Source organism: Seriola aureovittata, chromosome 5 (assembly GCF_021018895.1).
Source record: "Seriola aureovittata isolate HTS-2021-v1 ecotype China chromosome 5, ASM2101889v1, whole genome shotgun sequence".
Lineage (NCBI taxonomy): Eukaryota > Metazoa > Chordata > Actinopteri > Carangiformes > Carangidae > Seriola > Seriola aureovittata.
In genome coordinates, this window is record NC_079368.1 from 27,104,002 (window position 1) to 27,173,646 (window position 69,645).

General features: G+C 34.8%; 2 protein-coding genes across 2 annotated transcripts; one reads left to right on the forward strand and one right to left on the reverse strand.

Annotated features, from left to right (window-relative positions):
* Nucleotides 1-31,162: 31,162 nt before the first annotated feature.
* Nucleotides 31,163-40,602, forward strand: mier3b (mesoderm induction early response 1, family member 3 b). Its single transcript, XM_056376841.1, has 13 exons — nt 31,163-31,186; nt 32,008-32,032; nt 32,298-32,443; nt 33,171-33,293; nt 33,452-33,575; nt 34,779-34,852; nt 34,992-35,064; nt 35,184-35,332; nt 35,579-35,660; nt 36,668-36,762; nt 36,869-36,996; nt 37,127-37,281; nt 37,445-40,602. The coding sequence occupies exons 1-13, from the start codon at nt 31,178-31,180 to the stop codon at nt 37,918-37,920; spliced, it is 1,659 nt and encodes a 552-aa protein (XP_056232816.1). The 5' UTR covers nt 31,163-31,177; the 3' UTR covers nt 37,921-40,602.
* elac1 (elaC ribonuclease Z 1) lies at nt 40,445-44,122 on the reverse strand. Its single transcript, XM_056376842.1, has 5 exons — nt 43,872-44,122; nt 43,116-43,322; nt 42,848-42,906; nt 42,233-42,443; nt 40,445-41,691 (listed from the first exon to the last, which is right to left on the reverse strand). Exons 1-5 carry the CDS (start codon nt 44,026-44,028, stop codon nt 41,219-41,221), a joined length of 1,107 nt encoding a protein of 368 aa, XP_056232817.1. The 5' UTR covers nt 44,029-44,122; the 3' UTR covers nt 40,445-41,218.
* Between the last annotated feature and the right edge of the window lie 25,523 nt (nt 44,123-69,645).

Here is a 69,645-nt window from a genome sequence, read left to right on the forward strand (position 1 = left end):
TTTGAAGCAAAAGTAAGTATGTGATACATTGTTTGATGAAATTGAGAAACATGTTCATCAATAATCTAAAAATACTATTTACATTATTGAAAAGAGCAAGAAGACCAATGTTTTTAGATTATTATTAAGTTGAAGACAATCTATAGAAAAGATTTAATTGGATAATGTGAACACAATATCTTATGAATCTTTGTAATTTCTTTGTTTTTTAAGAGGGGGTCAGGTAAATTAAATGACTGCTTTATTTCTATGCTGAAATGCACAAATACGACGTCATCTCCCCCATAGTATAGCCACAATTTTGTTTGATTTGCATCTGGATAGTCATTTTTCCTACAGATTGAGTGTAGGAAACAGATTGTGAGTGTCACAGAGACTTAGGGACTTAGGTATGAGTGAGGGATGATTTTATAGTAGTGTATTGTTTTTTTTTTTAAAGTTAGATTTTTTGGCATTTTTGCCTTTTATTTTTGATAGTACAGTGACAGATAGACAGGAAAGTTAGTTGGAGAGAGAGGGGATGACATGCAGCAAATAGATGTGGGTTGGATTTGAACCCACGGCCACTGCAGTTAAGACTACGTCCATGTGGTAGGTGCTCTATCAGGTGAGCCACTGAGGCGCCCTATAGTAGTGTATTGTTTCCTAGAAGAGAATCAGGTGATGAAAAGATTGGCGTGAGTGGGTGATTGCTCCAGCTTGGTAGGGGACTGGAATGACGATAAGGTGACGCACAAGCCTCATAGCAGGAACCTGTGATTTCAGTCAATTAGCAATCAACTATCAGAGCACTGGGGGAAATACAGGCAACAAAAAAGTATGTCTATGTAAAAAATGCTGCATGAGATCAAACAAGATCATTCCAAAATAGTCAGTATTCAGTATGTTAAATGTTTTTATGTGAGATCTGAAAAAGTATAAAATGACTGCGAAAAGGTAGTAATAGTTTTGTGATTCCTAAGAAATACACTGCTCTTGACCTCATAAATGGCAGATTGAGATGCTTGGTGCTGATAGGTAAATACAACCAAATGACAAGAGAGCTGCCATTTGCTTGCCAAATTTTCACTAGAGTTGGACATTACATATTGATTTTTGAATCAGAGGGGACCTTGTGTATATTAACTAAATGTCTTAAGATGGTTCCTTTTGTTTCCTGGAACAGACTGCGGAAATATAGGTTCACAAAAAGCGCAGCTGGGAACAGCTTGTGCAAGGCTCTGAAAGACGTCAGCAGAATTGACAGCTCATTATTTCAGCTGTAAGACCACTATTAAACTCTTCTTCACAACTTCAATGGCTTTTTGTCATGTTTATGCTGAATCATTTAGACTGCCCAGGAATGGAATGGGAACTGAATAGACAGCTAACTGATAAGCACATTTCCTGCATCTCAAGCATGTGAAGGTGAAACATCTCTTTGATAGAATTCAAACCAAAAAGTATTTGTTGGTGACTTATAATTTGAAAGTAATGCCCCTCACCTTCTAGACAATGTTATTGTCATACCCCCACAATGCTACAGGGTGTCTAGGACATGCTCAAACATGCTTGATATTTGCTTTTTGTCCTCTGCTGGGAATGGTCGAATCAGAGCTGTCAAACTGTCACTCTGGCCAATTAAAGTAAGGTGTTAGCAGCAAAAAGGCATCTGGCCAAACATAACTATAGAACTAATGGTTCATTGTAAAATGTAAACACTGTGAGCATGATGACTCAGCTGCAAGATACATACAGTACCTTCAGAAGATAGGGAATGGGTCCTCCCTAATATTTTTAAGACCTAGACAAAAAAAGGCTAGCTAATTATGTACATAAACAAAAGGGATGCTTCACTTGGGAGTGATAACAGAGCTGAACAGTGGTTAATATTATGCCACTCTAAAGTGTCACTCCTTTTGCCATTATGCTGTTATACTGGAAGGTATTATAATTCATTTTTGCCAATATCTCCCCCCTAAAAGTCTACACACTGGTCCCTTAATAGCAAAAACCCTTTCTCCACTTACACTTTTATCTGTAACATTGATGACTGTGGGTGGTACAAACAGGGCCTGCAGCTGCAGATCAGTGAGTGCGTAAGCAATCACACCTCTCCTTCCAGCAGGAAAGAGTTGGCTGTCTAAGCACAAGGCTTCCTGCCGCCTAAATTAACCCAATAGTTCTTTTCCTGCCAGACTGTTTCCTGAGTTAATGAGCCATTGCTAGCCTGTACAATGGAAATGTGCAGCTGCAGAAACCTTTCTTCAAGTGTTCACCAAAAATGTTTGGTTCTGGCATATCATACCACTTGTTAACAGCATGCAACTCGTGTTCTACTGACAGGTACTGATTCTTACTGGTGTATGCCACTTATACATTTTTGTACAGTGCCGTTGTATGTCACTAATAAGCAGATAACCAATTAATGTAGTTGATTATTTTTATTTATTTTGCATTCCTTGAGCCCCACATGATTATAATCATTCTTAGTTATCTATTACTCACTTATTCACTCACTCACTCATCCCTACTCTCTATCTCTCCGTCACATGCAGTGTTTACCCTCCGACCAGTGGGTGGAGTGGATTTAGCTACACTTCCTGCACAACAGGAAACAGAGAGCAGGGTTAGAGAGATGGGAAGGGCTCAGAGGAGTTGATGGATGAACTCGTTTTACCCCATTGTCTCTGCTTTCCTCGACAGGTGCAATTGAGCCTTTTAAACAGGATAACAAAAAATAGTGCAGTTGCTTTTCTGTTTGTTTTCAAGAGATTGGACATTATTTTGGTGTTGAAGGTGTTTTTGGCTCGTACTGTATATGGACAGGAATATGACTGAAAGCGTCTCTGCAACAAAACTGCAATGTTCTCATTACAGATGAATAGGACAAAGAAGTATTGGTGAAGGTATTTGAAACAGTATGGACAATACTGGGTACTGCTGCTATACTACTGTATTGATTTACACAATATAAAAGCAGTCTACAATGACTAAATACTGTACATGTTCAACCCCAACCATTATATCCTACTGTAATTACTTTAACTGATCAATAAATCAAGTCTTGCTTGTTTAAGCATATTACGTTGATCTCAGTGAAGTTCTGTCCCTCTCACATACATTAAATAACATCTAGCAATGTGTATTTCAAAGAAAGAAAATGTGATTTGCAAAAGATTAGAGTCCATTATCTCACAGCAGAAAGTAGACAATGAAACTGGGAAATTCACCTCACATTTTGTTCTCATAAACCGCTGTATAGCACAAGGTCGCCAATTTATTGTTTAGCACTGAAAGGAGGTTGCATTTATATCATACATTGATAGTATGATAGTATAACAACAGGTGGCTAACTACTCAATTGAATTCCGTATTTTCCATTCCATAATTCCATATTGGATTTGCACTCTGAACGCAGTGGAGTCCTATGACATAAATGAAGAATTTAACTTGTCATGTTTCCTATAATTTCTCACACTTGATAGATGTCAGCATTTTAACTTTTTGTACTGTTGTAACTTTCAGTGAGGTCTTTGTTAAGGTGTCCCATGGGGCTCTATTTTGGGGCCCAGTTTACTTAACCAACATGCTGATGACACTGTCATTTATACACATATTCCCTCCACAGAAAAAGCAGTAAAAGAGCTTCAGACTGCATTACAGTCATTCACTGCTCTGCATAGTTTAAAAGTAGTATTAAATGCTCAGAAAACAATTGCTTCCATGCTGTCAGTGTTTCTGGTGGTTCTCTGTGGAGGACACATGGGTGTTTGTGGCTTCTTGTCCAATCTGCTCCTAACATAAGTCTTATCACCAAAGCTCTTTAGGTCTCCTCCAACCTCTTCCAGTATCTCATGGTCCCTGAGGTACTTGGAATCTGTCTGCCTCCCCTCAGGAGGTAACAGTCATTCTGTCTGTTGTTGACCTCTTTTACTAATCTGCATATTTTATCCCTCTGCCCAAGCTCCCCACTGCCAAAGAGACTGCAGAATTGTTGTTTTCTGCAAATTGATTTCTTCAATGTCTTCTGCCTGCACGTCCTCCTCAGAGACCTTGTCTCAGACAGGGGGCACCTATTTACCTCCCCTTCCTGGGGATGGAAACAGCCCTGCGGTGTGTCGCCTCTTATGCTCCTTAACCTTATAGTCAAAGCAAATGTTGTGGGTCAACTATGGCCACAACACTCTTCCTACTTCTGCCACTGCTCTGTCCCACTTCCAGTCCTCCCAAGATTATCAACCACCACTTTTTCCAGAGCAGGAAAGAGAGGCCAATGACCCCTTTGTCCAGGCATTCATCAGACACAGCCACTGCTGGCTCAGGGCCTGCTCCACTCTGAGAGTCATCTAAGAGCTGCCAACCAGAGATGCTCCACAGAACCGGTACACGCTGGGTCAGCGAGTTTGGCTCAGGACTTAACTTCACGGTTAGAGTCCCAGATTTGTTGGCCCATTCACCATCTCTGAAGTCATTAACCCTGAAGTGGTGCATTTGTGCCTTCCACATCCCTCAAGGATCCATCTTCCATGTGCCCCACATTAAAGCCCTCTGCAACCCACCTCCAGGCCCCCACCTCTGGTCCGGTTCATTGATGGGGAGTCTGCATATAGAGTCAAAGGGCTACTCAAGTCAAGACATTGAGGGAGGGGTTTCCACTATCTGGTGGACTGGCAGAGCTGTAGCACTGAAGACCACTCTTGGGTACCTGCTCCCAGAACTCTGGACCCTGCTGTCATTTCAGAATATGCCACTTCCACTGTCCTCCCTTTTGTGCCAGTAGAATCACCTGACCTTCTCCTCCTCCCCATTCACCTGCTCACCTGTTCCCCAGTCCCTGAGGCCGTTTCCACTTGCTCTCTGGCAGACTGTCCTTGTGCCATGTGCTCTGTTCATTGCTTGCCTGTTTTGATCCTGATCATGTTTTGGATTTTACCTGTGTTTTCTGTCCCAGCCTGGCCCTTTGTACTTTCATTGCATGCTTGGATTTTTGTATCCTTTTTTTTTTTTTTTTTTTTTTTTTTACACCTGCCTCATGAGTTGTGCTCCCTTTTCTGACAACTGTGAAAATAACATATCTCACCATCACTAATGTACTAAGTTTGTTTATGTGGAAAACAGACAACAGAGAAAGGAAAAAACATAAAATGCAGAAAATAAGTAAATAATAATAGTTATGAAGGAGACTGTGCTTTCAAGGTTTTAGCTTAAAAGCACAGTCTCAACTTTAAGAGAACCAACAGTGACAATGTAATTTTATGATGATATTTAGCATTTTGTGCTTGTTGTAAGGAGTGAAAATTTTATTTTATTTAGTATTTAGAAGTTTTATTTGATGATGCAGTTGTAGTCACTTATAGATTTATTATATTTTATTCAGATGTTAAAGGTTTATTTTAAGTGGTGTACCACCTGTTGTATTTTGAGAGTATGTATTATGCATCTTGCAGGAGTTGTCTTCAACTTGATTACAAAATAAATGATATTGAGGGTGCACATCCACATGATAACATATATGCAGTAATTTCACAGCAGTTCTCTGTAGATTTATTATTGTTCATTTTACATATTTAGACTAGGCTGCAGATCAACAATGCCATCAGATGAGCATCAAGCTAGGTGTTTGTTTGACTTAGAAATGGAGGTGTATATTATTTCAAGTCCTGTTCCAACACATTGGCAGCTATCTGGTTGTCTGAGATATAACAGCTACATGTGTAAAGATCTGTTTGTTCTTGTGTTGTAACAGGATCAGTTGAATGCTCTGCTAACGCTTAATTTTGATCTGCAGATACAGACAATGTCTGGGCATGTCTGAATTGCCATGCAAGAATAAAAGCCAGAATAAAAGCAACAATTCATCTGTCACGCAGCTCAGAAGTTTTGTGTATTGTCATGCTGACAACCACTCCTTTGCTGCAGATTTGAATTGAAAATAAAATAAAGAAAAACAGAACTTAAATGCTTTGTATTGACAGACAGCAATTGTTTCCAAACTCAGAAGGCATTTCAAATAAAAATAATAATTAATTTGTTTTTGTTTTGTTTTTTTAAATCAGACAACAAATTTTGAGACTGCAGATTTATAAGTAAAGCATTATTCTGCAAAAGAGAGCAGTTGCATCCACACACAAAACATTTCATTGTGTTTCCTTTGGCATTATTATTGCTTGAATGCCTTTAGCTTGTTCATACCAGTCATCAGTTGCTCAATAACATACCAAAAATACCAAGGCTGACTCACTTCTTTATAGGCGGCAGAGAAATGAGAATTAAGGTGAGGCTGCACTAACCTTTACTTGTAGTATCTTAGCTGTTTAAAGTGTCTGCTTAACTGTTTCTGCAAACAATAGAAATTGAAACCTTCCACCAACCTACTGTATATTTTGCATTTTTCCTACAAAGGAGAGGATGATTTGACATACCAGAAGTGTTGCTTACACACCTAGCATCATGCAGAGGACAATCTGGGTGTTTGATTTGTCCTAGAATGTCAGCGCACTATCACAGGATCACAGCTTGAAATGACTTTGTTGTAGTGAAAGGCTTTGTGGGAATAAAATGACTTTCATGCAGGGAGGGAAGTGACAGAGAGAGAGAGAAGTCTTTATCTGAAGAAGTTGTTTGATTACTTGGTACACATAAGTTGATGTAGGCCGTAAAGAAAATTTCTAACAGTGGAAGTTGGGGTCTTACATTGTGTACAGCCGTTCCAGCCAGACAATTTGATAATCGAGAAGGACAACATGCAGATACACACACAGAAACACCACTGGAACCCAATGAAAAAATATGAATGCACGAAAGTGGAAACATTACTGAGAAGCTAAGCAGTTAAGTTCACCATGTTCATCTTATCAAGTCATCTGAGCAGCAGAGAGGGATTTTCAATGAGTGTGGGATAAGTGATGCGTTGGGCCTGATAATGGCCCTCTGCGATTAATGATAGCCTATGAAAATTGGTGAAAACTACAACCCAAGATATTTTCTAAATTATAATCCTAAAATTGTACTCAATCAGTTTGTACTTACCTCTCCTCGTAGTATGTTTAATTTTTTATTGGCAGACTCAAATCATTCACTGCTTACTACTTATATTTACCAAAAAATATGATGGCAACGTGACGTGGACCCCTGCGGAGATGTGGCTGCAGAAACCATGACTTGCCGAGGCTGCAGACCACTAACCTCTCACTAAGTGCCCCAGCATTGTGTGGCAAGCTGCTCACGCCATGTTTCGCATAAAATCAGATTGTGGTTGCACATGGCATGATGGGGGAAAAAAACAGATTACATTCTTATTTATTGATTTAATGTGAACATGTTTGGCTGCACATTTTGGGACCTGTAGTACCAAATTGCAATTGCTGCGTCTGTCTTCACAGAGATGGCCCAAGGGTCAGATCTGTTTTCGTTTCTCCAAGCTGCCTTTGGTTGCTGGAGATGGCCTGACTGCAAGAGAGTGAAAAACATAGTGGCCAGGCTCATGCAGCAGCACTGAAATTATCATGTGTCCCAAGCAGGAGCTGAAGTATTCTGCTTTGCTTTAGTTGTCATTGAAGTGAAAATTAGCATATTCTGCTCCACTGAACATTTGAATGTCTTTACACATGCCATCTGGTATTCAATGAAAAGCACAATGTTACAGTGCACCTCAGTCCTCCAGGAGTATATGTGGATTTCACATGAAGCACATTCATTGTGTATTTTTGAATGACACTGTCGTGATTGGCTATGTTGTAATTTCAAGGTGATTGTTGAGATGATGTGTTTTCCTTCTTTTTTTTTTTTTTTTTGCTTTGTCACGCTGTGTTGTGTCGTGCTGTTGAAATCTGTGTTGTGTGTTGTGCTGTGTCGTGATGTCTTGGGTCTGTGTTATCCTGAAGGACTTATCAAGGCAGACACTGAGACAGGCTGCATTACAGCTCTAATGAAATCTGTCAGCACTGGCTGCACTCAGGGGCAGCTCAGCTCGCAGTGCAGCAGCACTACTTACCACCACACAGGAGAGGGAAAGAGGTGGTGGGGCGGGCGGGGGCACGAGGAGATACAGAGATAGGTAGAGATTTAGCAGTATTTATGTGTGAGGTGGTGTGCGTGTGTGTGTATATGTTTGAGTAATTACACACTGAATAAAGCGCTCCGCCATGCTGGGGTGCCTCACTCCAGTGGCTTCAAACCAGAGGAGCAGACAGCCACAGCCTCCCTGCTTAGACTGACTGGGGCTGAACAGAATACTAATATGAACAAGAGGCATACAGACGGAAAGACAGAAGAGAAGAGGCAGAGTGATGAAGGGAGTGGGGAGGAAGGAAGAGGAGTGCGAGAGGAAAAACACTGGGAGGGGTATTAATGACTGGGTGTGATAAGAAATACTAAAAAAAACTGACTAAGAAAAGAAAATGGTGAAGTGCTGGGGTCATGAAGTTGAAGCATGAATTATAAAAGAGAAAAAATGCCAAACATGAGTGAGTGAAGGAATTACCAGAGCATCCCGCAGCGATGTTATGTTTAGTTGAGAGACATGGTCACAAAGGCTACGTCTTTCTTAACAACATCACTGACAAATAACAGTATTACAGTTAGCTAATGCAACTGTTTTGGAGTTTTTAGGCAAGAAACTGCATCAGACAAAGTCTGGTATGTATATTAAAACACCATGTTGGCTGAAAATGCACACAGAAGACCTTTAAATGATTACAAATGGCCTTTTAAATATTTGCTTTACACTATTTGTCAAGGAAAAATTTGATGCTTCTTCTATAAAACCCACCATGGAAAATCTAAAGATTTTGGGATTCATAAAATATCTGGGTATGAGTCATTAAAATAGCTTAAATATTACTTACAGAGACATGTGACCATGAGATAGCCTGTGAATTGGCAGGGAGAAAAAGCAGCCTGGGGTATTGTGCTGAATACAAATCCTGATGTCGTCTCACTCCCTCACTGTGTCTGTTCCATCTAGTGTCTCTCTACAGATGACCACTGAATGCAATTCATGTTTACAATTCAATAACAAAACAAAGTGATTGTATTTTTCAGGTCATATCCACTAGGGTAACTAGCAAGCAAGGCTGCATAGTAAAGGCGAGAATACGACATCATGCACACTGCTCACACCACATGATATTTAAGGAACATTAGCATGCCATTCATTTTCAGAATGCCACATAGACACCGATCTCTACAGTGGGATGTTGTTGAGCTGCATTCCCCGAATACCAAAGCAGGTATTTTCCGTTGTTAATTGATTCCAAACTTTGCCACAGTTCTCATGCAGAGAGTTTGCACTGTGTGACATTTTCACACCAGGGATGGGTACGTTACATTATTGGTGATCCATTCTCTGTCTGTCCTGACATTTTGTGCCCTATTACCAAATGTGGTCCTTCACTTTTCATTAAAATGTCTGTGACTGAATTTGTGCTGCTTGATACACCTTTCATCCCTACTTTCTGGCCTTTGTTTGAGTTGTGTAGCACCTCATGTGACGATCAGTGCCCTCCAGGTGACATTACGGTGGCACACATTATGCAACCCCAAAGCAACACTGTAAAAAAAAAACAAAAAAAAAAAACAAAACAGCTTCCCTCTTCCACTTGATCTGTTTGTTGTAGTCTTTCCCAAAGTCCAGGTGAAGCTTTGAAATTCAAATTCATATTTACCACCAACCCCCTTGAACTAAAACTGATTCATCTTTAGTTACTCATCACTATTGGAGGATCGGCATCACTGTAGTACCTCTGTTCTCTTTTGAATTGTGATAAAAGAATATCATATCAGACTTTAAATCAATCAAAATGACGGTGTTTAGTGAAAATGTGCATCAGCGCTTCCTATGTATGTTTGTTTAAACACAGCTGTAACACACACAAAGAGGCATGTGGCCGTGTTATGAGACAATGGGTCCCTGGACCAAGGCACGTAAAGTAACCCCCACAGCTATTCTGCTGTCAAACACATTTAATTTACTTTAGCCATTTTATTGTAGAGGTACTGTTGGTTAAGGGTCTGCTGTGCAGCTGTAGGGAAAAAGGAACAAAAATATGCTGGAAAAAATATGATTACGCTTGAGATCAGCTTATACTCAGTGTTTAAGGATCTGAAACAAAAAAGTTGAGGTCTGGCTTTGGGGCCCCATTAGCCCATAGGCTTCAGGACCTGTGCCTGGTAGCCGTTTTCAGTAACCCATGCTAAAAGCGCATTATGGCATTATGAGGCTATCAATGGTATATTTGTTTCTGCTATAATAGATTTCTTCTGGTGTGGTCCTACTCAAAGGTGCTCTTTGATTCTGAGAGGCTGTAGTTGCACTTATATATCTGGCCATGATATCACAGTGTATCTTTCAACAGTTATCCAACATAATGAGAAAATTCACTGTAAAACAAAGCACCAACGGTAATACTACAGGGCCAAAAATCTGTTCTTTTACAGTGTAAAGGGATTGGATTTTTAATGTTCATTGAAATCAATTAGTAGCAAATAGAAAACCAAAAAGAGAAGTCTATTAAGCCACAGCATTATTAGACTTCCTGAGACACTGATGAGTAAAACTTTATCAAATAATGTCATTGAGTCTCACCATGCCTTCCTGCAGAGCTTGTTACCATGACGAACTCCACCAATGTAAGTCACATCACAGTGCGTTTGCTTTAGATCATCATAACCCAAGTTTGGCTTGGTTCCTGTCACAGTATCCGTGGTAACACTCACACACAGATGATGTATCAATGACCCCTTTATTCTTAAGGTCCCCTCTGTCAACTACAGCTTCCCATGCTTATGTAAGTCACTGCTAGTGCTGGCACTGCAGCATTTCAACACTCAAAAATGAAATAAAATAAAATCCTTGCTTGGCAAAAATGATGATAGCAATGTAGTATACAGATGAAAAAGACTTCAGACTATGAGTGGTGGTGATTATGTGGAAATGATAGTGAAAATAATATGGACAACAATGATGATGACGATAATTATGATAACAAAATTGAAAGAAAAGAGCCAAACGTCTCAGACTGTATAGACAGTAATAATCATAAAGATAAAAAACATTATTAAGATGACAATATTTTTTCTATACCTATTTCTTTCACTGATGAAAGCTGTTATCTGGCAAACTGTGATTATTTATGTGTTCATATATGAGAAATATGCAAAAACCATGTAAGTATGAACATACATGTTTGCATTATAACTTGGTGTTGTAATGATGTCACAATGAAAACGTAATACTGCTCTTTGAACTGTTGTAATGTGGCACAGAAAGAGAACATGAAAGTGGATGCCAGTGTTTACATGCTGATGCAAAACCTTGACTAATGCAGGGGGTAAAGTTCAGTGTTGCAGTTACTTTCCTCTCCACTGTGGCCAAGGTCCTTACAGCCACACACAAACACACAGATGCACACACAGAAACAGATACATACACACACAGACACTTTGTCAAAATTCATCATGTCCAGCCACCAAGCAACACTAGCCGCCCTTGTCCCATGTGGCTGTTACTTAACACTTCTGTTCGACACACATGCACAGATATGCACAAACGCATTGCAAGTTCACAGATGCATTCTACACACACATTCACACTATGTCCTTCTCCCTCTCCTTTTCTTTCTGTTGCACCCACACTCGCATTCACAGTAGAACTGCATTTACAGTACTGCATTCAGCATAGTCTTGAAGTACTGGTACTTTCACTCAACTAGGCCCACATTTCAGGGAGGAATTTAGTACATGTGACATTATATTACAGTAATCTAATGGTTAGTTTACAAGAGTAAAATTGTAAATAAAAATGTGATTAAAATGTGGTTAATGTATATACTCAATTATATTCAACTCCATATTTCAACAAACAAAAGGTCCTTCCAGGTTAATGCAGCATTATGGGAACTATTTTTAAGTTTTGCTATTGCTACTTAGCCAATGTTAGCATTAACAGCGGCTTACTTATCGTTCTTGCGAAGAGCTGCAGCCATCATTGCATTTATAATACAAGAGGTTATAATACGCCCTCTGAGCAGTGCTACTTCAGGGCAGACTGGAGACTTTAGTGACTTAGTATCGGAAAGGGACGAGACCGGCCAACTAGTCCAGAGCTAGCTGGTTAGCATGCTAATTTCAGTAGAAGAAAAGAAGTGATAGAAATGAAAGCAAAACAACAGTCTTGGACTGAAGGGATGAAGTTAGATGCCGAACATTCAATGTTAATTCTGGTAAGTAAACAGCGGTAAATGCTAAAGTTGGCTATGTAGAAAGAGCTACATTTACATATAGCTCCTTTTAATTTAACAATCTTAAAAGGACCATTGATCAGAATGAGTAAGTACATTTTCCTGGCAAAAATTTGATTGCAGAATTGAGCATTTTTTTGCTACTGCTGCAGACACATATACACACAGTGCCAGTTGCTGCCCATCATCTGCCCTTGCTGACTGCTCTGTCCTCTCATCCAGATGGAGTAACGTGTAATTACAACCAGTTAAGCTGCCCAGAATCCTCTCTGACTCTTCTAAGAGCTTGAAAAGATTGTGCTGCTCTTTCCAATCTACAGTCTGTCTACTAAAGGTCGCACTGTGTTCCTTGTATTCTCTCTCTCCTCCATCTTTTCCTTTTTTCTCTTCTGCACACCTTTCTGTGGCTCACTTCCTGCAGAGTAACAACAGACAGACAGAGGCTGTTTGAGGACTGACCCATTTTTGTAGGTAGAATCAAATAATGTTTTTGTTCAACATAACATCCAAGTGGACTTTTTCCAGCATCTGCCAAATATATGCTAAATAGTTACTGTTGAAGAGAGAATTTCCTACAACATGTATAATACGTGTGCTGGGTGGACTGTCAGTGCCCCTTTACTGAACCAGGGGCTTTCTGATGTGGTGAACTTTCCTCCACTAACCACAGGGTTCAAGACAACAAGCCTCTGTATGTTGTCTAGCCAGCTGCACTCCACGTTTTAATGAGGACACATGTAGTTCGGTAAACAGAGGTGGGAGCCAGATGATGGGTTAAGGGTACAGAGGCGGCTCTTTCCCTCTAGTGCGTGGGTAAACACAATGTGGAGCAGGTCTGGATAATGCAGGCTGCATCAGGCGTTGTAGGTGACAAATATTTACAAACCCAAGCTGACTCATTAATCAAAGAAATTAAAAAAGCATGGTGAAATTACTCAGCTATGTGTAATTGTGGGGCTATCTCTGAAGCATTATATCAGCGGATGTTCAGACACTTACATGCTGCAATCACAGCGTGTTGGATTGATATTAAACTGTATGTCAGATAATCTTGATATATGAAGGTTAAACCTCCATGCCTAAAAAAAAAAAACCATTTCATCCTCTCACGCTGGCTCTTCAGTCATCTCAGAGGTGATGCCATATTGCCGCTTAGTGTGGAATTAATTTGATTTAGCATGCTGTGGACAAAGTGAAAGCAATCTGTGGTGACAAAAATGCCTTTTTAGAAACAGTTTGAACCAGCAACTGCCCATGACTAAGTATGATAGACTGTAGAGAATATAACAATAACAGGTTGTGACAAAGTTAAAACAATCACACTTCAGCGTTGAATGCCAAGAACATTGCACCCTCCCCTTTCACCTCTCTCTGTCTCTCTTCTCTCTCCCTCCAAATAGTTATCCCTTATGACTCAGAGCACAGCAGAAGCTCAACTGGATATTGAGGGATAATAACAAGAACAAAGAACAGTGATGTCACTGACATGTATGTATGACGTTGACAGTGAAAGGGACCTCGGAGAAATATCGGGGAACATCTGTCTGATGGATCATTATCATACATATTCATGTATGATTTACTGTAACAGGATTTTTGTTATAACATAAAAACACATAAATTGCAGATACATACGGAATAGCAGATGCACATAATGTAACAATGATTCTGTCTGACAGTTCATTCATACAATAAAATGGTGTCACGGTCACAAGATGAAGAGTCTACAGTCACCTTAGCAGCTCTGTGACTCTGTACTTAGGCATAGCAGTGCTTTCAGCTAAATTCTAACATGTTAGCATGTTCTTAATGACAATGTTAACATGCTGATGCTTAGCAGATTTAATGTTCATCATCTAAAGTGTGTGACTATGGTAACATTTGCTAATTAGCTCTGGAGACAAAGTACAAGACATTTACTAAATCACACCAAAACTGTCAAGTTCATGATAGCGCTAATGGAAATTTCATCCATCTGATAGTTGATGAGATATTTCAGTCTGGGCCGCAGTGGTAGACAGATCATCCCACTGTGCTTCTAGCAAGGCTAAAAATGTACAGCTTTCCTATTTGAGCAGTAAAAATGGCCCCCGGGCCATCCAATGAGCTGTGACAGACTTTGAAGTTCATGATTTCTGATATCATGACAGTTTCAAGTGATAGCGGTGCTTCAACACAGGCTGTCATATCAGCCTGCAGGTACCAGAGGGACTTTCCCCGAGGGAGTGGTCCTGTTTATTCCTTTCACTGTTTGTTTCACATTATTGTTTCGCTCTTCCAGCTGCACACAGTCAGTGGGAACCAAGGCCTGAAAAGTCCGCCCCTTCCTCTTCTCCCTCTCCTTTTTTGTTACCATCCCCCAACCCCCTTCCTCTGTGTCAAAACATCCCTAGAAGAAAGGCGATTTTTGCCTCTAAAACTTACCTCATCCATTGTTTTCCAGGCTTAACACTGCAACACCATTAAACAATGACATACTGGATGACGTCTACCTTAGAGTGTATCTTGTAAACAGAAGAGAAAATCCATAGTGTTTGTTGATAGAAAACATTGCCCTAACAGTATACCACCAACCTATGTATTACTACATGATTAGGGTTAGGGTGGAGGTTTGTAGTGGAGGACCTGGGAATCTCACAATGAGGAGAGAACCTGTGAATAAGACTGCTCTGCTGTTGTTGGAAGAATATTTTTCGGTTTCGGTGAGGCTAACTTTTGCTTTTTGATAGGCTTATCACATCCCAGACAAATCTCTGTGCTGCAAGATGAAACTGATATCTTGCAGTTTCATCTTGACTGTGTGTTTGGGAAGTGAGTTTGATGCCCAAAATAGTGCACTTCCTTAATTTCCTTTAACCACACAAAATAGTTAGTTGAACCATAGCAGTGCCCTACTAAGTTCTCCTTTAGGAATATAAAAGAAGGGAGGATCCTGCATATGAATTAATGGTAATAAATGGGAATAAAAACTGATACACACGTGTTTAGTAAGCAGTCTCTGCAGAATGTCTTTAGAAATCTTGAAATCACTCCCTTGCTCACATTTTTTATTATTTCCTGTAAGATAACACTCAATAGGTTATTCCATGCTGTATAAAAATACACTTTCATTTTATTATGGGTCATTTAAAAGCTCTACATGGTGTGTAATTTTTTTTTACAGATTTACATAGTCAGTGAATTTAAAGCACAAGCAGGGAGTTACTTCGGTTAAGTTTATGAATCAGAGGAGGATGCTCACTTCCTGTTAAAACAGGCGGCTCAGCATTCTGCAGCCTTAAGAATGTGACACCATCGACTGTATCCATGCCAATGGAGTGACACAATCGTCATGAAACTCAAAGTTGACTCTCACTTCCCTTATTCAGTTCAATTCTGGTTGACCTGCAACACGACACAGCATGGTATGGGAAAATTACTTTGCACAGCCCTATCTGCCAAACTACTTGTGACAATATTCCATTTTCATGTGACATATCAGCTATTTTACTGCATTTATTTCTGTGTAAGTGCTTCCTGCTGTGTGTTCCTGCTGAATAATCTGTTCACAAGTACTGTGTGTCCTTGAGGTTTTAAGATGTCTTCACTCTCCTACTGATATCGTCTGCAGTCATGTTTAGCTAAAACTGGAAATGACATAAAAGGGCTTTTACAAATTCTGGCATGGTACATTGACATATATGCAGGTGTGTGAAAACTACGCATTTACACATATGGTGGTTGTGCAAGCCAAGGCACATTCACAGGGACATTCCCACACAAGTGTGAAAAATCTGCATAAGCTTTGCAGAGAATATGGTGTCATGTTTAAATATGCCAGAAATTTCATCATGTGGCTATTGAAAAATGGGGGAAATGTGGATATGTAATGTTTTTCTTCGCAGGACTTTAGGACTTTAGAGTTTTTCTTCCATTAAAATTCAAATACCTTTTCACCAGTGAGCCAGTGCATTCATTTTTGATGACTCTGAACTAGCAATGTGCTACAGCCTTCAGATGATTTACAACAATTTGGGATTCTGGTGCTGCTTGACATGAGTGACCCCAACTTCATCCACACCTTTTTTTTTTTTTAATCCAGATGTTCAGATTTTCTTGTGTATAGGTGAATGATCCCCTGCAGGAGGAAGTTCCCTGACTCTCACCTATTCACCCTGTGGGAGAGGCTTCCTCTGGAGCTGGTAAGGGGGAGGCTTCACCACCCTGCGTGTTCAAGGGATTCCAACGATGATTCACTGAGCTTGCTTGCTCTCAAGCAAATTCTCCTCTCTCTGCCTGAGCCGATCAACATTTCACACTCCTCCTCCTCTTCCCCCTGAGTCAGAGAGCCGTCGCTTTTCTCTCAGTGAGTCACAAACGCATCCACAGATATAGATGGCCTGTGTGGGAGGATGGTGCCCCCCGTGCTCAACTGCCGTTATTGCAACTATGAGGTTCATCCAGCCTCCTTTAGAGACTAGGAAAAAAGAAAGCACCCCCACGCTGTATTCATTTGAACTGAAATATGTTTAATGTGAATTGTCTGCAGTATGAAGTTTTGATGTTCTCCATGAGAGTCTTGTCTGTCAATAAACAATATTGTTTTACACGTGGAATTTTACACACCGCTGCACAAATTCAATCTCTTAAACATCACATCCTGATCCCTGGACTATTACAGCTAATGAAATAGCATAAAAAACTCAAGCTATGTTGCATAACATTAAGCTTACGGTGGAATTTGATATGGCCGGTACTAATATTGAGACACCACTTTGTCTCAGGGGTAATTTGGTTTTAATAATTCTGGGATTTTTGTAGTCTTTCCACAGTATTTTTTCACACAGAAAAAAATGGTATCCATGGACACAAAAAAAAGTATATGTGTACACCCATATTGTACAAATATACCCCTTTGTACTTCACACCGAGATGTGATCAGGACTTAATGTACAAAACAGTGCATTAACACCACACACCCAATCCGGACTTCACTGTTGAACTTGACTGGGCCACGGGTTTAAAGTGAGGAAAGGGTGGAACCCTTAGAGTGGAGGAGGTGTGATGGCATCCTTCCTTAAAGGAAGCATATGGATGGTTGTAGAAAGGAAACCAGCTCCTCTAGAGGGTAAAGCAGAGGAAGTCTCATTAATTACAGGAATGTGAGAGATTTATTCACATTCTTTGGGTAGCATAAGTATCTTAAAGACACTATATTCCTGTTAAGCGTGTCTTTATGGAAAGTTTTTTTTGGGGAATATTAAAAAATCTTAGGCAAGTTTTCTCTGAGAACATATAAATGAAGAACCCTTAAAGGGATTTGATTACGTTAGTCACTGGTATTGCCCATCCTATAATATTACCGCTGAGGACTGGTTAATTTGGAAAATGTACTAAACCATTTGCTAAGGAGAAAGCATCTTTGGTGCAGTTTGAATATTTAGTCTGAGGAAAAAGTTGTTTGGTTTTTTTCAAGTAGTCATGGTTTGTGTATAATTAGCTTGATTGCATTTTGTCAGCTTTTGAACAAAAAATTATGTGGGCAGTGAGAAACAGGAAGTGAATGCTTGTTATAATGCAACCCACAAATCAAATTTTCTTTTAATAGGCAGTACATTGCAGGTCCTATTGCCAACATAAAAAAAGGTAAATTTCCAATTCAAAATGTATTTTTTCTACAGCTTTTTTTAGGTGCATGAATAATCAAACATGTTCTTCAAGGACAGAATAATGCCAGTGTTAATTAACATCAAAACTCCTACTGAAATTTCCAAAAGGGATCATTAGAATTATCCAAATGTCCAATATAAAATATTTCATGCTTTTCCTTGTGTTTTCATGGGTTCCCTCCAAAATTGTTTCCTCCTACACTCCAAATCAGATGGACTTCAATCCTAAATTGCCCATAGGTAAATGAGAGGGTGTATTTTTGGCCTGTGGACTGGCAACATGTAATAGGGTATTTTCCTACTCCCCACCCAAAGCATTCAGAACTCCAGTCACCTGCAACCTTGGGAAAAGTGGACCAAGTGAGGACCAATTACAGCGCAATTATCAACATGACATTCAATCATGGAAATACTAGGCTCCAGCACACTGAGCATTTCCAACTGATACACAGTACTGCATGCAGCTGATTGGCAACAGGGAGGCTTATCAAGCATTCACTCTGCTCAAGTGTCCGGAAACCTTTTCAAATCCAGCTGCTCTAGTGTTTGCCTTTTGCTTAGATCTTTTCTGAAGCAAATAAGAAATGTAATTTGATCTTTGACATAGGTGAACATTAACTGTATCAAATAACATACACGATCTGTTTGTGCTGTATTTGGGGGCATGCAGACTACATGGTTATTAAGCTGACTTCAAATCTGCTAAATGGCCAAGGGATTATCAGGATCACTGCACAGAAACAATAACCGGTGCAGATAAGATGTCTGACCAATTGTATTATCTGTGATGTAATTGCTGATGTCCAAATTATATCAGCATCCATTCTCATGAACATTTTCAACATGCAGAGGTCATGAAGTGTTTTCCCACGGTTGTACAATTGCCTACGTATGAAGATCTGTCCTCCACACTATGGATGAGAGTCACACATTCATTCACATTCCCAATTTGTGAACATGGGAACAAACACACAAGGCTACCCATATAAAAAAACAAAGAGTGGTAGGACTAGTGATTGTGAGACCGAGGTGCTGGATAAATTACAAGTTGATGCAACCTAAAAGCAGATAACCTAGATAGTCGTACAAAAAAAACTGATTTGAACGTGATTAGTCAATACAAGCATGTGCCTTATGTTACTTTTGTTCTGTTATATCACTATAACTGCAAATATTTTTTGTACAAAACGTGTGCTGCAATATCCTTTGAGGAATATCTTTGCACACGTGCAGCTTAGGTACAGGCAGGGTTTTGGAAAGGAAAGCAGACGTGCCTTTGGCTTCATCCCACAATCCCTTGGGGTCATCTTCACATCAGAGAGGGGCATCCTCAACTCAGGCTAAGGGGAAGCACGAAGGAAAAGGATGTGTGTGTGTGTGTTTGTGTGTGTGTGTGTGTGTGTGTGTGCGCACGCGCACGCCTGCAAAAGCTCTTTAGTTCACAGTGCTGGGAACAGCTGCAGGCAGGACTTCCTGTTCTGCACAGGAAACAAAATGGCGGAGAATGGGAGGCCTGGAACAATGCTGTGAAAGTCAGCCACCACCCAGGTTAGGGAGTGAGGTGCTTGTGAATCACAGGGCAGCAAGGTGAGCATAGCACGCCCCAACGCTGCTTCAGGAACCACGTGTTGGAATACCCCCCCCAGTGGCCTTTGTGTAGAATTCAAAGAAGTCTTTTTCCATGGCAGGTATACGTGAAAGTAAAAATATACAGATCACGTTTGAACATGAAACATGACTATAGGCCCTGCAGTAGGTATCAGGCCATGTTTATCATTCATCTGCTGGAAGGCATTGATGCAACACCAGTTTCTAGCCCTGATCCAAAGTAGCTTTAACCTCCTAAGACCCGAACTCTATTCTTTGCTATTTAGGCTGATTGGGACCTGAGAAAAATGATGTCCACATATGAGGACATTAGTTTTAAAGTTCGATTACTGAGTGGCAGTATAATATCCTCATATGTGGTCACCAGGCCCTTGTTGAGAAAAAGTTGGTATTGTGGTCTAGAGAACCCAAAATGTGAGGTCCACATATGTGGACGCCAGGTCCTAGGAGGTTAAATGAACCTGAAATACCTGTAAACCTGTTTAACTCCTACTGTCAACCAAGCAAAGAGCAGATATTCTACAGGCTTATAACTACATTGTCTCTGCATTGGCTGACCAGCTGTTGAGTTTCATCTGAATGAAGTATCATCCCTACTTATCTAGCTCCACTACTAGCAGTTAGCTAACAAAATAATGAAACAAACAAAACAATCACCCATTTTCCTTTCTCAGCCACTTTGTCACAGAGAATTCAGGCTCTCTGCCAAAAAGACTTTTGTCATGAGCATTCTCACGTTTCAAAACTGATGAGAATAGCAAGGAGGATGGAAGTTTACAGCTACGTCTTTGTTTTCAGGATGTTACACAGGCACTATATTTAGTCTGTTGGAGATATAATAATCTGCTTTGTGCCTGTTTTGTATCTTTTTGTGGTCCAGGAACTGTCTCTTCTATCTGCCACTTTTCTCCGGCTGGAGCCTTGTTCTCAAATAATTGACATTAATAGGTAACTGGAATAGAGTTATAGCATTTGAGTGCCAGATTTGAAGCATAATTATACCTCTTTATTTCCAGTGGTGCACTAGTGATGGAGTAGAGGAAGAGATGGAGGCAGTGAGGAATTTTAGACAATGGAAATATGTAGGCCAAGTTACTGCACAGCTTAAAAAACTGAGGTATTACATTACGTAACAGTAAATACTACTCCACCAGAGGTTTCCGTACACTTTTTTCCTTTTCCAATCTAACCACCTACGGTCTCCTGATAATGTCCTCAAAAATAGAGGTGTGATAAAGGCAGGATTAGAAAACTCTGGGGGAGTTCACATATTTTGTACACTGCGTCTAACTTCAAAGACTCCATGTTATCATTGAGAGTTATCAGTGAGTTGCCACCTGTGAAAATAGAATTGTATTGCTGGATATATATTCTCTTAAGCTTTTTGATGGTGTCTCTTGGTTTGTTAAAGAGTCCAGAGAGACTCAACTGGATATATTCTCAAACATTTGGAGTCATTGTCCAGGGAGCCAAAACATTTTTACCAGATTTAAAATGCAGAGACAAACTCCTTTAAAACGTGACAAGAAAGCAGATATATATTGTCACATAATCAGATATCTGCACTGCAGGCTCGTCCCCCATCAGATATCTTTGTGAGTGAAATAACAGAACAGCACAAAAGACTGCTGCGCTGTCTCCATCGGCTGAGAAGCCCAGGGGAGAAAATTTTCCAGGTGAGGAAATAGTTAGAAAGAAAAAAAAGAGACACTTTTTTGTTGCCTTATCGCTGTTCACAGGTGGCTTTTACTTCCAGACACACAGCTGTGGTTACATCTCACCTTTCTCTTTACATAACTGGCCTCCTATTCAGTGCTGGGAAAAAAATAGAAAATGATAAAATGCAGCCCCCTTAGTATAGATAAGTGCGTTTTGAATGCAGAGTGTAGTGGAATCTGTGGCTCAGAAGATAGGAAAAATTATTTCTGCTTGATTTAGAGTCAAAATAATCACATTTTCTAATTCATCAAGCATTCATATCAGTTGAACTGCCAGCAATATAAGACATTATTAGTTTTTAGGTTTAGGATCCATCAGAAGTTACAGTCAGCCAATTATTGGGCTAAAATTAAATGCTAATATTTTCCTCCACTGTTCAAGTTGCATAACTCCATCCTAAATTCATTTCATGGTGTTTCAAACCAGAATTATAGAGCATCAAAGTCTATATCATTATCAAATTTCTCAGTGTGAACATATTCTTACTTTGAAATGTTCTGTTAAGCCTGCACAGACAGTGCAGTACAAACCTAAAGAAGCTTTAAGGAAAGATTGTTATTTCATGCTTGCAAACTTTATCCTCATCATGAACACTAATTGCTGTAGCATGTTTATAAATGTAACGTTTTTTGTTTTTTTTTATTTTGTGTGCTATGCTGCTGTTGAGAGAATTAACTGCAAGTCCCAAACAGAAATTAAGATACGTTTAAAATCAGAACACTCTGCATGAACACACACTAACTGAATATTACAGCAGACTTTTCTGTACTAAGCAAAATCACCATCTTTGGGAGGGCAGGCTTACTTACGTATGCCTGAAAGAACAAGAGAGCCGAGGCATGAGGGCCTGTACAGTTTGTCTCCATTCTCTGCCTTTAACTTGTATCGACCCTGTCACTTCAGCCTCATGACACATATGCAGACATGCACATATTTTATGGGCAGATTTCCAACAGTGGCTCTTTGACCACAACCTCTCTTTTTTGGAAGATAAACATCAGGGGCTTCAGGTGCATCCTACAATCCTGCAAATTTATATAAACGTGACAGGACTCACTAAAGGGAAATGTACCAATATGCTGCTACGTTAAAGAGAAAATTATGATTTTCTTACTAGGACCAATCTTATCCTATAGATTAAGACTTTAACTAGTTTTGTTATCCAAATATGGAGTGTTTAATCATCTACATTGAATATTTTTGTGATCACTTACGGGCAGCATTATAAGCTGTAAACACATCAATTATCACCATGAGCTGTTTTTGGGAATGTGTTTGCAAACAGCGGCTTGTCGAGCACACATCTAGCAGACACAGAACAACATTAGCATTCATTTGGAGTTGTGTTTGTGTCAAAGTGTGAGCCACTTTGCATGGTTTTTGGTACTGGCCTGGTAGTGTGGGTAGCCTGGAAACAAACCTCATCGGAACGGTGACACTTAGCCAAAACATTAAAGTTACAGGTCATAAAACCCAAATGATGAGCTCAGAGATGCTACAAAGCCCCCTAGAGCTAAGGGGAACCACCGGGCCATGTGATAACTTGTCACTATACAAGCTGTCCCTTTCATGTTACATACTTCTCCTTTGTTGCTATAAAAATATCAGCTTGAGAGTTGAAGTGTTAAAATGGAGAGCAATTGAGTTTGATGTTTGTCCTCTTCATCCACACAACTTCACAACTTTAAAGCTCAGTGTAAAAATGGGACTCTGTCCACAACAAGTACTTATCGGTAGAGGATGTACCTGTACAGCTTTTTCATTTTAATTCATCCATAATTGGCTGTGTAGGTGGTTATCACAAAGGTAAAAAACGAAAGAAGTCAGCAAAGATAAACAGTAGGAGTCTTGCTCATCCAATGTTCTAGCCATGACAGTTAATGATTCGGGTAATTTCACTTGTCACCTCAGTCATGTCCTTAAACAGCAGACGGTTGACGGCCTAACTATTGTATGAAGTCATTATTAAAAGCCACACTCTTTTTCTTTAATCACTCTCCGAGTCAGTGTGTAGGTGGTTAGACCGACAGCACTCCTTTGTAATCTGGCAACTGTAAGAAAAGTCTCTGTAAGAATGGGAGCTGGATGTGTGACATTTGAATGCATGTGTACTCAAAAAAGTGAGAATTTCCCAAGTTTTCAGCCTCTTCTCTTCTCCTCACAAGCTGTTCTTGTGGCAGAATCTTAGGTTACCATGGAGACAGAATCACCCACATGTGTCGTCATGATGAGCCTCTTATCCATGACAACACAGCTGTTTCCTCCATCCTTCACATTTGGTACGTTGCTCATCACTTTGCATATTCTGCACAATACCTGAAATAAAGGAGCTTTAGAGCACAACATCCTGCCTGAACTGCTAAACACCTTCACCACTGCTGCCATGATAAGTGGAGTTGTCACTGGTGTTAAGTAATTTTTGAGCAATACAACCACATGCTCACAGGCTTTTACTGTCATCATCTCATGTAGTCTAGCTTTGGGAGAGATACATCTAAAGGAATACTTTCAAAATGAGCATTAACCATAAGATAAATATAACATACATAATATATAATAGATATCATATAGGCCTATTGTTGTTTGAACTGTAGAGGTTATTATATATTTTTTTACCTTTTTGGAGGTTAAATAGGTCTTTGAGCCCATACATATACAGTGCAAAGTTTGGTTCTGGGAGACTGAAGATTCTTCAGCAGCATCTTGTAAGCGTTTACTCTTCGTCATCATCACAAATATGGGCATTTCCACTGCCACTGTTGAAAACAAATCATTCAAACAAGTTATCTCACATAAAACGTGAGTGCACAGCATGACGCAAGTTACGGATACACCTACACAAGTAGATACTGCGTCTGACTACAGAAAGAGAGGAAATTGCAGTGCCCACTCACTGTTACTCCGCCTTGAAGTGAGCTCTGGCCGCTCAGTGTTCCAAGTATTTAGAAAAATGAACAGAGCGCAGGCTGAACTGCCAAGTTTTTACTACAGGATTTATACAACAATTCCAACCCTTTACACTGGTTGTACACTGATAAACAGCGTAGTAGGGTGGATTAAAACACATTTATCAATCATGTAGTGTTTTTAGGTTAGACAAATCTATCTATCTATCTATCTATCTATCTATCTATCTATCTATCTATCTATCTATCTATCTATCTATCTATCTATCTATCTATCTATCTATCTATCTATATATCTATCTATCTATCTATCTATCTATCTATCATCAAGTTGTACAGTAAAAGGTGGACTCTGCTGTGCTGTGGTGGAGAGCTTTTAAGGAGCGGCTTGTGGTTATTGTATGCCCTTGAACTCACCAACCCCAGCTTCACCTGAGAAGACGTGACGGATCCCAGACTGACTGAATAAGTTCATGCAACAGATCACAATGGCTGCATTAAAGTAATGGTGATGGATGCTTTATGGGCTGATTCAATGAATAACCTCTCAGTCATGCTATACTCTTGGTCAGTGTGCTCAAGGTACAATAAATGAAATGCCCCTACTTTTACATATTTTCTGTGCTTTATGCTTTATAGTAATATAAATAATACACTAATAAAAGGAATATAGCTGCAAGCTCCCATTAGCAGCATCCATAATAATAATCATGCTATTTCTGAACTCTTAAGGTTGTTTTTGTAAGTCCAGACCAGATGCACAGTGCATTTTCATGTTATGTGCCATCCATCCCTGATAGCCACGACCTAACAGTTCTATAATGGAGGCCAGAGTCTGCAGCTGCTAGACCAACTACTTTTCTGAATATATAAGATTGAAGCAACACTGGATCCCTTTAAAAGATGTAAGCCCTAATAACTAATGCCCTTTATAACCTCTCTTTAAACTGAGCATGTCCATATGCTCTCTTACACCACAGACAACAGTATCATTGGCCCACTTATATTGAAAACAGAAAATATTCAGATATAATCACAAAAACGCAATGCTGCAGTCCATCTTTGCACTGAAACAAAAGCTGAGTAATGGTTTAGGTGTTTAGCAAGGGCAAGGCAGACTTAAGAGCCAATTAGAGTAAGGAGACATTGTCCTCCTTCTGAGAACACTTCAGTGGAGGTGACCTCATCTCTCTAAAGGTTTCCTGGTTTCCTTTGCAGGATGATCAGGGTCACATAGGCAATGGATTCAACGGACCATGCAAATACTTTTTGATTTGAAAATTTTCCATTGGTATAAAAACGGCATTTCTGCAGTTGTATTATTTGATCACGCATTTTAAAAAAATAAATAAAAGAGCCATACTGAGCAAAACTGCAGCATCTCTGACATACATTTGTAGAGATAGGCTTTTAACGGTACTTCAAAATCAATTTCGATTTCCATAGTATCCTCCTCATGGAGAATTACACTTCCACTGCAGCTGTTACAGTAATAGAGTCCATGTATGTACCTACTGCTGTGTCCTTAATAGGCCTACGTCAGAAAAACCTCTTCAGAGACTGAATTGGTGCATTTAAATTTAGACAAATCAGTCTTTTGGTGATTTCACTTAGCATTCTATTTTTACACAAAACAATCAAAATGTTTTAGTTTATTTTGGAGACAAATGTGAGATAGAGGGAAAGGGTTAGTCAAAAAGAACATTTTAATGAGCTGATTTTTGTGCTGCACCTCACATTTTTAAATATGTCAGATGGTTGAGGTTGCAGCCTGAGCTTTTAAAGGCTGAAATAAACATCTTCAAATCTTGGAGAGCATGATGCATGTTTTTATATTACAGCAGTACTGACTCAGTTTTATGCCTAAGAATAAATCACCAAACATTCAGGGACCCAAAAGAGGAGCAACCGGCTTCAATACCTGTTTTCTGACGGTAACACACTCATGTGTAATGCACAATGACATGGCTTTAAATGTCACTGCACAAATCAGGCAATATGTGCAACACAATATATTTGCTAAAGGATTACAGTGTGTCAAGGATGTTACGAAACACACAATAATTTATTGTGCGATAGTATTTCCTTCTTCTCACAGTATCTTACAGTAAACACGCTAATGTTGGAGGTCGGTGTGAGGAGTGCGTGCAACAAAGAGCTAACTTTAAACATGCCCCGACTTACCTTCATTTCTAACAGATTGTTTTACTGCAATGTGCTGTTTGCTGATGTATGTGCTGTGACTTGTACTGCTAAGATCTGCTAATGTTTTGATGGTGTGATTTAATGCTGCAAATGTTGCATAGACTTGTCATGCAAAATCCCTATCCATCAGTCTTCCTTTGTTGCCTAGATGCATTGCAGTAGCTCTCAAGCATTTACTGAAATTCCCATTTCCCTTAGCAGCTTGTATTTGTTGCTCATCGACAATGTAAACCTAAAACTGGATTTATTCTCACAGAGATTGTGCAGGATTGTTGCTTAAGCTGAATTTACTTTGCAGCTGCCAGTTTTTTTTACATGCATCTCCAGCCACTATATGTTAAGTGTAATATAAAAGTAGATATGTGCAATCAATTTTCCACGATTTTATGGAAATTGCACTATCCTACAGAAAGCACAACATCATGTTTATATTACTCATCAGTAATATAAACTCCGAAATGGTTAAGTCCCTCAGAAAGGTTTGTTGACTCTGTAGGACTTACCCTGCAGCTGCTTACTGTTTATTGAGCTGCGGATGGGGATAAATACTGTCCTTATAAACACACATGAATCTATGTCATTGCACATGTTGGAGTTTTACGTGATTCACCCAAGAACATCAACACAACAGGCGGATGGTGTTCTTATAGTCATTGTTGCAAACTGACTGAGGGAGGTGTTTGGAGTAGAGATGACATGGAAAATGCTAAAGCTGAGTCATGAGGAACCCAACACTGTCACACATTGCCACCTGGTGGTTTGTATATACTTTATAAAGGAACTACATCAACTTGTTTTTGTATGTACACTCAGTTGTAAACCAAGCAGTCTAATACAACAAGGCTGCAGTGAATCCCACCTTCCAATCAACAGCACACACCACAAACTACATCCATCAAATGATAGCACAGTTTAATCAACACTTCTTTCACATAGTTTCAACAAAAAAACGAACATTATAACCTTCATGAAGGTGGGAGTTATTGCAGACTCCATTAGTTTTAGCTAGGTGTTCCTAATAAACCTACAACTGAGTGTATAGTGAATAATTCCACAATGCTGATTCTATAAAGGGGCAGTGTAAATACACTAGGTTATATATATACTAACTAACGATGCACTAAGATATGTTGCACAGAGTTTGCCATGTTTTGTTTAAATCCTTAAGAAATAAAATAAAAAAAACTTACGTATTTTTACAGTAGATCCATTGACTGAAAAAGGTTTGACTAAACATAGCTGCTTCTTTAATACATTTTGTGTTGACATTTTGTGCTTTTATGTGTGTGGGGGTTCCCCTAAATTTTCATAAGACTAGATACCTGTCTTGTGAGTGTGCAATAAAGTTCACTAATGTGATTGTTGTTGCATATGTACATTTTTTTAGCAGATGTTTAGCTTGAGGCATTATCAGAAGTTCATCTTCGTGTTAGTACTCTCAATATTTCTCATTATCCAGTCTTGGTGTGTAAAAAAAGACTGAATGCCCTGATACTGAAAAGTGTTTTCCAGCAAGGGTCCTCACAACAATGTGACTCAGTTCCCGCCTCCGTATATGTGCAGTGAAGCAGGGTTAAATCTTTTGAATGTTCTGACACATCAAGTACAAATATCGACAAAACTAAATGTTTTAGACTTGTAGTTCCTCCAGTGATGTATCACACAAACTATGATCAATAAATATGCAACTGATGTGTCGATTTGGCCTGAAATATAATTGATGATTATGAGGAAGTTGTTATTATTACAATCATTTTTTTTTCTGGTCTGCAGTCCCTCTAATGCCACATCAGCTGAGTGGGCAGTTGCTGGACAATTGTAAAAACCAGTGTAGGTGTGGGCCAGTGTTAATCAGCAGCATCCGTTTTAGACCGTAACAATGGATTTTGACCCTTTGTCACCCGCCTCTCCATAATCTGCGTCAGAGGATAACTTGTTGACCTGACAGTTTCACTCATTAGGTGAGGACCCACGTCTTCCTGACTACATTGTTCTGTAAACGTAGGCTTCAAATGGGCTTTCAAATGATTATGGTAATCATAAATTAGCCACAGAGAAAGGAGGGAAGAGAGAGATAGAAATGGTTACTCTTATTTTACGTCACTTGTACACAAAAACATAGCCACCTTCGCAGAGGGAAACACAAACAGTATAAGGGTACCACTACTACTATTGATAAGAAGGAGGACAATAAAAAGAAGAACTAATTCTCTTGTTGGGACAACCATTCGACTTAGATATAAAAAGTCTTTATTGAATGTGCTTGAAAGAGTTGTTTTACTTTATCTGGTCCAGTTTAGGGTCCTTATTATGATCAGTAAGAAGTGAACAGATGTGGCCAGGAGAGGGATGTGCTTCTGAGCTGTCTGAACATAGTGACTCATTTGTTTGCACAGTCCTCTAAAGGAAGCCCACGCTGCCCTTCCTACACCTTACGGGGGAATCTGTTTTCCAAACACAGAAGTGTTTACATGCAGTGACAAGTTAAAAAAAAAAAGAAAAAAGATCCCAATGGAAAATTAAACGGGGCCACTATGTAAACAACAATAGCCCGTGACTCTTTGCTGTAGTTTAACTGAGGAGTTTGACACCCACCACATGCAACCCATGAGTCAGCATGGTTGTATTTATACTGTATGTTCTGTCTAGTCCACATCACAAGGTGAAGATGTGTTTATGCAAGATGCGCTTATAGATTCAACAGTACCACTTGCATCTTCCTCCTGCATGTGTATGTCAATGTATACATTGGTGTGGTTGTTTTTGGATGTTGATTGTGTATATGCGTCTGTGTAAGTATGAGTTTTTTTGTCAAACATAACAAACTTTTACATTATGACTCACCAAATGTGGCAGTACAGTACAACAACAGGCATCTAACGTGAATTTGCATTGTAAGGTCCAATAAATGGAAACATAAACACAATAAATAAAACATCATTCTAGCATTGACTAGAGGTCTCAACTTAGTTTTTGCATTCCAGCTGTGTGTCCAAATGGAACATAAAGAAACATATATATAAAGACAAACCACAATGATGCTCCCTACACAAAGAAAAATCTCCACCTGCCTGTCACACATTAAACTTTATTCACAGCACAAGTTCAAAACAAATGTGACCCATTGACACAGGCAAAACACATGGATAACAGTTTTGGTTATGATGCAGGAAGGACGCCCACTTCCCAGCATCTGCATGAGCCAGGAAACAATTTATCACCAGCACCTTGTGCACAAACATCTGCTAATCTCTTGAAAGTAGCAGCTATTGCAGGACCTGCCTTGAACTAGTAGTAACATTCCCCTCCTTTTCCAGTGAAACACTGGAAAACTGGCCTGATATTCAACCAAACAATAAGTTAGGTCATTAAGGTTGTTTTATTTTTCCTTTACAGCAACAGCAACATCCACTGCAACTGGGCTTTAATCCCATCTTCACTTTATTTACTATGTGCACAAGCTGTCAACCTGTTTTCCCATGTAGCTATATGATCAAATATGACAAGAGGTTACACAGTCATCCAAAACAGGAAGGGATCGAGAAGTGCAGATGTCAGTGGTGTGAGTAGCCATACTTTTGAAGTGTTCTTTTGCCCTCTGGTGGCCTGTACTATAAACTGGATAATTAGTTTCGAGTCTTCAAAATATTTCATTCTCACATTTATTTCTGAAAAATATTACAAAACTTAAATGTTTGAGTACTCAGTCAGAATTATTGTTTGTTAAAATTCAACCCTTGCCTTAAAGGGATAGTTCAGATTTTTGGACATGAAGTATTATTGTATGAGTTACTCACTAGTGGGTTAGGCTTATTATTAATGTATGCAATTTAGCTTGGACCACAGATGGAGAAATGCTGTAAGCCAACAGCGTTCCCGGCAGAAATAAACAGCAAGAAAAACGGTGAGTCAACAGAAACATTTAGAAAAAGTTTTAATTCCCCACAACCCAATGCAATATATTTCTAACTAATTAGTTCATTCAATAATCGATTAACCAGTACTGTTTTGGTCATTAGAGCAACCAGTTTATAAATGTGTTTACATTTGAATAAAACAAAACTGCTTTTACAAAAATTTGAGAAAATCTTAAGGCTACAGTGTTCAAACAAGACTGATGACCTGTAGCTTCATTGGCACATTTGTGAGAGATCTAAAATTTTGACGTGTCGTCTGGACTATCAAATAATAAAATGTATTCCGATGAGTGAAACATGAATGAAAAAAAGCATATATAAAAAACATACAGATCTGGTTATTTTTTTCTGCTCCATAGGTGATTTGTCATTCATATTACTTTTCTTAAAATAAACTTCAGTATTATAGTAGGACTATTAGTATTGGGTATTAGTATTAATATTAGTATTATGGACCAGCCAAAACAAAATAATACAACACATTGCTCACCTATGATAAGATACAACTAAAAGCCCACACTACCTCCATTTAAAGGCAGTGGGACCACGATTACAGGTTCTAACATATAGTGACAAAAATGTTAATGGTGGAAATACAGAGCTGTAAAATAAAAAAATTAAAAAATTAAAAATACTACAGCTACGACCGCTGCGATAAACAGTATTGGGAAGAACATGAAATCCGCTGGGATGTTCCTAGGAATGTTCTGGCGAAATGTCCACTTAACGCCATGCTACTGATACATATTGTATATGTACTGGTGATTTTATCGTTACATTTGTATATTTTTTTATTTTCACACCGTAGATTTGCCGTGTATTAATGAGTACTGTTAGTCGGATGGTTGGTTTGAACGGCGTCACGACTAGAACGGTCACCTGGATCTCTGATTGGCTCAGAGCGCTGATCCGGGTACTGCGCTAGATCGAGCCCATTAGCTAAAGGTACCAATATGGCGGAGGTAAGAGGGAAAACAGGGGAGAAGCAATCGATCTTAAATCGATATTTTTAAAATTTGTGTGTTGTATTTTTCGTTTTTATATTATCGATTGAAGAAACAATGCTTTTTGCCTGCTGTATAGCGTGTTTCGTGTCATAAATGTTATTTTTATTCTTCTAAAATATGCTTGAATGTCTGGACTGATCCTTCACTACAAGGCCGCTGCGCCTTCGCTCTCTCAGCTGCTTTGGTGTAGCGGCTGTGTAAATTGATAACGTAAATTTAACGTTAGCTTGCTGGTTAAAGGAAATAATAGATTATACCGTGTTTGTGATGAATTGATTTTTATTTTTTCTATTTTGTCTTAATAAGCGACACCTATATCGTAAAGATAATCCAACTCTATCGATTGCAATGCCGCGCAAACGAAATTAGTGTTTACATTTTTCGATGGATAACGTTAACAGTAGGGTTAGCTTGGTGGCTAGCTAACTGTTACAGGAGCCGACTCTGCATAAACCCTACAGTCTCCCTGTAAATATATATTTTACTCCTATTGAAACGAAAGGAAACATTTTAATCCCACGGTTTAAAACTACATTTTGTTTACAGTTGTCCTCAACATGTAGCGTTCATTCGCGACTAACATATTAGCTACCTATTTCAGGTAACGTTAGCGGTAAATCCTGCCCAACTATTTTCTGTGGTCATTATGCAGTCCCATGAAAGCATTTCTCTAACTTTGCCTGATTTTGATATCCCATGTTAAAGCGTCTCCATTACAGTTGGACCCATGGTTCAACTATTGCATTCATTAATGCTTTGGTTTTGTTCTTTTACAGGCTTCCCTAGGGAGTTCAAGTCCAGGTAAGAAAGCCTCCCCCATAAACTTAATAGAAGTATCTACACTTTAAAACGTACTTAGTTAACTTTATTTGTATTTTATTGAAGTAATTTTGCATTGCAGCAATGTCAGGATGACATTATATTCTTTGCACATAGTACAATGCATCTTTTTTGTGAAAATGACTAAATGTAATTGTAACATAGTAATTGAATTTATAATTTTTATTTCTCATTTGTGTAATAAGACAGAGACATTCATGATTCTTTTTTCTCTCTTTTTACTCAGTTGGCTCTTTATCATCAGAGGACCATGACTTTGATCCAACAGCAGAAATGTTAGTTCATGAGTATGATGATGAGAGGACTTTGGAGGAGGAAGAGTCTCTGGATGGAGGGAGGAATTTCAGCTCTGAGATTGCAGATCTGGAAAAGGTGAGCCACTAAATGCACAAAATCCCACAAAACATGATTTACCTGTGTAAATGTAATGAGTATGATTTTAAGTAATCAAATCAGTATTTGTGCATGTAAAAGTGATGCATGTATCATTAATGTGGAAGAGAGCACCATCTTCTTAGTGCAGTAAGGCTGTAAATATTGATGTTGTGGTGTCACTGGGAAAAAAAGGTTTAATATTGTAAGACTATTACAATTGCTGGTGCAACCTCTATTATGATAAGGGGAAGCTGCCTGATTCATTGCTGCAGATGCTAAAATTAATCAAGGTTTAACAAGTTTAAATACACATCCATTCTGTTAGTGGCACTCAAAAGTTGTCTGCTGGTGGAAGTTTGTTGCCTGTTTTGTGTTGTTTTTGTTATTGACTGTTTTAATTACATTATACACTTAAAGCCCAATTAGGGACAGGAGTCGAGAATTTACAATAGCTATACACTCTAGTTTCAAGCTCCTTAAAAAAAATAAAACTAGATAAATCACTATGTCGTAACTGAGATTAGATTAAAAAAACAACAACAAATAAAAATTGTTGTTCTGTTGAAAGAAGTCTGAGCAGTTCTATACCTACAGAGCAACAATTAGGTGAAATGTGTACATTTTTTTCCAATCTGAATGTTGTATTGTAATTTAGATGGGAAAGGGGAAATGCATAAGTTTACTTAATTTATGAAGTACTAAGTTTGCCCCTCACCCCCAACAGGAGGGAAATATGCCTTTGGAAGAATTATTGGCCATCTATCGCTATGAGGCCTCAGCAGGCTCCAGTATAGACAGCTCCTCTGGAGACCTTACTGATGAGCTGCCTGACATGACTTTGGACAAGGTAAATATCTGCTACTGTGATGTGATGATATATGGTCAATAAATAGATTTGGTTGAAATTATGAGAAGTAAATGCATTTATCCTCAATATCTAATTTGGATATTCTATTGCTCACCCTTGGTCTGTCTCATACAGTGGATATTACTCTCTCTCCCTAGGAGGAAATAGCTAAAGACCTGCTGTCTGGAGACTATGAGGAGGAGACCCAGTCCTCAGCTGATGATCTTACCCCTTCAGTCACCTCCCATGAGGCCACCGATTTCTTTCCAAGAACACTTCGATGTAAGTGATAGGTTACACATTCTAAAAATGTTCTGTAGCTGTGCAGGTTTAAATCTTGTAAGGCAGTACCTAATTAAAAAATAAGAAAAATTACTCAAGATTCAAGACATGAATACAAATATTAGAATTAGTAACATGTGATCGTATTTTGTGTTTCAGTGTTGTCTTAACTAAAGCCAAAATGTGCCCAAATGACAGACATGGAATTCTTTTTAGGTATAAGATATTTGGGTTGAGGCTTAGTGTTTGCACTCGTGTCATCCGTATTGAGTGAACATGGACTAACGTTAGTTGGACAGGGCGGAGGGAGGTGAATGAACAAGGGGCAATTAATGAATGCACCCTAAGCATGCACAAGTAATAACCGCATTAACCGAGATGAGCAAGATTAGGTCTGATACTTTTTTTTTTTAAGTTGACGATCCCTACTTAGTGCTACATCAAATTTTACTATGCTGACTTTGTTGCGCCATATATAAGTGAGAGATGTAAGTGTATTCATGTGCATTTTTATTGCAGTACAGGCAATGGCAAGACCACTTATTACAGTATCAAATTTGATAGTTAAAGACCCCCTCTTACGAAAATCAAATTTTAAATGTTGTTTAAATGTTGTTACCATGTCCACATGGTGTATATGTGTGTGTGTGTGTGTGTGTGTGTGTGTGTGTGTGTGTGTGTGTGTGTATATATATATATGATACAAGACGTATCATGAGTGAAATAAGCAAGAACCGTACTGTACCAATGACGTTATAAAAAATCCAATCCTGTCAATTTGCCGGGATGGGGGGTGGCCATAAGAAACCCGAAACCTCTCAGTACCGAGAGCGAAAGTTTGCATTAGCACAGCCAAGAACACTGTCAGTTACAAGTTACAAACAACATAAACAAATAAATTATGTTAACTACGCTTACCATTCTGATACGTTTGTTACGTGGCTGAATCTCTCCATTCTTTCCTAAACTAACCATCCTGATTCGCATTGTAAGCGTAGATGTGCTTCCAGCCCCTTTTCAGGGTTTTTTTCTTTTAGTTTTTACTATGTTAAACAAACTATTAATCAGAGCAATTTTACATAGTTTAAAATGTGCCTGGAGGAAAACTTTAAAGCATCAGGCCATAGCACCCAGCCTGAGGCACACTACTGGAATTCATTGTGTGTCAAGGTATTTACCTGTTGTTGTTGTTTATCTTGTCAGCCAACGCCATCTCCGATGGCGATAAAGAGTCAGAGTGTGATGAAGATGGCCCAAGCCCAGAGGACTCTAGAAAGGTAAATGACACATCTAATTTTTGGAACACTTTAAGTAAACACATTAAGTTTACTTCATATATTAAGCTGAATCTGTACTATTTTTTTTTCTTGGTTTAAAACATGGTCTGCATTCTTCTTAATTTTTTTTTTAATAAAGGAAATAATGGTGGGAACACAGTACCAAGCAGAGGTTCCTTCTTGCCTCTGTCACTACAAAGATGGGGAGAAAGGTGACTAGCGCATGTGTGCCTAAAATGTTCTTTACTTTTTTTGCAACGTTTCTATCCATACAAGCAAAGACGAGATACACAAAGTGACTAATCTTTCTGTAATGTACTTTTTTATGCAGTGTATGAAGATGAAGATGAGTTATTATGGAGCCCAGGTACATTGCCAGAAAACAAGGTGAGGAGTTTTCTGTCAGAAGTATTGTCACGGACCACGGATGAAAAGACAGGATGTGACAAACCAGGGATGCATGTTCGAGACAATGAGCAGGTCAGTCATGTCTTTATTTATCAAACCGTTCATGTATTAACACAGTGATGAGTGTGATATCAACAATGTGTGTGAGCTTATGCAGTCAATGTATATTTTTTTAATTATTTTTTACGACATCTTGTATCAATTTAACTTTGAATTCTTAACATTATTTCTGAGTTCTTCAGATTATTTGTTTTTAAGGTACATGTTATTAACTTTTGACAATATTCCATTTTTGACCACTCCACTCTTTCCACATAGGCTTTGCATGAGCTTGTCAAGTGCAACTACAACACCCGTGAAGCACTAGAGAGATACTGCAGCCATGTAAAGTCTTCAAAAGGTAAGCAAAGGAAACAGGTCCTACATGCCTGCTGTGTGAAACTGTCATTTCTGACATGAGGCAAATGTCCTTGGTACTTTGATCACAGTTAATACTGTGGGCTGCCAGCCCTATCAAAAAGAACAATAATGGCTTCAACACAACAGAAATTGCCAAATATGATTCTCTGATGGGATAATTGGAGAGCAGACTACCTGTAATCACAGAGTATAACATTTTCAAGGGTCCTATGGCATTAATACAGTTGTGATATAACAGAATGAACAGAATATAGACTTCCATCTAGGTGTAATTTGCTTTACTTGACAGTCAACATTTTACTAGGTAGATGACAACATAGCTGCTGGATGAAGTTTATGAGGTTTTTCAAAAATCAATAGTTATTCTTCTGTTGGATCAAGAATGTCCACAGGAAGCGTCGGGCCCATCCAGTTATTAGTTTTCAGAATTTTTCGCTTGCATATGAGCAGGCAGATGGAGGAAGTCAGGATTTTTATATTAAGTACAAAAGATTTTCATGACACATCTTTTAAAGAACACCTTAAGGAAAGAGGAAAAATAATTAAATCCAAGTAAAATACATTTGTAAATTAATATTTGAATTCAGAAAGGAAGTTAAATGTGACTGACAACAATCCCATTTTTAAAATGAAGTCTCATGGAGTAATTTCTTATTTCTATTCTTATTTGGATCACATTAATATTCATATCTGAATCTGATACATAATAGGTTCATGGCAATGTGACTGCAGTCTAAACTGTAAATCAGATTCGGTGAAGTTTCTATATCAGCATGAATGTCTCATCGTACTGGGAGACTGTATAATCCCCCTTGTAACAATCCCACAGTAAGGATAAATCAATTAGAATCAGGTGGTCAAAGACCTCTCAGTCAATTTGGCGGTCATGAAAAGATTTAGTTGATTGGTGGGTTCATCCTTTTGTTTACACATAGATCACTTGATTGCACCAACAATATATAAATGTTTTTTCTGGTTTCATTGCAGAAAAATCACCTCCGTGGTCAGAAGAAGAATGCAAGAACTTTGAACATGCACTACAGATGTATGACAAAAACTTTCACCTCATACAGAAACACAAAGTGAGTCTTATTACATGATTTCTTGAACAGACATGGAAAGATGCATATAGATACATATAAAGCTGTGAAAGTTTCTCATTCCTTTTAATGACTTTTTTCTCCTCAGGTCACAACACGAACGGTAGCAGAATGTGTGGCATTTTATTATATGTGGAAGAAGTCAGAGCGCTTTGACTTCTTTGTGCAGCAGAATCGGTTTGGGAAGAAAAAATACAGCAGCTATCCTGGTGTAACGTAAGTGGCAGTGAAGATTTACCTTATCTGTTTGCATTCCTTTTGTGTTTTAGCTTATGTTTAATACAATGAGCACTTCATTTGGAAGAAACAAATCCACTTGCAATTAAACGTGTTTCTTTGTGTTCAGTGACCTGATGGACAGGCTGGTGGATGAGGCAGAGGGACTGGCAGTGGACAGTTCCTCCTCTGTGTGTTCAGGAGCAGGTGGAGGAGGAAGGCTGGAGACTACTACAGACCAACAGCTCAGCCTCCTCAACTCCATCACTGCCAGTGACCTCACAGGTTAGTAATGGGACCAAGTTTTGCAACTATGGAAAAACTTAGGATAAAAATACTTGATAACATCATAGATAACTATTGCATTTATTTTTTTATCATTTGTCAATCAATGTTTTTTTCTGAGTCTCAGTTACTCATGTTAATTGAGTTTCCTGTCTCCTTGCAGCTTTGAGTAACAGTGTAGCCACAGTGTGCAGCCCCGCAGAGGTTAGTTGCCTCGACTCCTACAGCTTTCCTCCACTGGAAAGCCTCCATCGTGGGTCCCTAAACCATGACGAATCGCTTGGGTTCCCTTCCAACGGTGCAGACCCCGACTGCCTCAACATGCTCGACGCCGGCTTCTACCACTCTGACCTGGGCCAGCTAGGGGGAGTGTGTGTCAACAAGGACTGCGAGCGGCCCTCCAAGAGACTCAAGATGGCACTGCCTGACTCCTTTATCAATGATGTGTCTGTGGGTAACCTTGGAGTGGACTTCGAAGCACGAAGGACAACAACACACCACCACCGAATTACTGGCGCCAAAATGGCAGTGTCTGTCACAGACTTTGGGAGCTTGGCTGGCAGTGGCGAGCCCAATGGATTTCTGGGAGCACATGCACGGCACCACACACAGCACACTGCAGCACTTCAGTCAGAGTGATCTTCGTCTTCTTCCCTTGTTCTTCCCTTTTGAAATCCCTTATCCCACTTGTACATAAGACTGACCTCACTGGAGAATCTGATTTGTTTAAATTCTATTATATATATATATATATACATATACATATATATATATATATATATGTGTGTGTGTGTGTATATGAATATACTTTTTTGTTTTCATTTTTTGTGTAATATGACATCAGTGATGTCTATCATATAGAACTAAAATCTTGATTTCTCTCAAGAGTTTATATAGCCATTTATTTTATTTTATGCGGTCTTGAGATGTGTAACGTCCATGTACAGTGGGGCCCAGAGGCTGCAGTAGGAGAGTTGTGTATCTTCCTCCCTTACATCTACACACAACATCTTCGGAGCTAACGTATGTTATCCTGCCATTCTTTTCAGCTGCCAAAACTGGCTTAGTTTTCTGCCGTTAGTGTTAGTATTTAGTTGCCTGTCTTTCGTAATTTGAAGTGGTACTTTTTCTTTTCTTTTTTTTTTTAATTAGTGTTTGGTTTACAGGTACTTTTCAGTAACCAGACTAGTGCAAATGGTTTTATTTGTCTTCAAATAAACCTGGCTAGATATTGTATGAAGAGCAACACTAGCATGGAGATTAGCTTGAAGTCCAGGAAGTGGTGGCTTCAGCTGCTGAAGCCTTCCAATTTGGTTCTTTTCTTTTAGTTTTCTCCTGTGGAAGCTTGTCTGTAGTTTGTCTGCTTGTTTACTTTTAAACTGTTCAAAGTGGCCAAACTGGAACATTTGAATGTTTGCAACAGTTCATTTTTATCGCATTTAAGCATACCCAAATTATAGTCCCTGATTCACATTTTTTCTATTACATTTTTAAACGGGTGATTAAGAATATGTTTGCAGAGTAACATGATGGGAGTCAACTTATTTTACTGACAGATCTGAAGTTTTTTTGTTTTGTTTTTAATCTTGCTTTTTTGTGCTATCAGGCAGACAAGCAAACCATAGCAGCAATATTGCAAAGATATTGGTTGGGTTAATAGCCATTTAATAGACATCAAGAGACACACTAAAGTATGTATTTATTGCATATACTTTTACCTTTTGTGAGATTTTGTTTAATCCTTTAAGCTTTAAGCTTTCACTCATGCTACACTTGGACAAGTTTAGCTCTATATGTTCTTTAGTTAATAGTTGTAGATGTTAGAATATGTTCCTAAATTAAGTAGCGCCATTTTCAGACCACTTAGCAAGCTAAGGTAAGCCAGCTAGCAGTATTATCTCTTTATTTAAAGCCACTCTGATTTTGTGTTCAACCTCACAGCCTAGCCTGTACTGAGTAGAGAATGCCTTGTATAATCTGGTCGACAATTTCTCGGAGTGTGGTAGCAGAAATGGAGCTGTTTCATCTTGACTTGAGTCCGTAATTGTGAACTGTAAAATGTTTAGCGGGTCATTGTCAGTTGATTGGATGCAGTAGTAGTGTTTACTTAATTTATCTATGCATTGTGCTATGAATAATTAGTTTGTTTCAGGGGTTCATCTTTGTCATGTCCATAGATCTTGTATTTCACCATTATGTATGTACAGACGGGATTCATGCCTCTAAATCATTAAGTTCGATCAAGTAATTCAGTTTCCAAGCCCAGCATCAGAGAAGATATTCACTTCTGCGTTTCATGTAAATAATTAGCAAATAGCCTTTAAAAAGTCTATTAACTGACCTCTTACACTTGTGAATCTGTGTTGATACAAAGGTTTTAATTTGATTCCTTGTCAAAAAGGCAATAATTTGTAGATATGTACAGATATTTTGAGTTTCGCATTTTACCGGTTGACTTGGTGTTTGAATTTTCTTTTTTTCTCTTTGGAAAGTCATGATACCCACACACCAGGACACAGCTGAAACCACGCATGCCAGCTGTGTTCCTTTCTCAAGTGTACCACTGAAAACGGCTTTACCCTAAGACGTATTGATATTACTCAGTGTTGCAATTTTGCATTCGAAACTTGCAGCCATGTGTAAAAGACGATCATCTTTCTTTCCTCAAAAAAAAACTTTACATGTCGTCGTCTATTTGTCTTGATGGTAAAGGGATGGCTGCTGCTCTAAGTATGTGGAGAGCTCGTTTCTCTTTTAATGCAATGTGCATAATGCAGTAGGTCCTCCAAGCTCTTCTAGCTTTAGCAGTGCAGTGATATTTATTTCACCTGTGGTTTGTACAAAGACTCAGAAAAACTGTCAGAATGTAAAGGCCATTAAGTAGTAGAAGTAGGTTTTTCACCACCCTGTGAACTTTCAAAAATGTGATATTTTATTGATATCTCTGGTATGAGACTTGTGTGTGCAAGCAAGCACTAAACAAATTTATTTTATATTTTGTATTGTGTTTTGAAGTTTAAAAAGGAAAAAAAATTATAGCAGTTGTTTTGAAAAAGAAAACTCGACACCTTTGATGAAAACAAAAACACCTTTGTGAATAAAAACCTACAAAACTTAAAAATGTATATCCAGAAATATAGACAATCAAAAACTTCACTATGAGAAATGTTCAAGAAGCTATCTTTATTGTTTATAAGAATTGTACATAAGCATTGAGTTGTTTTTTTTTTTTTTCTTTTGTTAAACATTATTTTGTATTTTCTGTTGTACTTTAATACCTTGTGTACAGATCCAGAAATAAAGCTCTGGAAAAGGTTCAGAGATGATCGCATGTTTGTTATTTATCATTACACAGAAGAGTTAAGCTGATTCATATGGAAAGATTTGGTTTCAGTGTTGAGTTATATTGTGGTTATGCATTACTGACAGAAATGACTCATAATTATTCATACAATTTCACTGTGATTTCTAGTATTTAAATTGAATTGAAATCTTGTTGGAGGACTTCTCGCTTAGGCATGTCATCCATACTATAGCTTACAAGTTGAGCTTGACGGTACATCTGCTGTTGAAGGTCAAGAATAACCTGTCATGATTAACTTTTAAACGACAACATGAACAATAATATGAATTTACACTTCCGTGATAACTAGGCAAACTCCAGCTGCTGATGGAAGTGTCTGATATCGCCAAAAGCTCCAGAACAAGCAAGTAAGTGAACCTTAAGCTGACATTTTTTATTTTGTCATGTTTGACTAATTCAGGGTTTTTTGATAAAAAGCGCAATAAAAATCTTAAATTGCCAAAAACATTAAATGTGGAAAAAGAAACTGTATTTTCTGTATATGTAATTTGAAAATCACAGGATGGTAAAAATGTCTGCCTTTGAGTGCTAACAACTGGTTTTTCATTACCTTTTCAGTACCTTGGTACCTTGTTACCTTCTCAGAGGAATTGGCAAAGTCAGAAAGTCTTCAGCCAGAGTCACTTCTACACCACTGTCCTGTAGCGCTTCTTCAGCCTGTCTCTTGAGCTCTGAGACATTGTCCTCATCTCCTTCCGTCCACAGGGAGCTGGGTTTGTACCTCTGACTGAAGTGGTACAGCACCAATTTCCGCACACAGCAAGCCCGAGCCACCGCTGCTGCCATATCAGGTGTACTGTGTCCGTGGTCCACTGCTTTCTCCCGGTGCTCGTTCCCCAGAGTCGCCTCATGAACCAGAATGTCCGCTCCGTTGCACAAACTCAGTGGTCCTTCTCCCAGAACTGAGCTACAGTCCCCTAAAATGCAGACTTTCCTCCCTGGAATGGTTTCTTCCAGGACCTCACTAGGGAGAACAACACGCCCGCTCTCCAAAGTTACGGACTCTCCAGCTTTGAGACGGCCATAGAGAGGCCCCGGTTTCAGCCCTGAGGGATACAAAATGAGACCAGTCACATTAATCCACATGTACCATTTGGAGGACACTTTTCTTATGTAGTATGTGAAATTTAGACTCCTGAAACACAAGACCTTCAAATTATTTTACAACAGAATTAGAATGAAGTCAATTAAATAAAACTATGCAGTTCTCAACTGATAAAACTACTATACAATGCCAAACATATACACAATTTATATTTTTCATTCGTATGTTAAAATCTTTTCTCCCACATTACCTGCTTGGAAACTATATTGATGGTTTTTAAAAAAAATCAAAATTACAACTATGGATATAATGTCCATAAATATATATATATATATATATATATATAATGAACCATTTCTGATCTGCGCCTCATATACTGTAAAATGTTTTTTTTGTAAATCCCACATAAATTCACCAGACTGGTGATTCTGAACTCAACCTCAAACCACCTCCAATATGTAACTGGTACTGAACAGCTGTGAATTTTTCCTTTTTTGTCTTTTTATACAAATATTCCAATAGAAAAAAAAAATTATTTTTACCCAGTTCCTTCAGTAGTTCAGTTTTCAGTCTTCCGGGACGATCATGCTCCTGAATACAAAAACCAAAGGAAGGGATGCGGTGGAACAACCTGAAGGCTTTGACCACAAACTTCTTGTCTTCAAAGAGGACGTAACAGTCACTGGAGACATCCAGGGAGATTGTCCTGCCTGGTCTCTCCTGTGGGTGTGGAGGACCACACTCTGCTGTCATCTGAAGAGAGAAAACTCCCATCAGTAAACACAACACAAAACAACACAAAATAGGTAAGAAAATCTCCTTTGGGCTTACAACAAATGTTTCATAACCAGTCAGAATTATTAACAAATCAAATTAACTGAAACAAAATCCCGGCTTGTTTGAGCTGTGTTGGGTGTGGTGTTTTGGGCTTAAACAAAAGCTGAGTAAAAAGTTACTTGTTTTGGAGGGGAGTTATAAAGAAAGGCAGTTATAAAGTATTTAGAATCATTAACAATAATCAGAATGACATATTCCAGAAGAGGCTGCTACTAGTCAATATATCACAAAACAACAGACTGGCCCAGTGCCTTTATGGTGTTTTGCACTATAAAGAGAGGTGAAGTATGTTTTTTCACAACACACAACCAGTCACATACCTCCAGACTGAGCTGTCCCTCTTCCGGACTCTGTTCAGGGGTGGGCTCCAGCTCATGTACTACAGCAACATGCACAGTATAGGTCAGATCAGAGCAGAGAATGTAAAAAAGTAAAAGTTAAAGTTAAATGGTGGTAATACTGGGAAACAATATAGCAAATAAAGAAGGCTAAATTGTCTTACTACTAAACCAGAGGGTGTCTACTTTTCAGGGTATATAGCTATTGTATATTTTTTAATTGAATATATACTGTATATTTTGGACCTGCCTGCATAAGGGAAGAGCAGCTGAGACCCTGTGAGGCCAAGTGTAACCCTGAGAAAGTGCCGGAGCCCCCGAGGCCCATAGATGTCCACACAGTTGAGGTTCTGCTGTGGGTCAGGGTTGGTGTTGAGACTCACAGTGCAAAGGAGACCAGGCAGACCAAACAGGTGATCTCCATGCAAGTGGGATATGAAAACCTTGGTGATTCGACCTGGGTAGAAAACATGACATATTATTACATCCTACAGGTGTTATCATAGGAATGTTGAGAGCGCAAGGGAAAATTTGTCTGACTTGATTATGCCTGAATAAAGTTAAATAAACTAAAGTGGTAAAATACATACTAATGTAAAATACAACAAATAAAGAAGGCCAAAATGCCTTACACTTATCTGATCAGACATATATTGTTTGCCAATGATATAATAATATGTCATAATGTTAAAAATTCACATGAAATCAAAAAAGTTCAGGGTCAAGAAATCATAGCAAAAGCAATTTAAATTTACAGAATACTTACAAAAGTTACAAATACTCTGATTACTCTATTTACCTTGTTCATGTGTTTGAACTTATATAAAACAAATTCTGAAATTATCCTAAAATTAAGTGGATATTGTAGAGGCAATAACAGAAGCTTGAAGAGTTCATTCACGTTTATTTAAAGTGGTTTATAGATGTTTTCAAGTACTTTAAAGACTTTATTTTAAAAATGTTTAAATGTGGCAGGCTGCACGAGAAGCTACATTGAGTGACTCACCGGCTCTGAGCGGGCTCCTCATCAGCTGCGTTTGGGTTCCCTCTCCGCAGTCAAACAGCCAGCAGTCCCCCTCCGTCCGCAGCACCAGAGCCGAGGCACCGCGGTGAGGAGACGGGTAGGCCGAGCCGGTCCCGAGGAAAGTCATATCCATGGTCATCCTCCCCAAAGTTACAGGAAAACTGGTGGAAAGTTCCTACAACTGACAATCACTCTGAAGCATCATGCCACGCTCGATGTAAACAGTCACGCTCTAATGACGTAAAAAGAGCGACGGTGAGGCGTTCAATTCAAGTTTGTTTTCTCGTAAATTTCTATACTAAAACACATCTACAGTACATTGCAGTTGCAATTTGATTTGGATAGATAATTTTAATAAGAATGTATAGTATAGAATGTAGAGTATAGTAAGTCATAAAATCGTTATGGTATAGTAAAGCATAAAAATGTCATAGTATAGTGAGGAATAAAAAATAAAGGTATAGGAAGGCGCAAAAACATCACAGTATAGTAAGGCATAAAAAATCATAAAAACGTCATAGTATAGTAAGAAACAAAAATGTAGAAAAAGTCATGGTCTAATAAGGCATAATAAGTCATAAAAATGTCATAGTATAGGAAGGCATAAAAAGGTCAAAAAACATCACAGTATAGTCAGGCATAAAAAGTCATAAAAACATCATAGTATAGTAAGGCATAAAAAGTCATAAAAATAACATAGTATAGTAAGGCATAAAAAGTCATAAAAACAACATAGTGTAGAAGGCATAAAAAGTCATAAAAACGTCAGAGTATTGTGATGGACCTTATGACTCTATTTTGTTTTGGCCTGTTCCTGTTTCCTGTGTTTTTTTCAGGTACTTCCTGATTACCTGACTGACAACACCAGAATGGAGCATATTTAAACTGGGATTTTCAAGATGGCCTCTCTCTCTCAGCCCTTCTGGCCAACATGATTTTGTTTGTCGTATATTGTGATACGTTAAGGCCTCAGTTCTTGTTCAAGTAGATAAGTTGGGTTTCATTTTCCGGATTCCTTTTCATAGACTAAACTACTGACTTCACGTTTTCTAGTTTGGTTAGGTTAAATTGATAAAATTGATACATTTTAATTTTATTGAATTCTTTAAATGGTTACTGTGTGGACCTCCATTCTTGGTTATACTCCTAAATGAGCCGGGCTTGACAGTATAATGAGGAATAAAATGTCATAAAAATGACTGGGGTCTTCTCATCCCTCCTGGAAGGCATAAAAAGTGATAAAAGCGTGATAGTATAGTAAAGCATGAAAAGTCATGAAAACGTCATAGTATTTTAAGGCATAAAAAGTCATAAAACCTCATAGTATAGTAAGACATTAAAATGTCAAAAAACATCATGTAAAGTAAGGCTTAAAATGTCATAAAAGCGTCATAGTATGGTAAGGCATGAAAAATGATAAAAACATCATAGTATAGTAAGGAAAAGAAAGTCATAAAAACTCATAGTATAGTAAGGCATTAAAATGTCAAATAACGTCATAGTATAGTAAGGCATAAAAAGTAATAAAAACGTCATAGTACAGCAAGGCATAAAAAGTCATAAAACGTCACAGTATATTAAGGCATAAAAAGTCATAAAAACGTCATAGTATACTATGGCATAAAAAGTCATAAAAATGTCATAGTATAGTAAGGTATTAAAATGTCAAATAATGTCATAGTATAGTAAGGCATTAAATGTCATAAAAACATGATAGTATAATAATGCATAAAAAATTATAAAAATGGCATATTATAATAATGCAAAAAAAAGACATTGTATAGTAAGGCATAGAATGTCATAAAAAATTTCATAGTATAGTAAGGCATGAAAAATCACGAAAACGTAATAGTTTAATAAAGCATAAAAAGTCATGAAACATTGTGGTATACTAAGGCATTTAAATTCACAAAAACATCATAGTATGGTAAGGTATAAAAAGTCATAAAAAAATCATAGTACAGTAAGGCATGAAATATAAAAATGTCATAGTATAGTAAGGCATGAAAAGTCATAAAAACGTCATAGTATCATAAGGCATGAAACTGTCAAAAAAATGTATCAGTATATTGAGACATAAAAAAATTATTGTACATCAGCCATAAAAAGTCATGAAAACATCAAGTATTTTAAGGCATAAAAACGTCAAAAAATGTCACGGTATAGTGAGGCAGAAAAGCGTCGTAGGCCATAAATAGTCATAAAAATGTGATAGTATTGTGATGGCCCTGGAGCATATGACCATACTTTGTTTTGGCCTGTTCCTGTTTTATGTGTGTTTTTTCAGGTACTTCCTGTCTGACTTTACCTGAATGGAGCCTATTTAAGCTGGGATATTCAAGATGGCCTCTCTCTCGCAGCCCTCCTGGAACGCTGGCGCCGTTCAGGTGGCCAATGTGATTTTGTTTGTTGTATGTTGTGTTTCAGGCCTGTGTTCTTCTACATGTAGTTTAAGTTGGCTTTCATTTTCCTAGCACCCAACACCTACACTACACTACTGACTTAACGTTTTCTAGGTTGGTTGGGTTAAGTGAGTTATCCTCAATAAATTTGGTTTCTTTAAATGGTTACTGTCTGGACCTCCATTCTTGGTTTTGTTCCTAAATAAGCTGGGCTTAACCGTATGATAACACGTAAAATATATTAAAATATCAAAGTATAATCAGACATAAATAGTGAAAAAAACGTTATGGTATACTAGGACATAAGTAGTCATGAAAACGTCATATTATGCTTAGGCATGCAAAAGTAAAAAGGTCATGGTATAGGACATAAAAAGTACAAAAAAAAATCATTACGTAGTAAGGCATTTACATGTCATAATATAGTAAAGCATAAAAACGACATAGTATAGTAAGGCATAAAAAGTCTTAAAAACGACATAGTATAGTATGGCATGAAAAGTCATAAAAACGTCATAGTGTATACCAAAGCATAAAGAGTCATAGTATGGTAAGTCATAAAAAGTCATAGAAACGACATAGTATAGTATGGCAAAAAAAGTCATGAAAACGACATAGTATGGTACGGCATAAAAAGTCATAGTATAGTATGGCATAAAAAGTCATAAAAACGACATAGTATAGTATGGCAAAAAAGTCATAAAAACGGCATAGTATAGCATGGCATAAAAAGTAATAAAAACGACATAGTATAGTATGGCACAAAAAGTCATAAAAATGTCAGAGTATAGTAAGGCATAAAAAGTCATAGTATAGTATACCATAAAAAGTCATAAAAACGACATAGTATAGTATGGCACAAAAAGTCATAAAAACGGCATAGTATAGCATGGCATAAAAAGTCATAAAAACGTCATAGTATACCAAGGCATAAAAAGTCATAGTATAGTAAGGCATAAAAAGTCATAAAAACGACATAGTATAGTATGGCAAAAAAGTCATAAAAACGGCATAGTATAGCATGGCATAAAAAGTCATAAAAACGACATAGTATAGTATGGCACAAAAAGTCATAAAAATGTCAGAGTATAGTAAGGCATAAAAAGTCATAGTATAGTATACCATAAAAAGTCATAAAAACGACATAGTATAGTATGGCACAAAAAGTCATAAAAACGGCATAGTATAGCATGGCATAAAAAGTCATAAAAACGTCATAGTATACCAAGGCATAAAAAGTCATGGTATGGTAAGTCATAAAAAGTCATAAAAACGACATAGTATAGTATGGCAAAAAAGTCATAAAAACGGCATAGTATAGCATGGCATAAAAAGTTATAAAAACGACATAGTATGGTATGGCACAGAAAGTCATAAAAATGTCATAGTATACTAAGGCATAAAAAGTCATAGTATGGTAAGCCATAAAAAGTCATAAAAACGACATAGTATAGTATGGCATAAAAAGTCATAAAAACGTCATAGTATGGTAAGGCATAAAAAGTCATACTATGGCAAGGCATAAAAAGTCATAGTATAGTGTGGCATAAAAAGTCATAAAAACGTAATAGTATATTATGGCATAAAAAGTCATAAAGTCATAGTATAGTAAGGCATAAAAAGTCATGGTATGGTAAGTCATAAAAATTCATAAAAACGACATAGTATAGTATGGCAAAAAAGTCATAAAAACGACATAGTATAGTATGGCACAAAAAGTCATAAAAATGTCATAGTATAGTAAGGCATAAAAAGTCATAGTATAGTATAGCATAAAAAGTCATAAAAACGACATAGTATAGTATGGCACAAAAAGTCATAAAAATGTCATAGTATAGTAAGGCATAAAAAGTCATAGTATAGTATACCATAAAAAGTCATAAAAACGACATAGTATAGTATGGTATAAAAAGTCATAAAAACGGCATAGTATAGCATGGCATAAAAAGTCATAAAAACGTCGTAGTATACCAAGGCATAAAAAGTCATGGTATGGTAAGTCATAAAAAGTCATAAAAACGACATAGTATAGTATGGCAAAAAAGTCATAAAAACGGCATAGTACAGCATGGCATAAAAAGTCATAAAAACGACATAGTATACTAAGGCATAAAAAGTCATAGTATAGCATGGCATAAAAAGTCATAAAAACGTCATAGTATGGTAAGGCATAAAAAGTCATAAAAACGTCATAGTATACTAAGGCATAAAAAGTCATAGTATAGTACGGCATAAAAAGTCATAAAAATGTCATAGTGTCGTAAGGCATGAAAAGTCATAGTATAGTATGGCATAAAAAGTCATAAAAACGTCATAGTATATTATGGCATAAAAAGTCATAAAAACGTCATAGTATAGTATGGCATAAAAAGTCATAAAAACGTAATAGTATATTATGGCATAAAAAGTCATAGTATGGAAAGGCATAAAAAGTCATGAAAACGACATAGTATAGTCTGGCATAAAAAGTCATAAAAATGTCATAGTATAGCAAGGCATAAAAAGTCATAGTATAGTATGGCATAAAAAGTCATAAAAACGTCATAGTATACTAAGGCATAAAAAGTCATAGTATAGTATGGCATAAAAAGTCATAAAAACGTAATAGTATATTATGGCATAAAAAGTCATAAAAAAGTCATAGTATACTAAGGCATAAAAAGTCATAGTATGGAAAGGCATAAAAAGTCATAAAAATGACATAGTATAATATGGCATAAAATGTCATAAAAATGTCATAGTATAGTAAGGCATAAAAAGTCATAGAAAAGTCATAGTATACTAAGACAAAAAAAGTCATAGTATAGTATGGCATAAAAAGTCATAGTGTCGTAAGGCATGAAAAGTCATAGTATAGTATGGCATAAAAAGTCATAAAAACGACATAGTATACTAAGGCATAAAAAGTCATAGTATAGCATGGCATAAAAAGTCATAAAAACGTCATAGTATACCAAGGCATAAAAAGTCATAAAAACTATATAGTATAGTATGGCATAAAAAGTCATAAAAACGTCATAGTATGGTAAGGCATAAAAAGTCATAGTATAGTATGGCATAAAAAGTCATAAAAACGTCATAATATAGTAAGGCATAAAAAGTCATAGTATAGTATGGCATAAAAAGTCATAAAAACGTCATAGTAAATTATGGCATAAAAAGTCATAGCATACTAAGACAAAAAAAGTCATAGTATAGTATGGCATAAAAAGTCATAGTATAGCATGGCATAAAAAGTCATAAAAACGTCATAGTATACCAAGGCATAAAAAGTCATAAAAACGACATAGTATACTAAGGCATAAAAAGTCATAGTATAGCATGGCATAAAAAGTCATAAAAACGTCATAGTATAGTATGGCATAAAAAGTCATAAAAACGTCATAGTAAATTATGGCATAAAAAGTCATAAAAAAGTCATAGTATACTAAGACAAAAAAAGTCATAGTATAGTATGGCATAAAAAGTCATAAAAATGTCATATTGTCGTAAGGCATAAAAAGTCATAGTATAGTATGGCATAAAAAGTCATAAAAACGTCATAGTATATTATGGCATAAAAAGTCATAAAAACGTCATATTGTCGTAAGGCATAAAAAGTCATAAAAACGTCATAGTATACTAAGACAAAAAAAGTCATAGTATAGTATGGCATAAAAAGTCATAAAAACGACATAGTATAGTATGGCATAAAAAGTCATGAAAACGTAATAGTATATTATCGCATAAAAAGTCATAAAAACGTCATAGTATACTAAGACAAAAAAAGTCATAGTATAGTATGGCATAAAAAGTCATAAAAACGACATAGTATGGCATAAAAAGTCATGAAAACGTAATAGTATATTATGGCATAAAAAGTCATAAAAAAGTCATAGTATACTATGGCATAAAAAGTCATAGGATGGAAAGGCATAAAAAGTCATAAAAACGACATAGTATAGTATGGCATAAAAAGTCATAGTATAGTATGGCATAAAAAGTCATAAAAACGTCATAGTAAATTATGGCATAAAAAGTCATAAAAAAGTCATAGTATACTAAGACAAAAAAAAGTCATAGTATAGTGTGGCATAAAAAGTCATAAAAATGTCATAGTGTCGTAAGGCATAAAAAGTCATAGTATAGTATGGCATAAAAAGTCATAAAAACGTCATAGTATATTATGGCATAAAAAGTCATAAAAACGTCATAGTATAGTATGGCATAAAAAGTCATAAAAACGACATAGTATACTAAGGCATAAAAAGTCATAGTATAGTATGGCATAAAAAGTCATAAAAACGTAATAGTATACTAAGGCATAAAAAGTCATAGTATGGAAAGGCATAAAAAGTCATAAAAACGACATAGTATAGTATGGCATAAAAAGTCATAAAAATGTCATAGTATAGTAAGGCATAAAAAGTCATAGTATAGTATGGCATAAAAAGTCATAGTATGGTAAGTCATAAAAAGTCATAAAAAAGTCATAAAAAGTCATAAAAAAGTCATAAAAAAGGCATAAAAAGTCATGGTATGGTAAGTCATAAAAAGTCATAAAAACGACATAGTATAGCATGGCAAAAAAGTCATAAAAACGGCATAGTATAGCATGGCATAAAAAGTCATAAAAACGATATAGTATACTAAGGCATAAAAAGTCATAGTATAGCATGGCATAAAAAGTCATAAAAACGTCATAGTATAGTATGGCATAAAAAGTCATAGTATGGAAAGGCATAAAAAGTCATAAAAACGACATAGTATAGTATGGCATAAAAAGTCATAGTGTCGTAAGGCATAAAAAGTCATAGTATAGTATGGCATAAAAAGTCATAAAAACGTCATAGTATACTAAGGCATAAAAAGTCATAGTATAGTATGGCATAAAAAGTCATAAAAATGTCATAGTGTCGTAAGGCATAAAAAGTCATAGTATAGTATGACATAAAAAGTCATAAAAACGTCATAGTATACTATGGCATAAAAAGTCATAAAAACGTCATAGTATACTAAGACAAAAAAAGTCATAGTATGGCATAAAAAGTCATAAAAACGTAATAGTTTATTATGGCATAAAAAGTCATAAAAAAGTCATAGTATACTATGGCATAAAAAGTCATAGTATGGAAAGACATAAAAAGTCATAAAAACGACATAGTATATTATGGCATAAAAAGTCATAAAAACGTCATAGTATATTAAGGCATAAAAAGTCATAGTATAGTATGGCATAAAAAGTCATAAAAACGTCATAGTAAATTATGGCATAAAAAGTCATAAAAACGTCATAGTATATTATGGCATAAAAAGTCATAAAAACGTCATAGTATACTAAGACAAAAAAAGTCATAGTATAGTATGGCATAAAAAGTCATAAAAACGACATAGTATAGTATGGCATAAAAAGTCATAAAAACGTCATAGTAAATTATTGCATTAAAAGTCATAAAAAAGTCATAGTATACTAAGAAAAAAAAAGTCATAGTATAGTATGGCATAAAAAGTCATAAAAAAGTCATATTGTCGTAAGGCATAAAAAGTCATAGTATAGTATGGCATAAAAAGTCATAGTATGGTAAGTCATAAAAAGGCATAAAAAGTCATAGTATGGTAAGGCATAAAAAGTCCTAAAAATGACATAGTATAGTATCAAATAAAAAGTCATAGTATAGTATGGCATAAAAAGTCATAAAAACGTCATAGTATACCAAGGCATAAAAAGTCATGGTATGGTAAGTCATAAAAAGTCATAAAAACGACATAGTATAGTATGGCAAAAAAGTCATAAAAACGGCATAGTATAGCATGGCATAAAAAGTCATAAAAACGTCATAGTATACTAAGGCATAAAAAGTCATAGTATATTATGGCATAAAAAGTCATAAAAAAGTCATAGTATACTATGGCATAAAAAGTCATAGTATACTATGGCATAAAAAGTCATAGTATGGAAAGGCATAAAAAGTCATAAAAACGACATAGTATAGTCTGGCATAAAAAGTCATAAAAATGTCATAGTATACTAAGGCATAAAAAGTCATAGTAAAGTATGGCATAAAAAGTCATAAAAACGACATAGTATGGCATAAAAAGTCATAAAAATGTCATAGTATAGTAAGGCATAAAAAGTCATAGTACAGCATGGCAAAAAAGTCATAAAAAAGTCATAGTATGGTAAGGTATAAAAAGTCATAAAAACGTCATAGTATACCAAGGCATAAAAAGTCATAAAAACGACATAGTATAGTATGGCATAAAAAGTCATAAAAACGTCATAGTATGGTAAGGCATAAAAAGTCATAAAAAGTCATAGTATGGAAAGACATAAAAAGTCATAAAAACGACATAGTATAGTATGGCATAAAAAGTCATAAAAACGTCATAGTATATTATGGCATAAAAAGTCATAAAAAAGTCATAGTATACTAAGACAAAAAAAGTCATAGTATAGTATGGCATCAAAAGTCATAAAAACGACATAGTATAGTATGGCATAAAAAGTCATAAAAACGTAATAGTATATTATGGCATAAAAAGTCATAAAAAAGTCACAGTATACTAAGACAAAAAAAGTCATAGTATAGTATGGCATAAAAAGTCATAAAAACGACATAGTATAGTATGGCATAAAAAGTCATAAAAACGTAATAGTATATTATGGCATAAAAAGTCATAAAAAAGTCATAGTATACTATGGCATAAAAAGTCATAGTATAGTATGGCATAAAAAGTCATAAAAACGTCATCGTAAATTATGGCATAAAAAGTCATAAAAAAGTCATAGTATACTATGGCATAAAAAGTCATAGTATAGTATGGCATAAAAAGTCATAAAAACGTCATAGTATACTATGGCATAAAAAGTCATAGTATAGTATGGCATAAAAAGTCATAAAAACGTCATCGTAAATTATGGCATAAAAAGTCATAAAAAGGTCATAGTATACTATGGCATAAAAAGTCATAGTATAGTATGGCATAAAAAGTCATAAAAACGTCATAGTATATTATGGCATAAAAAGTCATAAAAACGTCATAGTATACTAAGACAAAAAAAGTCATAGTATAGTATGGCATAAAAAGTCATAAAAACGACATAGTATAGTATGGCATAAAAAGTCATAAAAACGTCACAGTATATTATGGCATAAAAAGTCATAAAAAAGTCATAGTATACTAAGACAAAAAAAGTCATAGTATAGTATGGCATAAAAAGTCATAAAAATGTCATATTGTCGTAAGGCATAAAAAGTCATATTATAGTATGGCATAAAAAGTCATAAAAATGTCATAGTGTCGTAAGGCATAAAAAGTCATAAAAAAGTCATAGTATACTAAGACAAAAAAAGTCATAGTATAGTATGGCATAAAAAGTCATAAAAACGACATGGTATAGTATGGCATAAAAAGTCATAGTATAGTTTGGCATAAAAAGTCATAAAAACGTCATAGTATATTATGGCATAAAAAGTCATAAAAACGTCATAGTATAGTATGGCATAAAAAGTCATAAAAACGACATAGTATACTAAGGCATAAAAAGTCATAGTATAGTATGGCATAAAAAGTCATAAAAACGTAATAGTATACTAAGGCATAAAAAGTCATAGTATGGAAAGGCATAAAAAGTCATAAAAACGACATAGTATAGTATGGCATAAAAAGTCATAAAAACGTAATAGTATATTATGGCATAAAAAGTCATAAAAAAGTCATAGTATACTATGGCATAAAAAGTCATAGTATAGTATGGCATAAAAAGTCATAAAAACGTCATAGTAAATTATGGCATAAAAAGTCATAAAAAAGTCATAGTGTACTAAGACAAAAAAAGTCATAGTATAGTATGGCATAAAAAGTCATAAAAACGACATAGTATAGTATGGCATAAAAAGTCATAAAAACTTCATAGTATACTAAGGCATAAAAAGTCATAGTATAGTATGGCATAAAAAGTAATAAAAATGTCATAGTATACTAAGGCAGAAAAAGTCATAGTACGGTATGGCATAAAAAGTCATAGTATGGTATGGCATAAAAAGTCATAGTATGGTATGGCATAAAAAGTCATAAAAACGTCATAGTATGGTAAGGCATAAAAAGTCATAGTATAGTATGGCATAAAAAGTCATAAAAACGTCATAGTATATTATGGCATAAAAAGTCATAAAAAAGTCATAGTATACTATGGCATAAAAAGTCATAGTATGGAAAGGCATAAAAAGTCATAAAAACGACATAGTATAGTTTGGCATAAAAAGTCATAAAAATGTCATAGTATAGTAAGGCATAAAAAGTCATAGTATAGTAAGGCATAAAAAGTCATAGTATAGTATGGCATAAAAAGTCATAAAAAGTCATAGTATATTATGGCATAAAAAGTCATAAAAACGTCATAGTATACTAAGACAAAAAAAGTCATAGTATAGTATGGCATAAAAAGTCATAAAAACGTCATAGTATACTAAGGCATAAAAAGTCATAGTATAGTATGGCATAAAAAGTCATAAAAATGTCATAGTGTCGTAAGGCATAAAAAGTCATAGTATAGTATGACATAAAAAGTCATAAAAACGTCATAGTATACTATGGCATAAAAAGTCATAAAAACGTCATAGTATATTATGGCATAAAAAGTCATAAAAAAGTCATAGTATACTATGGCATAAAAAGTCATAGTATGGAAAGGCATAAAAAGTCATAAAAACGACATAGTATAGTATGGCATAAAAAGTCATAAAAATGTCATAGTATAGTAAGGCATAAAAAGTCATAGTATAGTAAGGCATAAAAAGTCATAGTATAGTATGGCATAAAAAGTCATAAAAAGTCATAGTATATTATGGCATAAAAAGTCATAAAAACGTCATAGTATACTAAGACAAAAAAAGTCATAGTAAATTATGGCATAAAAAGTCATAAAAAAGTCATAGTATACTATGGCATAAAAAGTCATAGTATAGTATGGCATAAAAAAGTCATAAAAACGTCATAGTAAATTATGGCATAAAAAGTCATAAAAAAGTCATAGTATACTAAGACAAAAAAAGTCATAGTATAGTATGGCATAAAAAGTCATAAAAAAGTCATAAAAAGTCATAGTATAGTAAGGCATAAAAAGTCATAGTATAGTATGGCATAAAAAGTCATAAAAACGTCATAGTATATTATGGCATAAAAAGTCATAAAAACGTCATAGTATACTAAGACAAAAAAAGTCATAGTATAGTATGGCATAAAAAGTCATAAAAAAGTCATAGTATACTAAGACAAAAAAAGTCATAGTATAGTATGGCATAAAAAGTCATAAAAATGTCATATTGTCGTAAGGCATAAAAAGTCATATTATAGTATGGCATAAAAAGTCATAAAAATGTCATAGTGTCGTAAGGCATAAAAAGTCATAAAAAAGTCATAGTATATTAAGACAAAAAAAGTCATAGTATAGTATGGCATAAAAAGTCATAAAAACGACATAGTATAGTATGGCATAGAAAGTCATAGTATAGTATGGCATAAAAAGTCATAAAAACGTCATAGTATAGTATGGCATAAAAAGTCATAAAAATGTCATAGTATAGTAAGGCATAAAAAGTCATAGTACGGTATGACATAAAAAGTCATAGTATGGTAAGGCATAAAAAGTCATAAAAACGTCATAGTATACTAAGGCATAAAAAGTCATAAAAACGACATAGTATAGTAAGGCATAAAAACGTCATAAAAACGACATAGTATACTATGGCAAAAAAAGTCATAGTATAGTATGGCATAAAAAGTCATAAAAACGTAATAGTTTATTATGGCATAAAAAGTCATAACAAAGTCACAGTATACTATGCATAAAAAGTCATAGTATGGAAAGACATAAAAAAGTCATAAAAACGACATAGTATAGTATGGCATAAAAAGTCATAAAAATGTCATAGTATATTAAGGCATAAAAAGTCATAGTATAGTATGGCATAAAAAGTCATAAAAACATCATAGTAAATTATGGCATAAAAAGTCATAAAAACGTCATAGTATATTATGGCATAAAAAGTCATAAAAACGTCATAGTATACTAAGACAAAAAAAGTCATAGTATAGTATGGCATAAAAAGTCATAAAAACGACATAGTATAGTATGGCATAAAAAGTCATAAAAACGTCACAGTATATTATGGCATAAAAAGTCATAAAAAAGTCATAGTATACTAAGACAAAAAAAGTCATAGTATAGTATGGCATAAAAAGTCATAAAAATGTCATATTGTCGTAAGGCATAAAAAGTCATAGTATAGTATGCATAAAAAGTCATAAAAATGTCATAGTGTCGTAAGGCATAAAAAGTCATAAAAAAGTCATAGTATACTAAGACAAAAAAAGTCATAGTATAGTATGGCATAAAAAGTCATAAAAACGACATAGTATAGTATGGCATAAAAAGTCATAGTATAGTTTGAATAAAAAGTCATAAAAAAGTCATAAAAACGTAATAGTATATTATGGCATAAAAAGTCATAAAAACGTCATAGTATAGTATGGCATAAAAAGTCATAAAAACGACATAGTATACTATGGCATAAAAAGTCATAGTATGGAAAGACATAAAAAGTCATAAAAACGACATAGTATAGTATGGCATAAAAAGTCATAGTATAGTATGCCATAAAAAGTCATAGTATGGTAAGTCATAAAAAGTCATAAAAACGTCATAGTATACTAAGGCATAAAAAGTCATAGTATAGTATGGCATAAAAAGTCATAAAAATGTCATAGTGTCGTAAGGCATAAAAAGTCATAAAAAAGTCATAGTATACTAAGGCATAAAAAGTCATAGTATGGAAAGGCATAAAAAGTCATAAAAACGACATAGTATAGTATGGCATAAAAAGTCATAGTATAGTATGCCATAAAAAGTCATAGTATGGTAAGTCATAAAAAGTCATAAAAACGTCATAGTATACTAAGGCATAAAAAGTCATAAAAATGTCATATTGTCGTAAGGCATAAAAAGTCATAGTATAGTATGGCATAAAAAGTCATAAAAATGTCATAGTGTCGTAAGGCATAAAAAGTCATAGTATAGTATGGCATAAAAAGTCACAAAAACGTCATAGTATACTAAGGCATAAAAAGTCATAGTATAGTATGGCATAAAAAGTCATAAAAATGTCATAGTATAGTAAGGCATAAAAAGTCACAGTATAGTATGGCATAAAAAGTCATAAAAACGTCATAGTATACTATGGCATAAAAAGTCATAAAAACGTCATAGTATACTAAGACAAAAAAAGTCATAGTATAGTATGGCATAAAAAGTCATAAAAACGACATAGTATAGTATGGCATAAAAAGTCATAAAAATGTCATAGTATAGTAAGGCATAAAAAGTCATAGTACGGTATGGCATAAAAAGTCATAGTATGGTAAGGTATAAAAAGTCATAAAAACGTCATAGTATACCAAGGCATAAAAAGTCATAAAAACGTCATAGTATAGTATGGCATAAAAAGTCATAGTATGGAAAGACATAAAAAGTCATAAAAACGACATAGTATAGTATGGCATAAAAAGTCATAAAAACGTCATAGTATATTATGGCATAAAAAGTCATAAAAAAGTCATAGTATACTATGGCATAAAAAGTCATAGTATGGAAAGGCATAAAAAGTCATGAAAACGACATAGTATAGTATGCATAAAAAGTCATAAAAACGTCATAGTATATTATGGCATAAAAAGTCACAAAAACGTCATAGTATACTAAGACAAAAAAAGTCATAGTATAGTATGGCATAAAAAGTCATAAAAACGACATAGTATAGTATGGCATAAAAAGTCATAAAAACGTAATAGTATATTATGGCATAAAAAGTCATAGTATACTATGGCATAAAAAGTCATAGTATGGAAAGGCATAAAAAGTCATAAAAACGACATAGTATACTAAGGCATAAAAAGTCATAGTATAGTATGGCATAAAAAGTCATAAAAACGTCATAGTATACTAAGGCATAAAAAGTCAGTATAGTATGGCATAAAAAGTCATAAAAATGTCATAGTATAGTAAGGCATAAAAAGTCATAGTATAGTATGACATAAAAAAGTCATAAAAACGTCATAGTATATTATGGCATAAAAAGTCATAAAAACGTCATAGTATACTAAGACAAAAAAAGTCATAGTATAGTATGGCATAAAAAGTCATAAAAACGTCATAGTATAGTTATGGCATAAAAAGTCATAAAAAAGTCATAGTATAGTATGGCATAAAAAGTCATAGTATGGTAAGGCATAAAAAGTCATAAAAACAACATAGTATAGTATGGCATAAAAAGTCATAGTATAGTATGGCATAAAAAGTCATAAAAACGTCATAGTATATTATGGCATAAAAAGTCATAAAAAAGTCATAGTATACTAAGGCAAAAAAAGTCATAGTATAGTATGGCATAAAAAGTCATAAAAACGTCATAGTATAGTATGGCATAAAAAGTCATAAAAACGTCATAGTATACTAAGACAAAAAAAGTCATAGTATAGTATGGCATAAAAAGTCATAAAAACACATAGTATAGTAAGGCATAAAAAGTCATAGTACGGTATGGCATAAAAAGTCATAGTATAGTAAGGCATAAAAAGTCATAAAAACGTCATAGTATACTAAGGCATAAAAAGTCATAGTATAGTATGGCATAAAAAGTCATAAAAACGTCATAGTATATTATGGCATAAAAAGTCATAAAAAAGTCATAGTATACTAAACAAAAAAAAGTCATAGTATAGTATGGCATAAAAAGTCATAGTATGTAAGGCATAAAAAGTCATAAAAACGTCATAGTATAGTATGGCATAAAAAGTCATAAAAACGTCATAGTATGGTAAGGCATAAAAAGTCATAAAAACGTCATAGTATACAAGGCATAAAAAGTCATAGTATACCAAGGCATAAAAAGTCATAAAAACGTCATAGTATACATGGCATAAAAAGTCATAAAAACGACATAGTATAGTATGGCATAAAAAGTCATAAAAACTCATAGTATACTAGGCATAAAAAGTCATAGTATAGTATGGCATAAAAAGTCATAAAAACACATAGTATAGTAAGGCATAAAAAGTCATAGTATAGTAATGGCATAAAAAGTCATAGTATGGTATGGCATAAAAAGTCATAAAAACGTCATAGTATACTAAGGCATAAAAAGTCATAGTATGGTATGGCATAAAAAGTCATAAAAAGTCATAAAAAAGTCATAGTATATTAAGGCATAAAAAGTCATAGTATAGTATGGCATAAAAAGTCATAAAAACGTCATAGTATACCAAGGCATAAAAAGTCATAGTATGGTAAGTCATAAAAAAGTCATAAAAACGTCATAGTATACATGGCATAAAAAGTCATAAAAAAAAACGTCATAGTATACTAAGGCATAAAAAGTCATAGTATATTATGGCATAAAAAGTCATAAAAAGTCATAGTATACTATGGCATAAAAAGTCATAGTATACTATGGCATAAAAAGTCATAGTATGGAAAGGCATAAAAAGTCATAAAAAGACATAGTATAGTATGGCATAAAAAGTCATAAAAAGTAATAAAAATGTCATAGTATAATAAGGCATAAAAAGTCATAGTATAGTAAGGCATAAAAAGTCATAGTATAGTATGGCATAAAAAGTCATAAAAAGTCATAAAAAAGTCATAGTGTATTATGGCATAAAAAGTCATAAAAACGTCATAGTATACTAAGGCATAAAAATCATAGTATAGTAAGGCATAAAAAGTCATAAAAACGTCATAGTATATTATGGCATAAAAAGTCATAAAAAGTCATAGTATACTAAGGCAAAAAAAGTCATAGTATAGTATGGCATAAAAAGTCATAAAAACGTCATAGTATAGTATGGCATAAAAAGTCGTAAAAACGGCATAGTATAGCATGGCAAAAAAGTCATAAAAACGGCATAGTATAGCATGGCATAAAAAGTCATAAAAACGTCATAGTATACTAAGGCATAAAAAGTCATAGTATATTATGGCATAAAAAGTCATAAAAAGTCATAGTATACTAAGGCATAAAAAGTCATAGTATGGAAAGGCATAAAAAGTCATAAAAACGACATAGTATAGTAGGCATAAAAAGTCATAGTATAGTATGGCATAAAAAGTCATAAAAAGTCATAGTATACTAAGGCATAAAAAGTCATAGTATAGAAAGGCATAAAAAGTCATAAAAACACATAGTATAGTATGGCATAAAAAGTCATAGTATATTATGGCATAAAAAGTCATAAAAACGTCATAGTATACTAAGACAAAAAAAGTCATAGTATAGTATGGCATAAAAAGTCATAAAAACGTCATAGTATACTAAGGCATAAAAAGTCATAGTATAGTATGGCATAAAAAGTCATAAAAATGTCATAGTATAGTATGGCATAAAAAGTCATAAAAATGTCATAGTATAGTAAGGCATAAAAAGTCATAGTACGGTATGACATAAAAAGTCATAGTATGGTAAGGTATAAAAAGTCATAAAAACGTCATAGTATACTAAGGCATAAAAAGTCATAAAAACGTCATAGTATGGTAAGGCATAAAAAGTCATAAAAACGTCATAGTATACTAAGGCATAAAAAGTCATAGTATAGTATGGCATAAAAAGTCATAAAAACGTAATAGTTTATTATGGCATAAAAAGTCATAACAAAGTCACAGTATACTATGGCATAAAAAGTCATAGTATGGAAAGACATAAAAAGTCATAAAAACGACATAGTATAGTATGGCATAAAAAGTCATAAAAATGTCATAGTATATTAAGGCATAAAAAGTCATAGTATAGTATGGCATAAAAAGTCATAAAAAACATCATAGTAAATTATGGCATAAAAAGTCATAAAAACGTCATAGTATATTATGGCATAAAAAGTCATAAAAACGTCATAGTATACTAAGACAAAAAAAGTCATAGTATAGTATGGCATAAAAAGTCATAAAAACGACATAGTAAATTATTGCATAAAAAGTCATAAAAAAGTCATAGTATACTAAGAAAAAAAAAGTCATAGTATAGTATGGCATAAAAAGTCATAAAAAGTCATATTGTCGTAAGGCATAAAAAGTCATAGTATAGTATGGTATAAAAAGTCATAGTATGGTAAGTCATAAAAAGTCATAAAAACGTCATAGTGTACTAAGGCATAAAAAGTCATAGTATGGTAAGGCATAAAAAGTCCTAAAAATGACATAGTATAGTATCAAATAAAAAGTCATAGTATAGTATGGCATAAAAAGTCATAAAAACGTCATAGTATACCAAGGCATAAAAAGTCATGGTATGGTAAGTCATAAAAAGTCATAAAAACGACATAGTATACTAAGGCATAAAAAGTCATAGTATATTATGGCATAAAAAGTCATAAAAATGTCATAGTGTCGTAAGGCATAAAAAGTCATAGTATAGTATGACATAAAAAGTCATAAAAAGTCATAGTATATTATGGCATAAAAAGTCATAAAAACGTCATAGTATACTAAGACAAAAAAAGTCATAGTATAGTATGGCATAAAAAGTCATAAAAACGTCATAGTATGGTAAGGCATAAAAAGTCATAGTATAGTATGGCATAAAAAGTCATAAAAAGTCATAAAAACGTAATAGTATATTATGGCATAAAAAGTCATAAAAAAGTCATAGTATACTATGGCATAAAAAGTCATAGTATGGAAAGGCATAAAAAGTCATAAAAACCACATAGTATAGTATGGCATAAAAAGTCATAAAAATGTCATAGTATAGTAAGGCATAAAAAGTCATAGTATAGTAAGGCATAAAAAGTCATAGTATAGTATGGCATAAAAAGTCATAAAAACGTCATAGTATATTATGGCATAAAAAGTCATAAAAAAGTCATAGTATACTATGGCATAAAAAGTCATAGTATGGAAAGGCATAAAAAGTCATAAAAACGACATAGTATAGTTTGGCATAAAAAGTCATAAAAATGTCATAGTATAGTAAGGCATAAAAAGTCATAGTATAGTAAGGCATAAAAAGTCATAGTATAGTATGGCATAAGAAGTCATAAAAAGTCATAGTATATTATGGCATAAAAACGTCATAGTATACTAAGACAAAAAAAGTCATAGTATAGTATGGCATAAAAAGTCATAAAAACGTCATAGTATACTAAGGCATAAAAAGTCATAGTATAGTATGGCATAAAAAGTCATAAAAATGTCATAGTATAGTATGGCATAAAAAGTCATAAAAATGTCATAGTATAGTAAGGCATAAAAAGTCATAGTACGGTATGACATAAAAAGTCATAGTATGGTAAGGTATAAAAAGTCATAAAAACGTCATAGTATACCAAGGCATAAAAAGTCATAAAAACGTCATAGTATGGTAAGGCATAAAAAGTCATAAAAACGTCATAGTATACTAAGGCATAAAAAGTCATAGTATAGTATGGCATAAAAAGTCATAAAAACGTAATAGTTTATTATGGCATAAAAAGTCATAACAAAGTCACAGTATACTATGGCATAAAAAGTCATAGTATGGAAAGACATAAAAAGTCATAAAAACGACATAGTATAGTATGGCATAAAAAGTCATAAAAATGTCATAGTATATTAAGGCATAAAAAGTCATAGTATAGTATGGCATAAAAAGTCATAAAAACATCATAGTAAATTATGGCATAAAAAGTCATAAAAACGTCATAGTATATTATGGCATAAAAAGTCATAAAAACGTCATAGTATACTAAGACAAAAAAAGTCATAGTATAGTATGGCATAAAAAGTCATAAAAACGACATAGTAAATTATTGCATAAAAAGTCATAAAAAAGTCATAGTATACTAAGAAAAAAAAAGTCATAGTATAGTATGGCATAAAAAGTCATAAAAAAGTCATATTGTCGTAAGGCATAAAAAGTCATAGTATAGTATGGCATAAAAAGTCATAGTATGGTAAGTCATAAAAAGTCATAAAAACGTCATAGTATACTAAGGCATAAAAAGTCATAGTATGGTAAGGCATAAAAAGTCCTAAAAATGACATAGTATAGTATCAAATAAAAAGTCATAGTATAGTATGGCATAAAAAGTCATAAAAACGTCATAGTATACCAAGGCATAAAAAGTCATGGTATGGTAAGTCATAAAAAGTCATAAAAACGACATAGTATACTAAGGCATAAAAAGTCATAGTATATTATGGCATAAAAAGTCATAAAAAAGTCATAGTATACTATGGCATAAAAAGTCCTAGTATACTATGGCATAAAAAGTCATAGTATGGAAAGGCATAAAAAGTCATAAAAACGACATAGTATAGTCTGGCATAAAAAGTCATAAAAATGTCATAGTATACTAAGGCATAAAAAGTCATAGTATAGTATGGCATAAAAAGTCATAAAAATGTCATAGTGTCGTAAGGCATAAAAAGTCATAGTATAGTATGACATAAAAAGTCATAAAAACGTCATAGTATATTATGGCATAAAAAGTCATAAAAACGTCATAGTATATTATGGCATAAAAAGTCATAAAAAAGTCATAGTATACTATGGCATAAAAAGTCATAGTATAGTATGGCATAAAAAGTCATAAAAACGTCATCGTAAATTATGGCATAAAAAGTCATAAAAAAGTCATATTGTCGTAAGGCATAAAAAGTCATAGTATAGTATGGCATAAAAAGTCATAAAAACGTCATAGTATATTATGGCATAACAAGTCATAAAAACGTCATAGTATACTAAGACAAAAAAAGTCATAGTATAGTATGGCATAAAAAGTCATAAAAAAGTCATAGTATACTAAGACAAAAAAAGTCATAGTATAGTATGGCATAAAAAGTCATAAAAACGACATAGTATAGTATGGCATAGAAAGTCATAGTATAGTATGGCATAAAAAGTCATAGTATGGTAAGTCATAAAAAGTCATAAAAACGTCATAGTATACTAAGGCATAAAAAGTCATAGTATGGTAAGGCATAAAAAGTCCTAAAAATTACATAGTATAGTATCAAATAAAAAGTCACAGTATAGTATGGCATAAAAAGTCATAAAAACGTCATAGTATACCAAGGCATAAAAAGTCATAGTATATTATGGCATAAAAAGTCATAAAAAACGTCATAGTATACCAAGGCATAAAACGTCATAGTATAGTATGGCATAAAAAGTCATAAAAAAGTCATAGTATACTAAGGCATAAAAAGTCATAGTATATTATGGCATAAAAAGTCATAAAAAAGTCATAGTATACTATGGCATAAAAAGTCATAGTATACTATGGCATAAAAAGTCATAGTATGGAAAGGCATAAAAAGTCATAAAAACGACATAGTATAGTCTGGCATAAAAAGTCATAAAAATGTCATAGTATAATAAGGCATAAAAAGTCATAGTATAGTAAGGCATAAAAAGTCATAGTATAGTATGGCATAAAAAGTCATAAAAACGTCATAGTATATTATGGCATAAAAAGTCATAAAAACGTCATAGTATACTAAGACAAAAAAAGTCATAGTATAGTATGGCATAAAAAGTCATAAAAACGTCATAGTAAATTATGGCATAAAAAGTCATATAAAAAGTCATAGTATACTAAGACAAAAAAAGTGATAGTATAGTATGGCATAGAAAGTCATAGTATAGTATGGCATAAAAAGTCATAGTATGGTAAGTCATAAAAAGTCATAAAAACGTCATAGTATACTAAGGCATAAAAAGTCATAGTATGGTAAGGCATAAAAAGTCCTAAAAATTACATAGTATAGTATCAAATAAAAAGTCACAGTATAGTATGGCATAAAAAGTCATAAAAACGTCATAGTATACCAAGGCATAAAAAGTCATAGTATATTATGGCATAAAAAGTCATAAAAACGTCATAGTATACCAAGGCATAAAACGTCATAGTATAGCATGGCATAAAAAGTCATAAAAACGTCATAGTATACTAAGGCATAAAAAGTCATAGTATATTATGGCATAAAAAGTCATAAAAAAGTCATAGTATACTATGGCATAAAAAGTCATAGTATACTATGGCATAAAAAGTCATAGTATGGAAAGGCATAAAAAGTCATAAAAACGACATAGTATAGTCTGGCATAAAAAGTCATAAAAATGTCATAGTATAATAAGGCATAAAAAGTCATAGTATAGTAAGGCATAAAAAGTCATAGTATAGTATGGCATAAAAAGTCATAAAAACGTCATAGTATATTATGGCATAAAAAGTCATAAAAACGTCATAGTATACTAAGACAAAAAAAGTCATAGTATAGTATGGCATAAAAAGTCATAAAAACGTCATAGTAAATTATGGCATAAAAAGTCATAAAAAAGTCATAGTATACTAAGACAAAAAAAGTGATAGTATAGTATGGCATAAAAAGTCATAAAAACGTCATAGTATAGTATGGCATAAAAAGTCGTAAAAACGGCATAGTATAGCATGGCAAAAAAGTCATAAAAACGGCATAGTATAGCATGGCATAAAAAGTCATAAAAAGTCATAAAAACGTCATAGTATACTAAGGCATAAAAAGTCATAGTATATTATGGCATAAAAAGTCATAAAAAAGTCATAGTATACTAAGGCATAAAAAGTCATAGTATGGAAAGGCATAAAAAGTCATAAAAACGACATAGTATAGTATGGCATAAAAAGTCATAGTATAGTATGGCATAAAAAGTCATAAAAATGTCAGTGTCGTAAGGCATAAAAAGTCATAGTATAGTATGGCATAAAAAGTCACAAAAACTTCATAGTATACTAAGGCATAAAAAGTCATAGTATAGTATGGCATAAAAAGTCATAAAAATGTCATAGTGTCGTAAGGCATAAAAAGTCATAGTATAGTATGGCATAAAAAGTCATAAAAACGTCATAGTATGGTAAGGTATAAAAAGTCATAAAAACGTCATAGTATAGTAAGGCATAAAAAGTCATAGTACGGTATGGCATAAAAAGTCATAGTATGGTAAGGTATAAAAAGTCATAAAAACGTCATAGTATACCAAGGCATAAAAAGTCATAAAAACGACATAGTATAGTATGGCATAAAAAGTCATAAAAACGTCATAGTATGGTAAGGCATAAAAAGTCATAGTATAGTATGGCATAAAAAGTCATAAAAACGTCATAGTATACTAAGGCATAAAAAGTCATAAAAAAGTCATAGTATATTATGGCATAAAAAGTCATAGTATGGAAAGACATAAAAAGTCATAAAAACGACATAGTATAGTATGGCATAAAAAGTCATAAAAACGTCATAGTATATTATGGCATAAAAAGTCATAAAAACGTAATAGTATATTATGGCATAAAAAGTCATAAAAAAGTCATAGTATACTATGGCATAAAAAGTCATAGTATGGAAAGACATAAAAAGTCATAAAAACGACATAGTATACTATGGCATAAAAAGTCATAGTATGGAAAGACATAAAAAGTCATAAAAACGACATAGTATAGTATGGCATAAAAAGTCATAAAAACGTCATAGTATATTATGGCATAAAAAGTCATAAAAAAGTCATAGTATACTATGGCATAAAAAGTCATAGTATGGAAAGGCATAAAAAGTCATAAAAAGTCATAGTATAGTAAGGCATAAAAAGTCATAGTATAGTATGGCATAAAAAGTCATAAAAACGTCATAGTATATTATGGCATAAAAAGTCATAAAAACGTCATAGTATAGTAAGGCATAAAAAGTCATAGTATAGTAAGGCATAAAAAGTCATAAAAACGACTTTGTATACTAAGGCTTAAAAAGTCATAGTATAGTATGGCATAAAAAGTCATAAAAAGTCATAGTATAGTATGGCATAAAAAGTCATAAAAACGGCATAGTATAGCATGGCAAAAAAGTCATAAAAACGGCATAGTATAGCATGGCATAAAAAGTCATAAAAACGTCATAGTATACTAAGGCATAAAAAGTCATAGTATATTATGGCATAAAAAGTCATAAAAAAGTCATAGTATACTAAGGCATAAAAAGTCATAGTATGGAAAGGCATAAAAAGTCATAAAAACGACATAGTATAGTATGGCATAAAAAGTCATAGTATAGTATGGCATAAAAAGTCATAAAAATGTCAGTGTCGTAAGGCATAAAAAGTCATAGTATAGTATGGCATAAAAAGTCACAAAAACTTCATAGTATACTAAGGCATAAAAAGTCATAGTATAGTATGGCATAAAAAGTAATAAAAATGTCATAGTATACTAAGGCAGAAAAAGTCATAGTACGGTATGGCATAAAAAGTCATAAAAACGTCATCGTATACCAAGGCATAAAAAGTCATGGTATGGTAAGTCATAAAAAGTCATAAAAACGTCATCGTATACCAAGGCATAAAAAGTCATGGTATGGTAAGTCATAAAAAGTCATAAAAACGACATAGTATAGTATGGCAAAAAAGTCATAAAAACGGCATAGTATAGCATGGCATAAAAAGTCATAAAAAAGTCATAAAAAGTCATAGTATACTAAGGCATAAAAAGTCATAGTATACTAAGGCATAAAAAGTCATAGTATAGTATGGCATAAAAAGTCATAAAAAAGTCATAGTATACTATGGCATAAAAAGTCATAGTATACTATGGCATAAAAAGTCATAGTATGGAAAGACATAAAAAGTCATAAAAACGTCATAGTATACTAAGGCATAAAAAGTCATAGTATAGTATGGCATAAAAAGTCATAAAAATGTCATAGTGTCGTAAGGCATAAAAAGTCATAGTATAGTATGACATAAAAAGTCATAAAAACGTCATAGTATATTATGGCATAAAAAGTCATAAAAACGTTATGGTATACTAAGACAAAAAAAGTCATAGTATAGTATGGCATAAAAAGTCATAAAAACGTCATAGTATGGTAAGGCATAAAAAGTCATAGTATAGTATGGCATAAAAAGTCATAAAAACGTAATAGTATATTATGGCATAAAAAGTCATAAAAAAGTCATAGTATACTATGGCATAAAAAGTCATAGTATGGAAAGGCATAAAAAGTTATAAAAACGACATAGTATAGTATGGCATAAAAAGTCATAAAAACGTCATAGTATATTATGGCATAAAAAGTCATAAAAAAGTCATAGTATACTATGGCATAAAAAGTCATAGTATGGAAAGGCATAAAAAGTCATAAAAACGACATAGTATAGTTTGGCATAAAAAGTCATAAAAATGTCATAGTATAGTAAGGCATAAAAAGTCATAGTATAGTAAGGCATAAAAAGTCATAGTATAGTATGGCATAAAAAGTCATAAAAACGTCATAGTATATTATGGCATAAAAAGTCATAAAAAAGTCATAGTATACTATGGCATAAAAAGTCATAGTATGGAAAGGCATAAAAAGTCATAAAAACGACATAGTATAGTTTGGCATAAAAAGTCATAAAAATGTCATAGTATAGTAAGGCATAAAAAGTCATAGTATAGTATGGCATAAAAAGTCATAAAAACGTCATAGTATATTATGGCATAAAAAGTCATAAAAAAGTCATAGTATACTAAGACAAAAAAAGTCATAGTATAGTATGGCATAAAAAGTCATAAAAACGTCATAGTAAATTATGGCATAAAAAGTCATAAAAAAGTCATAGTATACTAAGACAAAAAAAGTCATAGTATAGTATGGCATAAAAAGTCATAAAAATGTCATATTGTCGTAAGGCATAAAAAGTCATAGTATAGTATGGCATAAAAAGTCATAAAAACGTCATAGTATAGTAAGGCATAAAAAGTCATAGTATAGTATGGCATAAAAAGTCACAAAAACGTCATAGTATACTAAGGCATAAAAAGTCATAGTATAGTATGGCATAAAAAGTCATAAAAATGTCAGTGTCGTAAGGCATAAAAAGTCATAAAAAAGTCATAGTATACTAAGGCATAAAAAGTCATAGTATGGAAAGGCATAAAAAGTCATAAAAACGACATAGTATAGTATGGCATAAAAAGTCATAGTATAGTATGGCATAAAAAGTCATAGTATGGTAAGTCATAAAAAGTCATAAAAACGTCATAGTATACTAAGGCATAAAAAGTCATAAAAAAGTCATAAAAATGTCATAGTATAGTAAGGCATAAAAAGTCATAGTATAGTATGGCATAAAAAGTCATAAAAATGTCATAGTGTCGTAAGGCATAAAAAGTCATAGTATAGTATGCCATAAAAAGTCACAAAAACGTCATAGTATACTAAGGCATAAAAAGTCATAGTATAGTATGGCATAAAAAGTCATAAAAATGTCATAGTGTCGTAAGGCATAAAAAGTCACAAAAACGTCATAGTATACTAAGGCATAAAAAGTCATAGT

Bases quoted from the DNA above. Each gene is read 5' to 3' on its own strand.
- mier3b (XM_056376841.1), top strand. The intron at 32,444-33,170 runs GTGAGCCACTAA...CACCCCCAACAG, and splicing joins AGATTGCAGATCTGGAAAAG to GAGGGAAATATGCCTTTGGA. The intron at 33,294-33,451 runs GTAAATATCTGC...CTCTCTCCCTAG, and splicing joins CTGACATGACTTTGGACAAG to GAGGAAATAGCTAAAGACCT.
- elac1 (XM_056376842.1), bottom strand. From the start codon at position 44,028: ATGACCATGGATATGACTTTCCTCGGGACCGGCTCGGCCTACCCGTCT. The intron at 43,323-43,871 runs GTGAGTCACTCA...TTTTCTACCCAG, and splicing joins GAGGAGCCCGCTCAGAGCCG to GTCGAATCACCAAGGTTTTC. The intron at 42,907-43,115 runs GCAGGTCCAAAA...ATGTTGCTGTAG, and splicing joins GCTGCTCTTCCCTTATGCAG to TACATGAGCTGGAGCCCACC.